The 72089-nt window shown below is 41.2% G+C and overlaps 2 protein-coding genes across 2 annotated transcripts; one reads left to right on the forward strand and one right to left on the reverse strand.

Annotated features, from left to right (window-relative positions):
- Positions 1-31687: 31687 nt before the first annotated feature.
- Positions 31688-37030, forward strand: LOC122026816 (aspartic proteinase A2-like). The gene is made up of 7 exons (XM_042585531.1): positions 31688-31865; positions 32694-32788; positions 33680-33692; positions 34205-34229; positions 34302-34387; positions 34478-34546; positions 36861-37030. Exons 1-7 carry the CDS (start codon positions 31688-31690, stop codon positions 37028-37030), a joined length of 636 nt encoding a protein of 211 aa, XP_042441465.1.
- Positions 37031-38570: 1540 nt separating this feature from the next.
- Positions 38571-39162, reverse strand: LOC122026817 (36.4 kDa proline-rich protein-like). The gene is made up of 2 exons (XM_042585532.1): positions 38796-39162; positions 38571-38749 (listed from the first exon to the last, which is right to left on the reverse strand). The coding sequence occupies exons 1-2, from the start codon at positions 39160-39162 to the stop codon at positions 38571-38573; spliced, it is 546 nt and encodes a 181-aa protein (XP_042441466.1).
- Positions 39163-72089: the final 32927 nt, after the last annotated feature.

Genomic DNA, 72089 nt, shown 5'->3' on the forward strand with positions numbered 1-72089 from the left:
TTGTCATCTTGAATGGTACCTGGAGCGGTGATTGTTACCTCCTCTTCATCAAGATATGGCTCAAACTGTGGTTCTGGTGAATGTTCATCCTCATGTAGTGATTCTTGGGTGCTTGGCTCCATAGCACAAGTCCCTACACTTACATCTTCAACTCTTGGTGATTCTTGAGGTAATGCTTCTAGTAAGCATTCCCCTACACTTAAATCATCTTCAAAAACATGTTCAGAACCTGAATCACTAACAACATCTTCAACAACAAAATCATTAGGATCAGAAATTTACATAATTACATCATTATCACAAAAAATATTAGAAAAATCATGTGAAGTAATGGGAGTAGGGTCAGGCCTGACAGAATCGCTACTTTCCATCTCTTCACTGGCACGTTGTGTTTGAAGCTGATTTATTGATGATGCAATCTGATCTAACTGAATCTGTATGTTCTGTATCCTTGAAAATTGTTGCTCTTGATACTCACTCGTCTGTTGCATAATCTCCTTGAGTTTCCATGCTGTCTCGTCCATCTGAGGATTGTTTTGTTGAAAAGATTGTGGCATAAAATTTGTTGAAACTTCTTGGAACCCATATGAACTCTGGTAGGAAGGATATGGCCCAATAAATGGTCCTTGTGCACTTTCATACCTGAAATATGAATTATCCACCCAATTAGCATTAAAACCATTAGAAAATGATTCATACATATTTTGTTGATCCATGTTTGGGTAAAACTGATACTCAGGCTGAAAACACTGATAACTCTCCATTCCACCTCCAAAGTTCTGAAAATATGGATCCATGCTAAAGAAATCTTCTGTATTTCACTACAACACTAGAACTCAATGTTAGAAGACTCTAGAGCATAAAGTTTCAATCTCATAAAAACATGAGCAGTAAAAGCAATTAATAATTCAAGAACAACCCAACATGAAAATACAAAAGAGAAATAAGCAATCAAATCAATCAACATGCTAACAAATAAAATCAATCAATGATTAATCTAAAATCAACACACACTACTAGTTAGTCTCCCCGGCAACGGCGCCAAAATTTGATGTGGACCTTTTTTTGCATGTCACAAGGCTCACCAAATTGATAAAGATTGGAACTCACATAAACTAAATGAAACACGTGTAGTAAGGAGTCCCAAGTCGTATTTTTCCAAGGGTAACTAGTGTATGTGCGTGAATTCTAAATTCGGTTCCAATCATAATCTAATTTCAATTCGAATACATCTTCTGCCAAAATTAGACAACAACAATCAAAATCAAGATCTAAGAACATTCACTCTCATCTAAATCTGATTAAAATTCATCTCATTAAATTAAAAACAATTAAATTCGGATTCCTTGGTATCATCCAATCAAATGAATCAATTTCTTCATTCTTAACTCACAATCATAGAAATAACTAAATACAAAGCTCAAACAGAATTATAGAAACTGAGATAACATCCAATTCATAATCACATTCCACTCCACAATCAAGCTCAACATCAAGACTACAATTCTCTACTTCATTCAGCATCGTTAAATAGAGATACACATCCAGAAACCTCAAGTTAAACATTCAACAATTCAATTCAATCTCGGCACAAAGTATTCATTTGAAAGACAAAGAATTACTAAATTCAAGCATTAAAACTAAGCATGAACTTGTAGAAACAAAATAGGAAATTCATAGTAAAAAGTAAATTGCATCTAAACTATCAGATCCTCAGATCTGAGCAAGATAATGAATAATTCAAAAGAAAACAAAGATGCAGAAAATTAAACTGCAAAACTAAAATCTAAGCCATCTTCAATCCAAACTACTCTTCTAATGAATCTCTCCCTGCCATCACACAAGGATCCTTAATGAAACCTCACTTCGGACTTGAAGAAGAAGCTCTCAAACACTAAACTCAATTCAGAATTCTCCAGCACCAAAGAACATCTTCCCGGAAAAGTTGGTGAAGATTGAATCTGCCAAGCTCGAAATTCTGCAGATCTGAAATCTGGATTCTCTGGATCGATACTCTCAGATTGAGAGCGAGCCACTATCAACAGAGAAGCACCTCCGCTGATGGCTGAAACAGAGAGAATATCTGAACAAATCTAAGCTCCGGAGAGGAAATCGTCGGCGCGTGCAGAGGATCAGAACTTGGAAGCCAACGAATGGAAGCTCCGACGCCAATGAGACTCACTGAGAAGTAGATCTGGAAGAGGATGGGGAACACCGGCGTCGCAGCGGAGAAGAAGATCGCACTGTGGAGAAAATCGCGACGCCGAGCTCAGCTACTGTAGCTTCTCACGCGGGTTTTTAAACCTCCTCAGTTTTGATCGGACGGCTGAGGATTCTCAGTGCTTGATCAACGGTGGAAAACATCTCAGATCTGGATCAAAAGGTACTGATCTTCATCTATGGTCCAGATGTACTCCTCATTAAGTCGGATGGACCAGATGCTTGACGGATGGCTCAGATCAGCTTGATCTTCAATGGACGGTCCAAATCGATCCAGGTCTTGATCGCCTCATCTTGCCCTAGATTTGAGCCCAAGTATGGTCCAATCTGATCGGGTCCATGACCCTTTTGATGCCTACAAAATAATAAACAATATTAGCACCAAAATACCATGAAAATAGACTAATTTACAATTAAGTCCAAGATCACATGCAAATTATGAAATGCAATCTAAATGTGAGATTATGCTGTGAGTAGTCCAATAAAAACATGCATTATGATTCAAAATAATATAACTAAAATCATGGTTATCACACTGCTCGACCACCTTTCTTTGACGGCAACGACTTCGCATATTGGAAAGGTAGGATGGAATATTACTTAATGAATGATATTGAAAATTGGTTTAGTGTTGTAGATGGATTTGAGAAACCAAAAGATGGGTCGGGAGCGCCTCTTCCAACCAAGGATTGGACAAAAGAGATGGCAAGGAAGGCTCAAGCAATGCAAAAGCCACAACAACTCTACAATGTGGACTCTCCAAGGAGCAATTAAGCAAAGTAGGACCATTCAACTCCGCTAAAGAGCTTTGGGAAAAACTCATTGAATTGAATGAGGGATCAAGTGAATCTAGGAGGGCCAAGAGATATCTTTTGGTGGGGCAACTTCAAACCTTTGCCATGAAGACCAATGAGACCGTGAGTCAAATGCACGGTAGATTCAAGAAGATAGTAAATGAACTTCATGTAATAGGTGAGAAGATTGACAATCGAGACCTAGTAAGGTATGTGCTCCAATCTTTTCCTAGAACCACCTTATGGGCATCAATGGTTGATGCGTATAAGGTATCTAGGGATCTTTCCTTGATTAAGCTTGATGAATTATTTTCCGAATTTGAACTTCATGAACAAGCTAATGAGCCTTCAAAAGAGAAGGGAATAGCTCTTGTTGTAGAAAAGAAGAAGAAGAAAGCTTCACCCCCACCATCCTCCGACTCCGAGGATTCAAGCGCCTCAGTAGATAGCGATCAAGAGGCGTATATGGTAAGGAAGATGAGAAAAGCATTTAAAACATTTTCTACTAACAAGTCTCATGCTAGAAGGAGTTCAAGAAGCAAGAGTAGGACAAGAAGAGTCATTTGCTATAATTGCCAAGGAAAAGGACACATGAGGGATGATTGCCCCCTCTTGAAAAAGAAAGAAGGAAAGAAGAAGGAGGAGAAGAAAAAGAGAAAAGAAAAGGGAAAGAAGGCTCACAACCTAAAAGCAACATGGGATGATCCATCATCATCGGAGGAAGAAGAGCACCATGTAGTCAATTTTGCTCTAATGGGAATTGATGATATAGCCTCCACCTCATCCGAAAGAGAAGAAGGAAGGAGCTCAAGTGAAAATGAAGAGGGGAGCTCAAGTGAAGGGGGAGGTCAAACTTCGGATTCGGACTTCTCGGTAAGTGAGGTACACAATCTTCCTCCCCATGTTTTGGTTAAAATTATTAAAAGCACAAATGAGGATTTATTCAAGGCAAAAAGGAAAAATAAATCTTTGAAACATGATATTATTTGTCTTGAAGAAAAACTAGAAGCCATGTGTTCTAAGAACAATGATATGCTTATTTCTTCCTCTACAAGTTCAAATGATTCATGTTTAGAAGAGGAAAATAGGAAATTAAGAGAAAAGGTAGAATTCCTTACCAATGCCCTTAGAAAATTTGAAATTGGCTCTAAAACCCTAAACATGATTATTGGGAGCCATAGGGCAAGTTTAAGAAAAATGGGTTAGGATACAAGGAACCCAACAATGAAAAGACCTACCATTGTCTACTTGCTAGGGGTCAATCAAAAACCAAAACTATTGATAGAAAATGGATCCTCAAGGAATATTTGATTAACCCAATTAGAAAGAATTTCTATTAGGTGCCAAAATCAATCCTCAAGGGTTAGAGGATTTTAGGTTAGTCAACCATTAAAATCATAACTCAAATCCTTGAAAAATGGTTGACTTGAGACCTTAAGGGGGAGAATATTTAGTTAGCCTTGATAGAAATTCATGATTGAAAGGGCTAAGTAAATGTTACCTTTATCTCACAATGACTTGCATTATTTTCTAACCATAAATGTGAGATACTAGGATAATACAAATAATTCACTTATGCTTATGGCATTTTGATGAATTATGAAATGTATCAATTTTTAGTGATCATAGGCCAAATATGGGGAAAACAAATGTTTAATTAATGGACATCTTGCCCATAGATCATAGTTGGACATTTCAAATGTTTTGGAAATAATTCTATGTTTTATTTACAGTGGATAGTTATTGTGAAACATATGAATTCAAAACTTGGGTTTAATTTGATACAAACTTGAGTGATTTTTCAAAGTGTTTGAGTTTTTATCAAAACATCCCGAATATGATGAATTTTCATGAAATCATATTTTTCCTTGTTAAAGAACATTAAAATAAATATGTATTCAAAATTTCATGATTTTTTGAATTTTCTAGAATTTTTTATGCATTTCTGAAGTTGACTTCGGAAGGCTAAAATTCAGCTTAGTAATGTGTCAGTCGACTGCGACAGTTAGCAGTCGACTGGTACCTGTTTTCCAGCACTGTCAAGGGCTGGTTTTGGGAAATTTTAAGTCCTCATTGATACCTTGATATGTGTACATGTTTGGTATAATTTTTGATGGTGTCAAAGGGGGAGAAATGGGAAGGTTTAAGTTAGAAACCTAATTATGTGCAAAACTTGAAAATTAAGGTTGAAGAGCATATGTTAAGGGGGAGCTTGGGAATTATGCTTCATGTTTACATATTGCTTTTAATTTTCATGTTGTTATTAATGCCTAACTTAAACATATTGCCACACATCAAAAAGGGGGAGATTATTGATGCAATCGACCTAGGTTTGATCGGTACGATCATGGTTTTGATGTGTGTGTCAAAGAGTTTAAGTTAGGCTTTCATATGTGTTTGATATGCGTGGTTGAGTCTTGCAGGACTTGGTGAAACACACATAAGGAGCTTGGTGTAATTAAGCTTGGGAAGCTCATCCTAGGGCTCGGATCCTTGAGTCGGTGAAGGATGGTGTGGAAGGCATCCGAGGGACCGCCGGACGAGGAGCAACGGAGTGGAGCCAAGGGAAGTGGACTTCAAGGCAACGTGAAGGATGGCACGGAGAGGAGTCGTGTGCTCGGGTGCATCTGAGGGACGAAGGCCAAAGAAGAGGACTTCAAGGGCGACTCCGGAGAGGATGAGTGAGAGTGTGTACCAAGGTGCAGTCCAGTCGGTTGCAACTTTTAGCAGTCGACTGCACCAGTCGACTGCATGTTTTAGCAGTCGACTGCACCAGTCAACTGCATATTTTAGCAGTCGACTGGCAGCGAATAGAAGCATTCTATTCGCTCAGAAAATAGCTACCAGTCGACTGCTAGTTTTAGCAGTCGACTGGTAAATGACCATTGGTGCTGGAAAGTAGCAGTTGGCTACCTCTAACGATAACACCAGTCGACTGATGGTTTTGTCAGTCGACTGGTGTCGGGGTTTGAGTTGATTGTTGATCAACTCTCTCCTCTTATTTAAGGGATGCTTTGGGGGCTTGAAGAAGGTTACTGGTGCTAATTGTAAACCTTCTTAGTCTTGCCCAAAGCTTCCAAGTTCTCTTCTCTTACTCCCAATCTAAACTCCATCTTGTAAAGAGGAAGAGATCATTTTGTGAGAGGTTTGCTCCACCGAGAAGGAGAAGCTTTAGCCGGAGATTGCCGGGGACTGATCCACCGAAGGATCAAGGGCTCGTCCACCTCAAGGACACGTCGTGTAGTAGGAGCATCATCTCCGAACCACGTTACATCGAGCGTGTTAGCGTTTGTATTTTTCCTTGATTGCTTTCATTGTTTTGTTTAGTGTATTCCACTGCGTACTAACCTTCTTGTAGAGAAGAAATCGATTTGGGGGTGCCGTCTATCCAACCTCCCTTCTAGCCGGCCACCGATCCCCAACAAGTGGTATCAGAGTGAGGTTAGCATCGGAAGAACTAACCGTCGACCGAAGCATCAAGATGGCGGTTCAAGAGGGATATAGCACCGCTCGGCCACCTTTCTTTGACGGCAATGACTTCGCATATTAGAAAGGTAGGATGGAATATTACTTAATGAATGATATTGAAAATTGGTTTAGTGTTGTAGATAGATTTGAGAAACCAAAAGATGGGTCGGGAGCGCCTCTTCCAACCAATGATTGGACAAAAGAGATGGCAAGGAAGGCTCAAGCAAATGCAAAAGCCACAACAACTCTACAATGTGGACTCTCCAAGGAGCAATTAAGCAAAGTAGGACCATTCAACTCCGCTAAAGAGCTTTGGGAAAAACTCATTGAATTGAATGAGGGATCAAGTGAATCTAGGAGGGCCAAGAGATATCTTTTGGTGGGGCAACTTCAAACCTTTGCCATGAAGACCAATGAGACCGTGAGTCAAATGCACGGTAGATTCAAGAAGATAGTAAATGAACTTCATGTAATAGGTGAGAAGATTGACAATCGAGACCTAGTAAGGTATGTGCTCCAATCTTTTCCTAGAACCACCTTATGGGCATCAATGGTTGATGCGTATAAGGTATCTAGGGATCTTTCCTTGATTAAGCTTGATGAATTATTTTCCGAATTTGAACTTCATGAACAAGCTAATGAGCCTTCAAAAGAGAAGGGAATAGCTCTTGTTGTAGAAAAGAAGAAGAAGAAAGCTTCACCCCCACCATCCTCCGACTCCGAGGATTCAAGCGCCTCAGTAGATAGCGATCAAGAGGCGTATATGGTAAGGAAGATGAGAAAAGCATTTAAAACCTTTTCTACTAACAAGTCTCATGCTAGAGGGAGTTCAAGAAGCAAGAGTAGGACAAGAAGAGTCATTTGCTATAATTGCCAAGAAAAAGGACACATGAGGGATGATTGCCCCCTCTGGTAAAAGAAAGAAGGAAAGAAGAAGGAGGAGAAGAAAAAGAGAAAAGAAAAGGGAAAGAAGGCTCACAATCTAAAAGCAACATGGGATGATCCATCATCATCGGAGGAAGAAGAGCACCATGTAGTCAATTTTGCTCTAATGGGAATTGATGATATAGCCTCCACCTCATCCGAAAGAGAAGAAGGAAGGAGCTCAAGTGAAAATGAAGAGGGGAGCTCAAGTGAAGGGGGAGGTCAAACTTCGGATTCGGACTTCTCGGTAAGTGAGGTACACAATCTTCCTCCCCATATTTTGGTTAAAATTATTAAAAGCACAAATGAGGATTTATTCAAGGCAAAAAGGAAAAATAAATCTTTGAAACATGATATTATTTGTCTTGAAGAAAAATTAGAATCCATGTGTTCTAAGAACAATGATATACTTATTTCTTCCTCTACAAGTTCAAATGATTCATGTTTAGAAGAGGAAAATAGGAAATTAAGAGAAAAGGTAGAATTCCTTACCAATGCCCTTAGAAAATTTGAAATTGGCTCTAAAACCCTAAACATGATTATTGGGAGCCAAAGGGCAAGTTTTAAGAAAAATGGGTTAAGATACCAGGAACCCAACAATGAAAAGACCTACCATTGTCTACTTGCTAGGGGTCAATCAAAAACCAAGACTATAGATAGAAAATGGATCCCCTAGGAATATTTGGTTAACCCAATTAGAAAGAATTTCTATTGGGTGCCAAAATCAATCCTCAAGGGTTAGAGGATTTTAGGTTAGTCAACCATTAAAATCATAACTCAAATCCTTGAAAAATGGTTGACTTGAGACCTTAAGGGGGAGAATATTTGGTTAGCCTTGATAGAAATTCATGATTGAAAGGGCTAAGTAAAGGTTACCTTTATCTCACAATGACTTGCATTGTTTTCTAACCATAAATGTGAGATACTAGGATGATACAAATAATTCACTTATGCTTATGGCATTTTGATGAGTTATGAAATGTATCAATTTTTAGTGATCATAAGCCAACTATGGGGAAAGCAAATGTTTAATTAATGGACATCTTGCCCATAGATCATAGTTGGACATTTCAAATGTTTTGGAAATAATTCTATATTTTATTTACAGTGGATAGTTATTGTGAAACATATGAATTCAAAACTAGGGTTTAGTTTGATACAAACTTGAGTGATTTTTCAAAGTGTTTGAGTTTTTATCAAAACATCCCGAATATGATGAATTTTCATGAAAACATATTTTTCCTTTTTAAAGAACATCAAAAGAAATATGTATTCAAATTTTCATGATTTTTTTGAATTTTCTATAATTTTTTATGCATTTCTGAAGTTGACTTCGGAAGGCTGAAATTCAGCTTAGTAATGTGTCAGTCGACTGCGACAGTTAGCAGTCGACTGGTACCTATTTTCCAGCACTGTCAAGAGCTGGTTTTGGGAAATTTTAAGTCCTCATTGATACCTTGATATGTGTACATGTTTGGTATAATTTTTGATGGTGTGAAAGGGGGAGAAATGGGAAGGTTTAAGTTAGAAACCTAATTATGTGCAAAACTTGAAAATTAAGGTTGAAGAGCATATGTTAAGGGGGAGCTTGGGAATTATGCTTCATATTTACATATTGCTTTTAATTTTCATGTTGTTATTAATGCCTAACTTAAACATATTGCCACACATCAAAAAGGGGGAGATTGTTGATGCAATCGACCTAGCTAGGTTTGATCGGTACGATCATGGTTTTGATGTGTGTGTCAAAGAGTTTAAGTTAGGCTTTCATATGTGTTTGATATGCGTGGTTGAGTCTTGCAGGACTTGGTGAAACACACATAAGGAGCTTGGTGTAATTAAGCTTGGGAAGCTCATCCTAGGGCTCGGATCCTTGAGTCGGTGAAGGATGGTGTGGAAGGCATCCGAGGGACCGCCGTACGAGGAGCAACGGAGTGGAGCCAAGGGAAGTGGACTTCAAGGCAACGTGAAGGATGGCACGGAGAGGAGCCGCGGGCTCGGGTGCATCTGAGGGACGAAGGCCAAAGAAGAGGACTTCAAGGGCGACTCCGGAGAGGATGAGTGAGAGTGTGTACCAAGGTGCAGTCCAGTCGGTTGCAACTTTTAGCAGTCGACTACACCAGTCGACTGGATGTTTTAGCAGTCGACTGCACCAGTCAACTGCATGTTTTAGCAGTCGACTGGCAGTGAACAGAAGCATTCTGTTCGCTCAAAAAATAGCTACCAGTCGACTGCTAGTTTTAGCAGTCGACTGGTAAATGACCGTTGGTGCTGGAAAGTAGCAGTTGGCTACCTCTAACAGTAACACCAGTCGACTGATGGTTTTGTCAATCGACTGGTGTCGGGGTTTGAGTTGATTGTTGATCAACTCTCTCCTCTTATTTAAGGGATGCTTTGGGGGCTTGAAGAAGGTTACTGGTGCTAATTGTAAACCTTCTTAGTCTTGCCCAAAGCTTCCAAGTTCTCTTCTCTTCCTCCCAATATAAACTCCATCTTGTAAAGAGGAAGAGATCATTTTGTGAGAGGTTTGCTCCACCGAGAAGGAGAAGCTTTAGCCGAGATTGCCGGGGACTGATCCACAGAAGGATCAAGGGCTCGTCCACCTCAAGGACACGTCGTGGAGTAGGAGCATCATCTCCGAACCACGTTACATCCAGCATGTTAGCGTTTGTATTTTTCCTTGATTGCTTTCATTGTTTTGTTTAGTGTATTCCGCTGCGTACTAACCTTCTTGTAGAGAAGAAATCGATTTGGGGGTGTTGTCTATCCAACCCCCCTTCTAGCCGACCACCGATCCCCAACAGCTTCCACCGTACGATCCTCTGTCTGACCGCGCTGCTTGCCGGCAGCACAAGCTCCCAAAAGGATATCGAAAGATGGTGTTGTTGTCCGTTGCTGGGCCGAGCGGGATAGCCGCTCAGCTCGGGTCTTCACTATCTGCTCGGATTATGAGTCTGTTCCTAGGCCGAGCGGAGAAGTTACTCGGCAGTTACTTCCACTATCCATTTGGCTGATGAGTTTGCTGCCTGACCGAGCGAGATAGCCGCTCGGCCATAACATTGTTGTTTCTGTGTGTAGTCTGCTCGGCTGTAATTCTGTTCTGCTGTTCCAATCCAAGTACTTGATGTAAGGCCGAGTGAGGTAGTCGCTCGGCCCGGCTTCTGTATATACATGGTCATTTGTTCTTTTGTTGAGCGTCGGGTGCTCGACGCGTTGTCCGAGCCAAAGGTGATGTCAGATCGGGTACCCTCTCCTCTGGTTGGGCGATCCCTTCGCTCCGACCGGCCAAGCGTTGACCATATTAACTTTGACTTCCACCGTGGCAATGGTCCTCCTCAGGGTGGCCCCCTCATTATCACCACGTCACATACCTTCCCCTCAAGTCTAGTCGAAGGAGGCTGCAAGTCCGACTGACTGGACAAAAAATGTCTGCAAAGCTTTTCGTCCGATCGGCTGTCGACCTTTCCAGTACTCCGATCGGGATGACACGGCTTCGCAACCCGCTGGATAACCGCCTTTATCCAGTCGATTCACTGGATAGTGCCGATCGGCGAAATGAACATTCGTACTTGGCAAATTTTCCTTTGGCTTCTCTGGGCGAGCACGATCGATGCTGACGTCACCCGAATTTCTAGGAATTCGTGCAACTCTCAGCGCATTAAGGCTGAGCACGTCCCCATGCCTGTTAATGGCTTACATTAAATGTCAACCCGTGGGAATGCGCCACGTGTCATGCCCGCTGACGCCGCACGCCTGACGTGACAGGCCTTGATGTGACACTTGGCGGTTTAAATTCGACGATCCGATCCTTGCCTAGGTTTTTACAACCTAGATCGGATGGTTCTGATTGGCTGAGCTGGAGGCTTATAAGCTGGCAGCATCGCTTCCTTCGCACACTTTGCCTTCAAGTGCGTCCGTCGACCTTGCTCTGCTCCGACACCTCCTCCACTCTCAAGCGATCCTCCGTGCTTCTTCTCCGGTGATTTCTCTCCTTTCCTGCTTCTCCGACGATCCTCATCCTATAAGCTTCCCTCTAATCTCTTTTTCGATATTTCTTTTTGTCCCCGGTGACCCTCCAGTGGTCTTCTTGTTCTGTCGATCGCATTTCTTCCGCCGTTTCCACTTTTTGTTGCAATGGCAAGCTCTTCACAGCTGCCGACCCCCACTCCTGGACTCTGGTATACAACCATGGAGTCTAGATTTGATAAGGGCGACGCTGAGAGCCTGAGAAATAACTTTGAAATTCTATTCGACCATGAAATCATTTTGCTTTCTTCATCCGATCGACCAAATACTCCGTCGAGCGGCTGTATCTGTCTATTCCGAGACCACTTCACCGCCGGTCTGTGGTTCCCCATTTATCTCTTCATTATTTCCATTTGTAAATACTTTCGCATTTCTCTTCCTCAACTCGTGCCGAACTCTTTTCGTCTGTTGTGCGACGTCATTATCTTGTTCTGGCTGCACGGCATCCCTCTCTGTCCCCGGGTCTTCTATTATTTTTATTACCCCAAGCAGTTCGAGTCGAGGACTTTCCATTTCCAGTCTCGGGTCGGATTAGTTTTCTTTGATAAAATGTCTACCTCCAATAAACACTAGAAGGAGTATTTCTTTTTCATCCGTCTTCCTGAGCGGCCAAACTTTCTGATCCACTGGCAGCTTGAAGTGGCACCCCAGCCTCCACTGAAAAGATACAAGAGCTAATCGGACTATCTTCACACAGCATCCATGCTGGCCGGTCAGAAGTACAACATCCATAAGTTGCTGCTTGAGGGTGTCTTGTACATCTTCGGCCTGAGTCCGATCCGCACTCGGCTCCCGACCAGCTTAGGTATGAGATTACTTTACGTCCTTCTTTTGATTCTAACTAATTTTTCTGCCTCTTTTGCAGTCGAAGTCATGTTGAGAGCGCGTCTGGCCAGCAATGCGAAGCTCAAGGACACCACGTTCAATGCGGCGGCTGCTAGGAACTAGCGAGCCGCGGTCTTCAGTTGGTCGACTCCCATGAAGATCCGCTCGGTGAGGGCGAGGGGACACCTGTTGCCGGTGAGGGGACGACCAGCCAAACGCTAGTGTTGGGGCGACCAGCGGATCACAACAACCATCCGAGTTGCTCCCCGTCGCTCAGGCCGAGGGTTCGGCCTCCTCCGAAGAGCCACTCTCCAGGTGCAAGAGGCGCCATGCGAAGTCCCCATGCTCCGCTTCCTCGGCGGTGAGGACCGCCGAACGGGTCGAGACCTCGGCCCCAACTCCGATCCTTGAGACTGCGGCGGCTGCTTCTTCCGACCGGACGACCTCTCTAGCTAAGCTGACACAGGGGGTTGTCGCCGCAGAGCTCGTGGCCTTCATGCCGCCAGCCTCGCAGCCATCGAGGGTTCTGAGGTCCGACATCCACTCAGCATCCACGTCCCGACCCGCTGGCCAGGCAACCTCGACACAATTGACCTCGAGCGGCCGGAGACACATCACTGTGATCCTCCACCTGCTCACTGAAGACTACAGCAAGCCTAGCCCCACTTCTCGAACCCCCGAGCACCAAATCATCATTCGAGGGCCACTTGCCAAAGTTTGGGAGGGCGCACGGGCCCGAGCGGCGTTGATGCCTCCGAGCGCGCTCACCAATAGACACACCTAAATGTCGACTGGAGTAACTACCTTTTAGTGTAATTACTTTACCTCCGATCGGTGCTAACCTTTTCTTATTTGTCCGTAGTATTGGGTGGAGAACCTGGCCATGTGCCACAAGTTCACATATTTGGAGGACGAGGTCAAAAAGTTAAAGGCCTCAAGTAGCCAACCCTCTGCCGACTCGTAAGAAATGGCCAAACTGAAGGCTGACCTGGAGAAGAGCAATAAGCTTCTTGAGGCAGAGCGGGGAAAGGCTGTAGATCAGGCAAAAGTTTAAGGCCTGACGACGCATTAGACTACCTTGAGTGAGGTCAAAGGCTATAAAATTTTGAAGTTTTAATGTACGCTCGCCCGTTCGGCGAAGCTTTTATCTACAATATGTTCGCCCGTCCAGTGAAGCTTTTCCCTTATAGCATTTCTGCTTTTTATTGTATGAGCGCCCGTGATCTTCCCAATCGGCCGTACTTTGTATGCCTATCTTGATCATTTTTGCTTTTCACAAAGTATTTTGGCACGTAATCCCGAACGGGAAATGTATCTAAAGACGGGTGCTGTTGAGCAGCACATATTTATAGTCGGCCTTTCGACATCATGAGCAGGCTTGGATTTAACGTCGTCGCTCGACGGTTGACGAAGATAAAAGAATTTTACCTCCCACGTTTAAGGTCGTCGCTCGACCGTTGATGAAGATAAAGAAAAAGGTGAACCTCTGACGAAAGCACGGGTTTAAGGTCGCCGCTCGACCGTTGATGAAGACTCGGGTTTAAGGTCGTCGCTCGACCGTTGGTGGAGACAAGAGTTTAATGTCGCCGCTCGACGGTTAATAGAGACTCGCCCTTAACGCCGCCGCTCGACGATTTGGTGAAGACCTAGGTTTAAGGTCGCTGCTCGACCGTTGGTGGAGACACGCGTTTAACGTCGCCGTTTGACGGTCGGTGGAGACGAGGGTTTAAGGTCGCCGCTCGACCGTTGGTGGAGACACGCGTTTAACGTCGCCGCTCGACGGTTTGAGGTAGACTCGCATTTAACGTCACCGTTCGACGATTGATGAGAACCTGAGTTTAAGTTCGCCGCTCGACCGTTGATGGAGACTCACGTTTAAGGTCGTCGCTCGACCGTTGGTGGAGACAAGAGTTTAAGGTCGCCGCTCGACCGTTGTTGGAGACACGCGTTTAATATCGTCGCTCGTCTGTTGATGGAGACAAGGATTTAAAGTCGTCGGTCGACCATTGATGGGGACACGCGTTTAACGTCGCCACTCGATGATCGGTGGAGACGAGGGTTTAAGGTCACCACTCGACCGTTGGTGGAGACATGCGTTTAACGTCCACACTCGACGGTTTGAGGTAGACCCGAGTTTAACGTTGTCGCTCGACGGTTGATGAGGACCCGAGTTTAAGGTCGTCATTCGATCGTTGATGGAGACTCGCGTTTAAAGTCGCTGCTCGATGATTTGATGGACTGTTCGGCCCAATGTTTAGAAAACTCGTTTTTATTCTCATTCTGCATCCAAAGAAGGCATATAAATACATTGCTTATTCATTCGCGCTCCACGACCGCTTGAGCTGTCATCCTTCCTCATCTTCCAGAAAGTAGGCGCCCGAACGGAGCTTTTCCACAACCTTGAAGGGTCCTGCCCATGGTGCTATTGTTGGTGCAAGTTGCATCAGAATCAAACCTAAGTTTTGATGTTGTCAAAGGTTCAAGTTAAGTCTTGTTGCGATCTAACAAGTTGACTGAGTGTGCAGGTTGTTTACTCAACCGGGAAAGACCTAGTTGGAGGCTAGGCAGGAGAAATGTTAGTAGATCGTGGAACCCCAGGTGCAAGTCCAAGTGGGTTGAGGGGACCCAACACTTGGCGGTGTGATCAAGAGGTCTGGAGGACTGAAGATCAAGGAAAAAGTCCTAGCAAGCCGATCAAAACTAAGTGAAAAGGCCAAACTAGATCTGGAGGATCTAAGTTTGGCAGGTAGGTTGAGGTAAATAACTGGAGGAGCGACAGTGAGGTCGGGTTCCTGAAGGGAACAACCTTAGGTTGCTGATCTAACTGAAAAAACTGGAAAGGTTTCCAAGTTGAAATCAAGACAGTTCTACTATCTTTATATTACTCATGCAATATTATTACTGTGCTAACATCTATTTTGCAGGATTCTTTTTTGTCTAACACTGTGTTGTAGGTCCGGCTGGATCGGTCGACCGAACCGGAGGATCGGTAGACCGAACAAGAAGAAATCAAAGCAATTTTCAGATTAGACCAGAACAGATCAGGGTCCGATCAAGGTTTGATCGATCGACCGAACAGTAAGATCGGTCGACCGAACAATAATGACTCAGCACAGACCAGCTCATCAACATTGATCTGAAGCAAAGGAAATTTACACTGATCGGTCGACCGAACCGGATGATCGGTCGACCGAACCAATCAACATTAATGGTGCAATAAATGTGGATCTCGCCAGATTTTGACGAATAGGGAAGGAGCATGTTCGGTCGACTGAAAAATGGGATTGGTCGACCGAACCCTTAATGACAAATTAATGCCATAGATCGAGCCAGCGTCAGACTCCAGCCAGGAAGGAAGGGAGCTGGTTCGGTCGACCGAATGCCCATTACACTTATAAAAGGAGGCTCGAAGTTTGAGGCTGTACAACATTGTTTTCTGATCATCTCAAAGCTCATCTCTGCAAGCGGACCGTACTACAAGTCTTCTACGACTCTTCAAGCTACTCCGCCCGGAAGTGCCGACCGAGCTTCAACCTTCACTTACTACTGTTGGTATACTTTATTTGTATTGCACTTACATTCAAATAAGATAGTAGGATTGTTACTATCTTATATCTTTGTATCCGTATGATCTGCTTCTTTCTGAGGATTTCGGAAAGAAGGGTTATAGTGGATTGCCCATCGGTGCGGTCAAGGATCGCGGGTCTTCGAGTAGGAGTCGACCTAGGCTCCGAACGAAGTAAATGAGCTAGTCTTTCTTTTTACTTTTCGCTGCACAACTTTATTTTTAAAGTTAAAGAATTTTTTTTAAAAAAGAGCGATATTCACCCCCCCCTCTATCGCACTCATTCGATCCATCAATTGATATCATAACCTCGTAAGATCTGAATTAACTTAACCGTTTTTCAAAGCATTTTTAAAACTTTTTCCTTTTCTTTTAGAATATTTTTTTCTTCTTATCTCTATTTTTTCAGGCACTACTAATTCCAAAACAAAAGTCTTGGAAATATTTTTCTTTTAATTCTTGTCTTGCAAGGATGTCGAACTCATATCAAGAAGGTTATAGTACTATCCGACCTCCACTATTCAAAGGAGAAAATTTCAGTTATTGGAAGAATAGAATGGAGTGCTACTTGAAGTCCGATATCGAGCTTTGGTTCACGATCTTGAAAGGCTACACTCCCCCGACAAAAGACGGAACACTATTAGAACCAGAAGAATGGACTCCCCAAATGATCAAGAAGGCACAACTGAACTACAAGGCGATCAACACCATCCAGTGCGGGCTTACAATGGAGGAGTTGAACCGAGTCGGCCCCTATGATAATGCTAAAGAACTGTGGGACTCTCTAGTCAAACTACACGAAGTGACCGACGAATCTAAGGTAAATAAAAGGGATTTACTTTTAAATAATTTATTTAATATTAAAATGTTTCCTAGAGAGACGGCCTCGCAACTACACGCTCGACTGAAGGACATCCTCAATGGCCTCCATCTGATCGGACACGACTTGGAAAATCGCGACACAATAAGGTATGCGTTAAACGCTTTTCCGAGGAATGCTTTGTGGGCATCAATTGTAGATGCATACAAAGTTTTTAAGGACCTTTCAATTCTTAAGTTAGATGAGCTATTCTGTGAATTAGAATTACCTGAACAATCTAACGTAAGCCATGTCGAGAAAGGAGTAGTTGTGTATGCAGGTCCAAGCAAGGAAACTAAAATAAGAACAAAGATTAAGTCTGAAAGTGAGTCAAACTCTGACTCAACGAACGAAAAAGAATTATTCAACATGGTTCGGAGATTGTTGAGGAAGAAGAAATTCAGAAGAAATGCCAAGAAGACACCGCTCAACCAGACCCAAAACAAATCAGAAATGATTTGTTACAGATGCAACAAGAAGGGGCATTTTAAAAATGAATGCCCAAATTGGAAGGAAGAAAGACCCAAGTTGACAAGAAGGAAGAAAGCTCTCCAAGCGACGTGGGACGAAACCTCTTCCGACGAATCTGACACGAAGCAAACAAAGCACTCGAGCCTGTTGGTGCAACCTTAGGTCAAGGTTGACCTGGTTGGCCCAACTCGAGTTGACCTGACTCGAGGTGTATTTTGATGTTTGACGAGAATAGAAAAGTTGTATCTTGATGTTTGACAAGAATACAAACTTGGGAGATTGTGGGTGCAACCTTTGGTCAAGGTTGACCTGGTTGACCCGACTTGAGTTGACCTGATTCGGGTAAAGTCCAAGTATGGAGACTTGGCACGGGAAAAGTCCAAGTATGGAGACTTGGCACGGAAAAGTCCAAGCAGGGAGCTTGGCACGGGAAAAGACCAAGTATGGAGACTTGGCATGGAAAAGTCCAAGCAGGGAGCTTGGCACGGGAGAAGTCCGAGTATGGAAGCTTGGCATGCGAAGTCGGAGAGGGCTCGGCAGCTCGTTCTCCGGACTAGGTCAGAGAGGGCTCGGGAGCTCGTTCTCTGGACCGGACGTGGAAGTCAGAGAGGGCTCGGTAGCTCGTTCTCTGGATTGGATGAAGTCAGAGAGGGCTCGGTAGCTCGTTCTCTGGACTGGATGGAGTCAGAGAGGGCTCGGGAGCTCGTTCTCTAGACCGGACGAAGTCGGAGAGGGCTCGGTAACTCGTTCTCCGGACTAGGTCAGAGAGGGCTCGGGAGCTCGTTCTCTGGACCGGACGAAGTCGGAGAGGGCTCGGTAGCTCGTTCTCCGGACTAGGTCAGAGAGGGCTCGGGAGCTCGTTCTCTGGACCGGACGTGGAAGTCGGAGAGGGCTCGGTAGCTCGTTCTCCGGACTAGGTCAGAGAGGGCTCGGTAGCTCGTTCTCTGGACCGGATGAGGAAGTCGGAGAGGGCTCGGTAGCTCGTTCTCCGGACTAGGTCAGAGAGGGCTCGGTAGCTCGTTCTCTAGACCGGGAAGGCTTTAGGTTTAAGGCTGGGAAATTGGATCGGTCTGCAGACCGATCCAGTGATACTATGGGTTATCTGATCGGTCTGGTGACCGATCAGTAACCAAACAGTGGCTCACTGTAAGGTATCTGATCGGTCACCAGACCGATCAGGAACCAATCAGGAAACGATCAGGAGGCAGAAAAAGGAAGGGGGATCGGTCTGTGGACCGATCCACCTATAGGCTGATCGGTCCACAGACCGATCATGCCTCGAAGCCAACTCTCACAGAGAGTTGGTTGATCGGTCTGGGGACCGATCAGCCTAGGGCCTGATCGGTCCACAGACCGATCAGGAGACTCCCAGACCGATCAGGTTGGAGCCTGATCAGTCCAGGCCTAGCCGTTGCGACACAACGGCTAGATTTCTGTGTCTTCTTTGTCTTCTTCGCAGGTGCAGGATATAAGGCGCTACAGGAGAAGAAATACATCTCTCTGATATTGCTTCCTTCTTCCTCACTCTTGCGATCTGAGCTTTGCTGAGCTCCCTATTCCTGAAGCTTCGTGTGAGCTTCCCTCGACTGGGTGATCAGCTGCTGTTGACATCGTGAAGTTGCTGCTTCATCGAACTCCCGTCGACGAGAAGGCAAGCAAAGTGTTTTTACATTTATATTGTTCTTGTTTTCTTTCTCTATTGGTTGTACTCCATTCTTGCTGTTGCAAGAGAGATTGTGGCGAGGTTTCGCCACCCAGAAGGAGTTCATATTAGCCGGTTATCCGGGGTCTCATCCACCGACGGATTGATAGGCTTCGTCCACCTTACGGACACGCCGAGGAGTAGGAGTATCATCTCCGAACCTCGTTACATCATCATGTTTGAGGTTTGATCTTCTCCACTTTCGTTTCTACATTATATTTTCGCCACGCTAACCTAAATTGTAGGAAGAAATGATAATTTGAGGTCGGCTATTCACACCCCCCCTCTCTAGCCGCATCCGAAGGTCCTAACAGAGCCATCTTGCATTTATGGCAAGAAACAAAGATTCTGAATCTGAGTTCGATGAAGAGTACAAGTCCGAGATCGACATCGAGTCCGAGAAAAGTCGCGGATCCGAAGATCCAAATATGGTAACGATTTATTCTAAGTCTAACTTACTTAAAGTAGTTAAATGCTTGTTTAAAAAATTATCAAAATCTGGAAAACAAAATAACTTGTTACTTAAGGAAATAGACCATCTTAAGCAACAAGATAACTTGAGTGATTCGACTAACCAAGTTCAAGTCGGAACCTCAACTCAAGTTGAAAAACTTGAGGAAGAGAATTCCAACTTGAAGGGTCAAGTCGAGCGACTCAAGAAAATGTTGGAAAGGTTCGAACTGGGATCCAAGTGTTTGAATATGGTACTTGGATCACAACGAGCCATGTACAACAAATCAAGACCTGGTTACAACCCTAAACAAACAAACAAATCATACTTGTCATTAATTAGTCAAAATGTTAGAAGTCAAGTCCAAGCATGAGTCCAAACAAAATATTTAACCAAATCAATTAAACCAAACCTCTACTTGATCCCTAAGAGTCAGATTCATTACTTAGATAGACATTATCTAAGCTATGACTCAAGGGGAGCAACTAGAAAGACAATCCAACCAACTTGATTAACCAAACTTATACACTTAGGATTAGGTCTACTTTCTGCTTAGGACAGTTAGATAAAAAGGTTTACCAAACCCTACAACATAGCACCGGAATGGATTGAGATGATAGTACGTCAAGGAAGCTTTGTCGAAGGCATGTCTAGGCTGAATCTTGTGTATTCTATCTGGTGGACTAGACTTAGTGGATCTAACCGAATCTACCCTATTCAAACATGGGCTAGTTAGACCAAAATTTAGCATTAAGTTTTTTGGGCAGGAACAGTTTGGAAAGTATTCAGCAAGTGGTCCACCGTTGATACACAAGAAGGTCATATGCCTCACCAATGAACAGAAAACTTATCCTTAGGATGTATGCTTGATTAACCCAAAACTAAGTTTGAATCTAACATGAGTTCAATGACCTTTTTTAATAATTCAAATTAATTTCAAACCTAATTAATTTCAAAACTAATTTCAAACCTAATAAATTTCAAATTATTTTAAAACTATTTTAAAACTTAATTAAAAATTATTTTAAACTCAATTAAAAATTATTTTAAAACCTTAATTAAAACTATTTTAAAACTTAATTAAAAATTATTTTAAAACTTAATTAAAAATTATTTTATAAAACTTAATTAAAAATTATTTCTTAATTAAAACTATTTTAAAACTTAATTAAAAATTATTTTAAACTTAATTAAAAATTATTTTAAAACTTAATTAAACCTATTTTAAAACTTAATTAAAAATTATTTAAAAATTATTTAAAAATTAATTAAAAATTATTTTAAAACCTAATTAAAACTATTTTAAAACTTAATTAAAAATTATTTTAAAACTTTATTAATTATTAAACTTAATTAAAATTATTTTAAAACTTAATTAAAAATTATTTTAAAACTTAATTAAACTTAATTAAAAATTATTTTAAAACTTAATTAAACTTAATTAAAAATTATTTTAAAACTTTATTAATTATTTTATTACTTAATTAAACTTAATTAAAAAATTATTTTAAAACTTATTAAATACTATTTTAAAACTTAATTAAATCATTAACTTAAAACTTAATTAAACATATTTTTATAACTTAATAGAACTTAATTAAACTTATTTTTGCACTTTACTAAACTTATCATTTTGAAACTTAATTAAATTCTAACTTAATTAAATTATTTTAAAAACCCTTATTTCAAACTTATAATAAATATTTTTTTCAGAACTTAATTTAAAAATTTTCAAAATAAAATATTTTTCAAATAAAATAAAATTAAAATAATAATAATAATAAATAAATAAATAAATAAAATTATCGGTCGACCGATCATATTTACCAGTCGACCGAACAGACGTTGTCCTTTTTGAACCAGTCAACTATATTTTTTAAAATCGGACGAACAATAAATTAATCGGTCTACCGATCACCTTTTTCGGTCGACCAAAAACTTTATGAACCACCATCCGCTTTGTGTTGGTGTACGGAAAATCGTTTATCTTTAAGTTATCGGTCGACCGAACCTCTATTCGGTCGACCAAACATCTATCACTCGGCTTCAGATGACGGCGAATTTATTGGATCGGTCGACCGAACCGCTTATCGGTCGACCGATTGAGGTCTATATAACATCCACATAACCGGAGTCTTTCATACAACTCTCCTTTCCTATTCTCCACATTTCTCCGACGATCTTTCGAGTATCTACGTTCACAAGCCATGCCTCGATATGAATTGAAGTTTAGTCATTTCTTTCTTATCGCATATTTACTTATTTTTTATTTTCTTTTTAGTGAAAAAATGCGTAAACTTGCCCAAACGGAAGCTAGCTCCTCCAATCCCAGCCAAGACCCTAGGTTCTCCACAGAAGACTTGCATCAATCTTTTTCCAATAAGACCTTTTTAGTTGTGGGTACTAGATGTCTTGATCTACCATTTTATCAAACCTACTGTCCTGAAATAATCGATATTATACACCATTACTCGTTAAACAGTCTGGTTCTCTATAGACATGCATATAATCCTACACTTTGCACTGAATTTTATCATAATTTGTGTGAGATTGATGCATATCATTTTAAAACTAGAGTTGCATCGAGGGATATGTTGTTTGATTTTAATATATTCTCTCGCTTCTTACGCATGTGTCCCTCAACTATCCGGATCTTTGCTTATCCATCGTATCCTGACATTTTGCCCGATCCGTTTTCTCATCTGACACTAGACCTCATGTATGCCGATTTCTTCCAAGGTCCTCGACCAAGGAAGATGTCTTCAGTCCCACTAAGCCCAAATGACAATGCATTATACAAAATGGTCGTCTCATACATTCATCCTCTTTCATCCAGAGATCAGGCAGTTCTACGTCCTGTTCATCTTTTTCTGATGTATGTCCTTAAACATAAACTAGATATAGATTTTGCTTATTGGGGTTTTAAGTCCATAATCTACTACTCTGGCTATAGTACCTCGTTCAAGGTACACATGATTCATTGTCATATCCTTACAGCTTTCATAGCTTCCTTAGGAGTAGGTGTTGGGCGTGGTGAGTTGATCGAGTTATCCGATTTTGACCTAATTGGTGTTCTTCAAATGTCCTTGGCTGGGATTAAGACTAGTCCTCAGGGTCTGGTTTACAAACGTACTCATCCATACTATGTTCCCCCGGTCAAGGAACCAGTCGATGCTGAGGATAATCCCATTGCTATAGAGGAGCCCTATATACCGCCGTTAGCTATTGAGTATTCCCAGACTCTAGTTTTTGATGCTGCTCAGGCGACTTCATCTACATCCCCTCCTCCTCAGTTTAGTGATCCATTCGTCAGCTCCGGGACGATATTTTTAGTCGTTTCGACTCTCTTCAGACGATGTTCCAGGGCCAGCTGGCAGATTTTCGTCAAGATATTACTAGACAAGTAGAGACGTTGGAGGCACAACAGACTAGGATGTTTGGATATTTTTATGCTGCCCATGATCCTCCACCTCCTGATACCTGACTTTTTATATTTACTTCTGGACTAGTGTGGCCTATCAGACTTATGTGTATTTGGACCTCGTACCTTTAATTTGTATTTCTGGTTACTTAATTTTGCATAATTGTTGGTTGTGTTTTATAGAATAGGTTTCTTAACATGCTTTTAAAATATTATTTAGTAGTTTTTCAAATTATTTTGTAAACATTCCCATTTCAAATTTTGGTTTTCAAAACTCCTTGAAAGCATTTTCACTTTCTAGAATAGCCTAGGTCCTACCGTAGAATTGCAAGATCCTATAGTTCTAGGAGCCAGCATCTCACAAGCACAGTAGGATCCCTTGCTTGATAACCTAGAATGAGTGAGATACTTAGGGCCTAGCCTAAGATTTCAGATGCTTATGTCAGTGCATCGCTATAAATCTAGTCTTTAAACAACATACATGAATCAATTTGGGTTAACTAGCTAGTAAAAATCTAGTTAGTACTAAATACTCAAATTGACCAACCTGAGTCAATAGCTACTATCTTGTGATAGTTAGCCTTGAACAAATGTTGGACATTTCATCATAAGGACACATTTTTCTTAATTTTCCTAACCATGCTTGGATTTTTAGGATAAATACCAATTTTAGGAGGAGCTTTAAACTAACCTTTTAGAATTTTACCTTACATATTTTCAAAAATATTTTTGAAAACTTTTTCGAAAACTTTTTATATTTTTAAACTTAGTTGAAATTTTTCATATTTTTAAACTTCTATAAATTTTTCAAAATTATTATCTGTATTTTTCAATTTTTTTTAAAGATATTTTAATGACAACAATGATTTTTAGATTTTTTCCTAAATTCTTTACATATGAACTTAACTTCAAATAATTTTTGGATTTTACATTATTTAAAAGATCTTTCTAAAACTTGATAAATTTTTAATTTTCAAAATTAATATAACCTTGATTTTTTACATTGGATTGTTAAAAATATATACTCTTAAGTGAAATATTTTTACAAACAATAGGTTATCCTTCTTGCTAAAACTTTTTATTGCTATATTTAAAGTGTTAAATTTTTCACAGTATCAAAATTAAAAATGGGGTTGTTAAATTTCACTTTCTACAATCAAAGGTTTTCTCTAACCATTCTTACTTATACTTGATTTTTGGTTTGTAAGTTTTTTCCCTATTTTTGATGTGTGTCAAATGGGGAGAGATAGTAAATTCAGGGGGAGTTAGTTAACTCAGGGGGAGAGTTAAAATTACAATTGCTTGTTTATTTAATTTTTACATATTTTAACTTAACTTTGAACCTTGGTTGTCAATCATTAAAAAGGGGGAGATTGTTGGTTTAAGTTGCACCATAATCAAACCTAAATTTTGATATTGTCAAAGGTTCAAGTTAAGTCTTGTTGCGATCTAACAAGTTGACTGAGTGTGCATGTTGTTTACTCAACCGGGAAAGACCTAGTTGGAGGCTAGGCAGGAGAAATCTTAGTAGATCGTGGAACCCAGGTGCAAGTCCAAGTGGGTCAAGGGGACCTGATGCTTGGCGGTGTGATCGAGAGGTCTGGAGGACCGAAGATCAAGGAAAAAGTCCTGGCGAGCCAATCAAAGCTAAGTGAAAAGTCCAAACTAGATCTGGAGGATTTAAGTTTGGTAGGTAGGTTGAGATAAACAACTGGAGGAGCGATAGTGAGGTCGGGTTCCCGAAGGGAATAACCTTAGGTCGCTGATCCAACTGAAGAAATCGGGAAGGTTTCCAAATTGAGATCAAGACAGTTCTACTATCTTTATATTACTCATGCAATATTATTACTGTGCTAACATCTGTTTTGCAGGATTCTTTTCTGTCTAACACTGTGTTGTAGGTCCAGCTGGATCGGTAGTTAAATTGAGATGTTCTTGAATCAGTAGCCGAATCTATTCTTGGATAGAATTATGTTCTAAAACATGTCGACCGATTCAAGAACATCACTGAAATAACAAAGAGTTAAATTAAAGCGGCTACTGATTCAAGAACATAAGATGGAATTCACACTAAAAAGGTAGAGTTAAATTGATCTGTGCTTGAAACTAATTTTACTGGTTCTGCGTTGTATACTTATGGAGGTTGATTGTCTCTTTCCATCATATGTGATCGAGCTTGCAGTTGGTATTTATGGAGTGGATTTGTCACTATTGTGCCATGATGCACTATTATTTCTCTCCTGATCATCTTAATGTGCAATTGATTGTTGTTGTCCATTGGTGATTGGTGCAGTTGATTCCAACAGTGGATATGGCTCAACTGAGTCAATTTATGAAAATGCAAATGGTAGTGGCTGTAATGAACTGGTAGCAACAGTGAACTTAGCATTCCATGCCATTCTGTTAGAAGGTAGCTCATATCTACTCTCATCAATTTTGTAATATCAATAAAAATTATGCACCAAATATGCAAACCATGATCCTAATTCTTGTTGATATAGCAAAAAATAGTATAAAAAGTAATATAAAAGAATAGAAAGTTAATCGGTCTATATGTTAGGCCAACTATTTTATCATGCTTATTCAGTGACCGGTTGAACTGATATGGTATACATAAAAAAAGGATGTATCACTTGATAAGAAACTTCCTTATAAAACCGGATCCTATACTTTATATGAATAATTTAGTAGAAATATTTAGAAAATATTAGCACTTATTACTATTACATAATGTATAGTGATTGATATTCCTATGTTAACTCACTTTCATGTTAATTTTGTGAAATAACTTATGTTTTTAAAATTGTTTATATAATGAAATATGAGTTTTATCTTTTCTGAATAGACATGTCAACTACTATATTAATATTATTGTTATTATTTTTTTCATGATAATTCTTAATTTTATCAATTTATTTGTTATTAGATATTATTAATTTTATTATTATTATTTTTATTAAAAATGGGAAAAAGGTAAATAGTTCTTATTTAATATTAACATTTATATTATATAATATTAATATCATTTTATTTTTATAAAAAAAATAAATTAAAATTGATTATATAATAACATTATTATTAATAAAAAAAAGAGGCCTTATATTTAAACTCCCGCCCCAAAATTTCACATTCCCGCTTCGATTCCTCTCCCTTCCCATTACCTTATTTACGCTCCCATCCCATTTCCTCTCCTCGACGATTCTTCTCTGTTGCTGTACCCTCTCCTTGATTATTCTTCTCCCGCACACAAGGTAAAACCTATTTTTCTTAAACTTGATTTCTTGTTCAGGAACGAAGGCAGTAAACATCGGAAGGCGGCAGTGAGAGGCAGCCAATCTCCCTTCTTCTCTCCTTTGCCTCGCGAAGCAGCGATCGGTCGCTCGTGGGGTTGCCGCCTGCTTCGCCATCACTCATGGGGTCGCCGTTGCGAGGCAGCGGCGGTCCAACGAGAGGCGACTGCTGCTACCTCACGAGGCAGCGAACGACCGCACGCAAGGCCGCTGCTGCTTCGCGAGGCAACGAATAATAATACACGAGGCGTCGGCTGCCTCGCGTGCGACCTTTTCTCCTGGCCAAGGGTCACTGCCTCGCGAGTGGCAGTCGAGAGTCCCCGTGTTGCCTGGCAAATCAAGGGCAAGTTGAGCAATAATTTCCTTTCTCTGTCCATATTTTTGTTCCGGTTTGTTGTGCAAAGAGGGGGCAATACCTCTCAACCTTTCTGAACCGCGGAAGAAGAGGAAGAGAGAAAAGAGATCGCGCGGAACAACAAGACAAAGACGCACAAAAGAGAGCAAACACCAGGAAGGAGAAGAAGAAGAGAAAGAAAAAGAGTTACCGTGGTTCGGCGACTTGCCTACTCCACAAAACGGCCGAAGCTTTATTAGAATTCTCTTCTACACAAGAGAATCACATCTAATGATTCTTGTGTTTTCTGATCTACAATGGGTTTACAATGATCCCTATAAATACTGCTAAACCCCCAGACCCGGTAAAAATGTAACAGAATTTGTTATGAAAAAACATAACAAAATTCTGTTATATAAAATCTTAACAGAATTTTATTACGAAAAATCTTAACAGATTTTTCTTCCATGACATCCCTTCATCCAAATATGAGTCATCCGTCAACAATCTCCACCTTGGCGAATATTCACCCTTCGAAGAATACGAATATCTGGACAAAACTCCATCCGGATCTAGGCTTCCGTCCTCTAGCATCTAGAGATATGGATCAAGTTCAAGCAATGCTTAAACTTCTCTGTGGTCATTGGCTTTGTCAGCATATCTGCAGCATTGTCTGCAGTGTGAACCTTCTCAAGTTGAATTTCACCGGAAGCAATCAACTCTCTGATCTTGTGAAACCTCACATCAATGTGTTTGGTTCTCGCATGATACACCTGATTCTTCGCCAAATAGATAGCACTCTGACTATCGCATAACAACTTGACTCCACCTTGCTGAACACCCAGTTCTCGACCAACCCTGTAAGCCATAAAGCTTCCTTTTGCTTCACTGCTGCCATGTACTCGGATTCCGTAGTAGACAATGCAACAATAGATTGTATCATAGATTTCCAACAAATAGGTCCTCCTGCCACAGTGAATACGTATCCTGTAGTAGACCTCCTGTTATCTAAATCTCCTGCATAGTCTGCATCTACGTACCCAGCAACTAAAGGATCTTCCGGTTGTCTACTGAACATGATGCCATAATTAGTTGTATTTCTCAAGTATCTGAAAATCCATTTCACTGCATCCCAATGTGGTCGACCAGGATTTGAGAGAAACTTGCTTACCATACTAACTGCTTGCGCCAAATCTGGTCTCGTGCAAACCATGGCATACATCAGACAACCAACTGCACTGGCATAAGGAACCTTTGACATCTCTTGGATCTCGTCATCCGTCTTTGGACACTGTGTACTGGATAACTTGAAGTGATGCGCCAGGGGTGTGCTCACCGACTTTGCATTCTTCATGTTGAACCTATCCAACACCTTCTCCACATAGCTACGTTGAGACAACCATAATCTCCCTGCAACTCTATTCCTGTGAATCTCCATCCCAAGAATCTTCTTGGCCTCTCCCAAATCTTTCATGTCAAATTCCTTGCTCAGTAGCCTCTTCAATTTGTCAACCTCTCTCATCTTCTTCGCAACAATGAGCATGTCATCTACGTATAGTAGTAAGAAAATCAGTGATTCATCTTCAAGGCCCTTCACATATATGCAGCAGTCATACTCGCATCTCCTATATCCATTTTGAATCATGTATGAATCAAAACGTTTGTACCATTGCCTAGGAGATTGTTTCAGTCCATAGAGCGATTTCTTCAACTTACAAACCAACTGCTCTTGTCCGGACTGACTAAATCCCTCAGGTTGTGACATAAAAATCTGCTCCTCCAAATTTCCATGAAGAAATGTCGTCTTCACATCCATTTGCACCAAATACAAATCGTGATGTGCCACCAAAGCCAATACCGCTCTAATTGACGTATGTCTTACCACTGGAGAGAAAATTTCTTCATAGTCAATCCCCTTTCTTTGTGAATACCCCTTTGCTACCAACCGAGCCTTAAACTTCACTTCTTCTCCCTCTGACATTGCTTCTTTCTTCTTGAATATCCACTTGCACCCTATAGCTTTCTCTCCTTCAGGAAGTTCCACTAGATCCCACGTTTGGTTTTTATGCAACGACTCCATCTCCTCTGCCATAGCACCCGTCCACCTCTCCTTCTCAGAGCTATGTATTGCCTCCTGAAAAGATGTAGGGTCTCCGCTACTAGTGGTAAGTGCATAAGATACCAAGTCTTCGAATCCGTATCTAGTGGGTGGTTTTACGACTCGTCTCGTTCTACCACTAGCTATAGTGCGATGCTCCATGTGCTCTGAGCTAGAATTATCGAAGTCATGAGTCTCTAGCTCCACCTGCACAATATCTTTCTCTTTGTTGCTTTGTGGTGTTTCCTTTCCTTCTTCCTGAGTACGTTGTAACATAGCTTTCTCGTCTCTGCTGATCACCACCTTGTTTGCCTTAGGATCCCAAAGCTTGAAGCCTTTAACTCCTTTCTGATAGCCCAGAAAAATGCATTGCTTTGACTTTGCATCCAGCTTTGATCTTTCCTCACTAGATATATGCATATAGGCTGGACATCCAAAAACTCGAAGATGAGAGTAATCTACTTGATTCCCTGTCCATACTTCCTCTGATACTTTGCCTTCTAGTGCTGCCCTTGGTGATCTATTAATGAGATAACATGCCATGTTAACTGCTTCCGCCCAGAAATTCTTTGCAAGCCCTGCATTCAGCCTGAGACATCTTGCCTTCTCAATGATTGTCCTGTTCAACCTTTCCGCTACCTCATTCTGCTGAGGTGTCCTACGAACCGAGAAGTGCCTCATTATCCCATGCTGCTCACAGAATTCCTGAAACTTTGAATCTGTGTACTCAGTCCCATTATCTGACCTAAGGCATTTGATCTTCCTTCCGGTCTGGTTCTCTACTTCAGTTTTCCACAATTTAAACTTTGCAAAAGTTTCTGACTTGTGACGCATAAAGTATACCCATACCTTTCGTGAGAAATCATCAGTAAAACTCACAAAATACAAGTGCCCTCCACGTGATGCTACACTGGCCGGTCCCCAGAGATCCGTATGTACGTAGTCCAGAATCCCCTCCGTCTTATTTGTTGCCGTCTTAAATTGCACTTTGCTCTGTTTCCCAAGAACACAGAATTTGCAGAATTCAAGCTTGCACGTTTTGACACCCTTCAACAAATCTCTCTTGTGAAGTTCTAGCATCCCACGTTCACCCATATGCCCTAGCCGCATATGCCACAAGACAGTACTATCTGATTCAGACTCCACCGAGGCGACTCCACCTACAACTGTAGTCTCTATCAACTTGTAGATGTTTCATGCTACCTTTTGTCCTTTCATTACCGTCAGAGCTCCCTTGCTGACTTTCATCACCCCGCTCACTGATTTGTAATTACAACCAATACCATCCAGTGTGCCTAGTGAGATCAAGTTCTTCCTTAGCTCTGGTATATATCTGACATCACATAAAGTTCTGATCACACCATCAAACATCTTGATTCTGACATTTCCTATGCCGATAACCTTGCATGATGCATCGTTTCCCATCAACACTGAACCAGAATCCACTGCCCTATAGGTGTCAAACCAATCCTTGTTTGGAGTCATGTGATATGAACATGCAGAGTCTAAAATCCATGCATCCGTCAGCTGCTCCGAACTTGACATAACTGATAGCATATCTCCATCACCGCTTTCTGAATTTTCTTCTTCAACTATGTTTGCAGACTTTGCCGAACTACTTTTGTTCTCTGCAACATATTTCTTTATCTCTGGACAATCTCTCTTGATATGACCTTTGCCTCCACATTTGTAGCATGTGATAACTTTTTTCCTTCTCGACTTAGAACCAGCCTTGTTGTTGTTGTCGTCTGATCCATATCGAGATTTGCTCCTACCACGCTCTTGGTTGCTATTTACCACAAGTCCTTCTCCCTGAGAAACTTCATCGCTTATTTTCTTCCTTTGGTGAAAACCTAGCAATGCACCTGTAATCTCCTCTAATTTAAGAGTTTGCTTACCCCACATTAAAGTAGTAACCAAATTCTCGTGCATAGGAGATGAAGGTAAAGAATTCAACAACATCAGTGTTTTGTCTTCGATCTTCACATCAGCTCACTTCAAATCACTCACAATTTGATTGAATACGTTGATGGCGGGGTCAGATCGGTTCCCTCTGTCATTTTTAGCCAGAATAATTTCTGCCTAAGATACAGTTTGTTTATCAATGACTTTGACATGTACCGACTTTCCAGTTTTTGCCAAACTGCCACCGATGACTCCTCGTCCATGACATGGTACATCACATCATCCGTAAGACAAAGCCTAATTGTTGCCACTGCTTCTTCCCAATCTGATTTCTCCATGCTTTCCGGTTTTCTTTCTCCTAGCGCCTTCACCATGCCTTGTTGCACCAACAAGTCCTTGACCCTTCTCTGCCATAATCCAAAGTTTCCGGTTCCGTCAAACTTCACCATATCAAACTTCGCAAAAGTCGTCCCCGACATGTTGAAGAAATCTGCCAAAAACCTGGAGCTCTGATACCAATTGTTGTGCAAAGAGGGGGCAATACCTCTCAACCTTTCTGAACCGCGGAAGAAGAGGAAGAGAGAAAAGAGATCGCGCGGAACAACAAGACAAAGACGCACAAAAGAGAGCAAACACCAGGAAGGAGAAGAAGAAGAGAAAGAAAAAGAGTTACCGTGGTTCGGCGACTTGCCTACTCCACAAAACGGCCGAAGCTTTATTAGAATTCTCTTCTACACAAGAGAATCACATCTAATGATTCTTGTGTTTTCTGATCTACAATGGGTTTACAATGATCCCTATAAATACTGCTAAACCCCCAGACCCGGTAAAAACGTAACATAATTTGTTATGAAAAACATAACAAAATTCTGTTATATAAAATCTTAACAGAATTTTATTACGAAAAATCTTAACAGATTTTTCTTCCATGACATCCCTTCATCCAAATATGAGCCACTCGTCAACACGGTTCTTGTTCCTATTCTTGGTATAAATAATGAAGATGATTGAGATTCTCGATAGTGTTTAAGGAATACCATTCAAGCTAGGTTTTTTTTATTGTGAAATTGTGTACAAAGACTTGTAAATTCTGGTTCTAGGGGGTAAATCATCCAAATACGTGTTTTATATGTTCAAAATGTCAAACTTGGTTATCTGTAGTGGGATTACTTGTGTCTAAATTAGAACTTGTTTTATATTGTGATTAACATCATACAAATTTACATTTTTTTCAGGAAAATTAACATCTGAGTTCCCCCGCCTCATCCGCCTCCAATGGATTGGTTCGAATTGATCTGCGGAAGAAACCATTGGATGAAAATAGCAGGCTTGCGATGCGGTTTTCGAAGAACGAAATAAAAGGTTTGATGTGGCAGAGATTTGGAGTGAGTAGTATTGTGAGTAACGGAGATGAGGATATTATTTCGCTCAAGAATTATATGAACGTGCAATACTTCGGGGAGATTGGCATTGGTACTCCTCCGCAGAAGTTCACTGTGATCTTTGATACCGGTAGCTCGAATCTATGGGTTCCATCTTCTCGGTGCTACTTTTCAGTGAGAGTTGTCCTACTTCGGTTGAATTTTTATTTTTGTTTGTTTTTCTTGCGGCTCTTGAAATAATCCAAATTTCATGGTAATCCAGCTCGCTTGCTACTTTCATCCGAAGTACAAGTCAGAACTATCGAGCACTTATCAGAGGAATGGTATGTTGTTAGCATGAAAAACATTTCTCATGAACCATCATGCTTTCTTAGTTGCATATGGCATTTTGCATCGCTCCACTGCATATTGCTTAGCTATTCTAGCGTAACTACAATTGGCTGCTGTGGAAATGAAAATGATATACTGTGTAGTTCATGCATATGAAGAAACAAGTGGAATTTGAATTTTTTTTTCATATATTAAACTGATTATAGCTTCAAGAATTATTATTCTGGGCATTGTAGTTGAGGAGCACACTAAACGAGAATGGATAATGTACAATAGCACATGTTGACTGCATACTAGAAATCATCTTCACTGTGTGTTTGGAATAGCCTGGCTCAAAATAAGTCTTTTAAGAGTTTTATTTCATAGTATTTGGAAGCATTATCGTGGTTTAATTTGTTTTTCCAATATGGAATAAGCATCCTATGATGCAAGAGCTGATTCTATCCTTTCCTTATCTCTCCTGAAGTCACATGTGACAACACTGTAAAATTTGTCTACCTTCATGTTTTCCTCCTCTTCTTCTTTTAATTTATTCAATTTTTTTTATCATCTGCATGCATCGGCTGGTTAGTACAATTTGGTATGGATCTTGAAGAGATTCTAATTCTACATTGCTTTCCATGAATAGGTAAATCTGCAGGCATCCATTATGGAACAGGAGTAATATCAGGTTTTTTTAGTGAAGATCATGTTACAATCGGTGATCTAATTGTTAAAGATCAGGTTCATAACCTTTCTGTATATTCTTTAACCGTTGCTTTTTGTGGCTATTTTTCTTAGATTGTGGACTGTGATATTATTCATCCTGGAATTTATTGAAGCCACAAAGGAGCCAGGTCTCACATTCCTGGTTGCAAAATTTGATGGCATGCTAGGACTTGGATTTAAGGAAATATCAGTTGGAGATGCTGTGCCTGTGTGGTATTTTGCCTATAACTCACTTCTTGCTCCCAATTAGTGTTTGCCTATAACTCACTCGTTTTTATCTGGTCCGACTTTCTATTTATTTAAAATTGATGTTTAAAATAAGTAATTCATAATCTTAGGCATATGAATTGTTTTATATTATTCTTGCATGTTTAAAATAAGTTAATTTATGATCCGTTTGATTATTTATAAATCATTAAATAAGTTATTTATAAATTGAAAATGGAGTTGATTCAAATTGTGTAGAACTGGTTGATGCAGTGGAATTGTTGTGGTCTCATTTGGTGGTGTATAACTAGTTGATGTTGATTATTAGGTGTCATGAATAGGTGTGGAAAAGAGGTGGAGTTCGTTTTGCTCGGCTTTGAGAGTTTGATGTTGGTGTTTGCTTATTACTATGGTGTTGAAGGGGGTTTTGTATTCTTGACACGTTGTTGGATTTTATTCTTGGAGAGTGGTGGTATAAAGAATGGGAAAATAGTTGTGTTGGTTGAACTCGGAGCATGCTATTTTCTTTGATGGGGTTCATTTCATTTTGTTCTGTGGAAGTTGTGGGCTGGTGTTGGAGGTGGGGAGGAGCACCTTTTTAACTCAACCTTTTTAATTTGGTACAAGCTTTTGTTAAATATTTTTTTTATTAAATATTGAAATATGTTGATAGAATATAATTTGCTGGTTCTATTGAAGGTTGCTATTGAAGGTTGGAGCAAATGCCTTTTGTCGTTTGGAGCATATGCCTTTTGATGTTTTTTTTATGGAGAAAACTTGTTAGTGAAGGTTGTATATATTTTGGAGATTGAAGAAAATATTGTATTAGTGTTATAGTGTGTAGTTAAATGTTATATGTTATGAATATTTTGAAATGAAATATAAATTTTATGTATTGATTTGGTAATCCAATTTATATTTGTGTTTTGGGAATAAATTAGGTTTGTGAAATGAAATATGAATATTGTCAATTGATTTAATTTGAGCATTTGGTTTGGAATTCTACAGGTACAATAAAAAATAGGATTTTTTTTTTTTGTAAAATTGGTAATTCAATAATAACAACGATTTTAATCGTTCCTATAACTAGATCTCTAGAACCGGTTATAATTGCTTCTAAAGGCCAATTTTCTGGATTGGAAAAATCTATAGAGGTGGTTATGACTGCCTCTAAAGGGTATTCATTTGCAACGGTTATTAACTGTTTCTATAGGTATTCATCAGGTTCGGTCATTAACCGCTTCTATAGGTATGTATCAGGATCGGTCATTAACCGCTTCTATAGGTATCCATCAGGATCAATCATTAACTGCTTCTATAGGTACCCATCAGAATCGGCTCTTAGTCATGAACCACCGGTCAGCTTTACCGCTTCTGTTGGCTTTAGCGTCGCCAACATTCACAACGGTTTTTAACCGGTGCAATATATATAGCAGCGGGTGAAAACCGTTGCTATAGGTGTCTAGAAACCGCTTCTAAAAGTTTGTTTTTTTGTAGTGCTTGAAGCTATGTATGGATCCTTCTGGCAATCTTCAGAACCAGCGCTGCGCCGAGCCGGAGAGCGTGGTGAGGAAGACTCGGCACTTTACTCCATCTGTGTATTGGTGGAGCGTGGCTTCATTATCGAACTTGTCCAGGAGATCATCTAGATCGGTCGATCCATTGTATGATCTGATCGCCAACGGAGTGTAGTGTATAGGCAACGGGTCCCTTAAGATCTCCTCGAAGAACTGCCGGTTAATCCGCTCGGGGGGGCGTGTTGCCTCAGGGCGCTTTGCCCTTCCGTGCGTCTGGTGTATGCCTTTTCGCATGTCACAAGGCGCTCCAAATTAATAAAGATTGGGAACTCAACTAAACTAAAGATAAGTGTTGTAGTAAGGAGTCCCAAGTCGTATTTTCCAAGGATAACTAATAAATGTGTGTGAATTCTAGAATTAGTTCCAATCAAAATCTAATTTCAACTTGAATACATCTAATTCCCAAAAGTGCACTAGAACAATTTTAAATGGAATCAAAGAAAGGGAAATCTTATTTAAACATGATCCACTTCATTTCATTCAAATTATCAACAATTAAATTCAGATTCTAATGTATCATTAAATCCAATCAATTAATTCTCACATCTTCAACTCACAATAACATTAATAACTAAATTCAAAGCTCAAACCGAATTGTAGAAACTGAAACAATATCCAATTCATACTCACAATCAACTCCACAATCAAGCGCAACAACAAGTCTATAATTCTCAACTTCATTCAACCACGTTTAATAGAGGTAAACAATGAAAAGTTTAAGTGATTCATTCAACATTCAAACTAGTTCACAGTCATTAAGATCTGATATCTAAAGCAAGAGTTTCATCACACATTCAAGAATTTAAACTAAACACTAGCTGGTATAAACTGAAATAAGGAATTCAAAATAGGAAATAGATTGCAAAACTAAGTTAGTAGCTGAACATGGTTGGATTTGCAGAAATTCAAAGAAATCAGAGTTGTAAGTAAGAAATCAGATCTGATGATATGAGTTAATTCAATGAGAAGAAAACTAAAAATGCAAGTAAAGTAAACGTTCCTCATCCACAAATCCTTGCCGTAAGCTTCTCCTCCCTGCTATCACTACAGAATTGCCTCTGGGAATGCCCTTGAGCAATCGGCTTTGAATCTCGAGCTTCCAACTAGTCCATCCGAATGTTCATAGCCTCTGGGAACGCCCTTCGGGCTCACAGCCGGCTAGAGTCCTCAACGCATGAAGAAACAGATCTGAAATCTATAATCGTTGACTCGAATCGATTGATCGGATTGATTCGAGTGTCGCGGATGAAATGGAGAACGGAGGGAGATCGAAAGCTTCTGGGAACACCCTCGAGCTCCGTTGGCTGATGGAAATCCATATCTGGGGAACACCCTCTGCCTAGATTACGGCGGGAATCAGAAATCAGCACTGCGGACTGGGGAACGCCCTCTGCCGCTCTCTGTAACCTCAAACGATGAATGTCGGAGCTCAAGGATCGCCGCCGGTGAAGAACGCTAGCTCACGGATCTGGAATGGAGAACGGGAGGGTGCGGCGTCTTTGAAGAAGAAGAAGGTGAACAGTGGTCGCGAAAACACCGAGATCCAAGGGCACTGTAGCTTCTCACGCGATTTAAATCTCTTCTCAATTCTGAACGGGCGGTCCGGATTGTTTCGGGGCTTGATCAACGTCTGGATGAACTCAGATCTGGATCAAAACCTCTGGATCTTCATCTACGACTGAGATCTACTCCTCATTAGGTTAGATGGGTCGGATCTTCAATGGATGACTCAGATCTACTTGATTTTGGATGAACGGTCCATAATGCTCCAAAGCTTGATCGTCTCGTTTAGCCCTAGATTTGAACCCAAATGTGGTCTGATTTGATTGGGTCCATGACCCTTTTGATGCCTACAAAATAATAATTAAATATTAGCATCAAATACCATGATGATAAGCCAATTTACAATTAAGTCCAAGATTACATGTAATTTATGAAATGTAAAGTCAATATGAGTTTAAGCTATGAAAAGATCATTAAAAACATGCATTATGAATTAAGATAATGTAGCAAAATAATGGTTATCAGCATCCCGAACGAGCGCGTCGTCCTAAGATGATCCCCGTTCTTGATTTGCTTGGGCTATTTCCAAGGGCGTTTGGAACAGAGCCCGATGAAAGGGTATAGGTACGGGCGGCGCGTCCCCATGCGTGCCGGTCGACAATCTGTTCTGCCCCCAGATAGAAATTTGCTCTAGGCGGTCCTCTTGTGCAGCTCGGCCTCTTGCTACTGACGTCGCTTGCTGCGCTTGCCGATCCGCTAGCGCCTGCTGTTGCTGCTGCTCGACTATCTTCTTCGCTCAGGCTTGCACGAGCATGCCGAGTTCTTCCTGGGTGAGCGCCACGGTGTGAAGTCGTCCAGTGTCCTCCATCTCCTCAGCTCGGATGCAGGTTACGTTCCCACAGACGGCGCCAAATATAATCCTATCCGAAAGTCGAGGCGACGGATACTGGGGATGTGGCGCTCCTGTTGACCGCGTGTAGACTCTGCTCGGACCTGCAACCACAACTACGTCAGTGCCGAGCTAGGGAAGGGGTCCTCGGCGTTGGCCCTCCAATGCTCAAGTCAATTACCGGCGATGAGTGTGGAAGCAGCGGAGCAAGGAAACAAGTGAACAGTAGCAGCAACAGTAATGCGCATACCTCCTCTGAAGCTTGGACCCCCCTTTATATAGAGTTCCTGTAGCGCGCGTGCATACTTCCCAAAGTGTGCACACTTCTCAAAGCTTTCCCTGAAAGGACGTGTTAGTAAAGTGTCCCTGACACAGTACCTTAACGAGCCGAGCATATCTATGAAGTAACAGTGGAAGCTTCCGCCGTACGATCCTCTGTCTGACCTCGTCGCTTACTAGCAGCACAAGCTCACAAAAGGATATCGAAAGATGGTGCTGTTGTCCGTTGCTGGGCTAGCCGCTCAGCTCGGGTCTTCACTATCTGCTTGGATGATGAGTCTGTTCCTAGGCCGAGTGGAGAAGTTACTCGGTAGTTACTTCCAGTACTATCCATTTGGCTGATGAGCTTGCTACCTGACCGAGCAGGATAGCCGCTCGGCCATAACATTGCTGTTTTTGTGTGTAGTCTACTCGTCTGTAATTCTGATCCGCTGTTCTGATCCAAGTACTTGATGTAAGGCTGAGTGAGGTAGCCGCTCAACCCGACTTCTGTATATACGTGGTAATTTGTTCTTTTGTTGAGCGTCGGGTGCTCGGCGCGTTATCTGTGCCAGAGGTGATGTCAAATCGGGTACCCTCTCCCCCGGTCAGGCGATCCCTTCGCCCGACCGGCCAAGCGTTGACCGTATTAACTTTTACTTTTACCGCGACAACGGTCCTCCGCAGTATGATCCTCCTTATCACCATATCACTCTTCCTTCTTAGTTTATCTTTTAACTTATTTCTTCAAGCAAATCGACCCTCAAAGCCCACACATGACACTGGTTAGATAATTATTAACTTAAAGATTGTTTTTCGTGCATACTGGTTCGAAAGAAACTCAACGGCGCCGGTCAAACTCGGATCAAATCTTATCTGTCTTCCCTGCCCTTCCCTTGCTAATATCCTCGATGAGTGCAAGATCTTTTTCATAAAACATGTATACACACAAAAACAACTGCAAGCCTTTTCATATATAAAAACAAACACACAACAACTCGATGAGTTCACCGTAACACACTCTCACATACATGAACTCACAATCATTCTCACATGCACTACTGATGCAAACAATACATTACAACACAATCCAATCCGATCCAATCCAATACAAACCAATAGGAGAAACAATGCAGGCACTCCTTCACGATCATTAATTAAGCTCGAAGCAGATAATAATTAATTAGAACTACACTATACTCTAATTCCAGGCAGTTGGATGCATGGGTCGTTTGGTGTTTCTGATCGTGCAACGTCGACCTGCAAGGAAGTAGAGTTGTTAATAAGGAAATAATGAAGATAAATGGATCGATGTAGTATTAGGGTCCATGTGTACGTTGAAGGAGCTAGGGGGTGGCGTGGGCTAGAGGATGCAGGTGTAGCCGGGCGGCGGAGCCTTGCCGCAGGTGAGGAGGAGTTGGAGGGCTAGGGGGAAGTAGACGCTGATGTCGAGGTGTTTGAGCTTGATGGTGGTGCAGAGGCAGACGGCTGCCTCCAGCTCCTGCAGCAGCGGGCAGCACTGGTTGGCCACTGGGTCACCGAGGCCAATATGGACCAGGCCGCCGAGCAGATCCACGCACGCCCCCATCTTGAGGTTGCCCGCCGAGCAGATCCACGCACGCCCCCATCTTGAGGTTGTCCGCCGGGCAGATCGCCGGAGGCGGGTTCGCTGGTGCAAGCGCCGGCGGCGGGCTGGGTGTGCTTCCGCCTACGGGAGGTGGTTGGATCACCGGGGGACCTGTTACCGGTGGGTATGCGATCACAGGAGGCACCGTGATGGGTGGATTTCCGATCACCGGAGGGATGGCGATGGGTGGTTTTCCGGAGTTCGGAGGGACCCTGATTGGTGGATTCACCGGAGGAACGGCGATGGGTGGGTTTCCGATGATCGGAGACGCCATGATGGGTGGATTTCCTATCACCGGAGAGAAGGCGATGGGTGGTTTTGCGATCATACGGGGGCGGACGTAGGGTGGTTTTCGGGCGGTTTGGTTTTGGGCAGAGGCGACATTAGGCTAGCTAGCCCGACCCAATGCCCATTACGTGAGGCCGTCCGATTCGAATATGGGCCACACCCAACTTCCAAGGGTAATGGTCGTGGATCGCAAACCAAGCATTATCGTCGACATGACGTGCGGAAAAATAGATTAAGTTTAATTTGTGTTATAACATCTATCATCTCATACAAAAAGTATAAGGTCCATTATCATATACTCAATATAACAACCTATATATTTCACTCATATTCTTAACACTCATTATTCATAGGTCCCACAATCCAATTAAAATTATATCATATTAAATAAATATATTTTAAAATATTAAAATTATTATTATTATTATTTAATAATAACAGTTAACTTACAAATTTTTTATTTTTTATAAATTAAATAAAAAATAAATTGTAAATAAATAAAATAATACAAAATACAAATCCAAACCATTAGAAAAAACGTAGATAAAAAATCAAATTATTATCGTTTTAAAAAAATAAATAATATTATTATAAAAAATATTTTTATTATTTATTATTTATCCATTTTATTTAATTTTAAATTTTAAAATTTATCTTTTTTTAATAAATAAAGTTTTTAAAAAAATACAATCATTGGGTGGGCAAACCCTGGCCCATCCTATGCCATTTTAAAAATGTTCAATATTATTAACATGTTAATATGAAGGGGTATTATAATATCTGGCTTAGGGCATCCAAAGTGCTTAGAGCCCATTGAGGGCTCTTTCGTTATTATATTTGTGCCACATCAAAAGTTAAAAACCTCATATCTCTTTCCACTATAAAAAAAAACCTCTCAACAACTCATTCATGGGTCCCACACTTTTTACTATATATAATTTCTATTTCTCTTCCATATTTTACATTATACATCATTAAATTTTTATAAAATTTAAATTTATAAATTGTTAACATGAAACTTCATGATCCCATATTTTTTAAACCTCCAAATCATATATATATTTTTTCCTAATTTAAAAATAATTTCTAATTAAAAAAATAAAAAAAATGGTGAAGAAGCGATTCCATACAGATGGAACCGCTTCTTGGCAATGGGGGAAAAGCTCCCTCCCACTATGAGAGGGAGCTTCTTCCATTTTACCACGTCTGCAGTGCGAGCTTTGAAAAGAGCTCCCATTGTGGATGCTCTTAAATACCCATAGGATGTTATAATACCCCATTAACGAGGTAATGAGGATGCTCTAATGAGCATGACATGGGTAATAGCTATTAAGTCGGAATGAATTAACGACATGATTTTTCTAAATATATTATATTATTAAAAAATAATCCATCACAATGATTCTATTTTTTTCATCCCTTTTGTAGCAATAAAAAAAAAGTAAGATTAATTTTAGCATACATCATTGGGTTGAATGCACCTCGACATACAATATAAACGTAATAAGGAAAGGTTGGAGATGAATTGATAAGAAATACATACAAATATTCAATTCGAGAGTCAAGGGTGGTAGCTAATAATCTACGGCATAAGAACATCCGTAAAGTTAATTCGTTATAATATCCACCACCTCATCAAAAGATATGAGATCCACTGCCACATACTCATTATAACAATATATCTCTTTCACTCACATCCCTTTTAACATTAACACTCATTATTTATGGGTCCCACCATCCACTCATTCATCTCTTTTATTATTATTTTAAATAATATTAAAAATTTTACAATTAAAAAAAAAAGAAATAAAAAAAATAAGAGAGAGGGTATTCAAAGGTGTTCAAACCTTTGAACACCCTCTCTCCTCTCTCTTGTGAGTGTGCATTATAATGTCCACTCACAATGGAGAGGAGGTGTTAAACACCACATTACGGATGCTCTAAGTGCAGATAGTATTTACCTATCATCTAGCTGACTTACCTCCGGTACGTCATCCGCCTTAGAGTAATTGGGGGGAATATAATATAAGGAAGTCTATACAACTTTCTCATACTCTTGGTGCAATCGATTTCAAGTTGATCGGATTAATTAAGTTTGAGACAACTTAAATGTTAATATTAATATTTGATTAATATGTTAGTAAGATATCAAGTAGATCAAAATCGATCAAAAGCAATCGAGGTGGGAAAACCGTTGTTTAAGTGGAAATCGATGATGAATTTATCAAAAGAGATATTTATAGACAAGACAATAATGAACTACGTCTTCTCGACTTGGACTTGATTACGGAAACCATGGAGAAAGCTGCCACATGACTCGTGATATACTGCCAACAGATGCACCTTAATTACAATAGGCGGATTATTCCTCACTTCTTCCAAGTCAAACACCTAGCCTAGAAGAAAGTTAATTAAGTCGGTTGGGGACGTGGATAAATTGGAACCCTAATGGGAGGGGTCATTTCGGGTGGTTGAAATGAAGGAATTATAATTGAAATTTACTTTACGAAACAATAAATCATACCTCGTTGCGATGAAATTCAAAGGAAGAGCAAAACGCTGGATGGAGGAAGTCGTTTCTCGCCGTCTGTAAGAAGGTTACAGTGACGGGCGCTTCTCGACGATTTCACAAACCAAATCTCGCTGCCTAATGGATGTTCTTCTTTTATCTTTTCTTTTTTTTCTCTCTCTCGATGAAAGACTTGAACACTTTATATAATGGGAATATCTAGGGGTATATCAGTAAATTGTCCCTTGAAAATATGGACAACGTGGGTATCATGGGTAGTCCACATTCCCATGTTCCCATTATCAACATGAAAAACTCAACTCAGGAGCATACTACCTTAGAGATTCAAGCGACAAAAGACTAGGCCAGCCATAGAGTGCCAATCAATTGAAGTCTTATTACTCCTAGGCCGCCCCAATATCCTACGTTTAACTTTTTATGCTTTTTTTTCCAAAACTTTATTGTACCTTCTTTTCAAAAAAAAAAAAAATGAAAACATATTTTCCTCATACTAGTCTAGTACATATCGTATCGTCCGTGTCTTTTCTAGGTCCAAACTCTCCCGACTTGGACATAGTCGGAGTCAAGATCCTTCCGGTTACAATATCAACCTCCCATTCACACTAAGGTCGAGTACATATTGTATCGTTCATGCTCTTTCGGGATCCAAACTCTCCCGACTCGAATATAGTCGGGGTCAAGATCCTCCCGGCTACAATATCAATGTCCCCTTCTCACATTTGTTGAGCACATATCGTATCACCCGTTTCCTTTTTAGGATCTAAGTTCCTCAGACTCGAGCATAGTTAGGGTCGAGATCCTTCCGGCGGCGATAGCAACCTCTGCACAAAGCTCAAGTGCATCCTTTAAGACTTGAACCTCCTGTAATGGGGACAGTCAGAAACCTTGGCAACAACAATTACTAAATATCAGTAGAAAGGCCAAGTGTAAAATCGTAAGAGAACGTCAAGGAACCAAAAGATTTTTCACTAATTCATCAACATGGATTACAACATTAGGATGTAGTCCTAAAAAGAAGAAGCATCAAGGCCATATTTGGTGAGGGGTAATCAGCCTTTTAATGTAATCAAGATTACATTACAAGATTGATTACTTTGTTTGATACAATTTTAAAACTGTAATGTAATGTAATTTGAATTATAAAAGGTAATAGAGTTTTATAATCTGAATTACAAGGCCAACAACATATAATCTAATTGCATTCTAAGCTTGATTACATTACCCCTAACTAAACATAACCTAAGTAAAATCCGCCATGTGTTGTCGGTGATCTCCAATAATTTGATGACCAACAAAGGCTTGTCAGAGGGTAGGTAGCCAGACTTCAGTAGCTGTTTCAAGGCATCGTCCACGCCATATTGTACCATTCGAGCGAAACGTGTGCCGACCATATCATAAAATTCCTCGAAACAAAGGAATTCCTTCTTCATTATGGCCCAGTGCACACCTTCCCTAGACCGGTACTCCGAGAGTTTAGTAGTCTTGCCCTCCAGTTGATCTCTTTGGGCCTTGGAAGCTACTTGCAATTTTTTTATTAGAGGCTTTTAGTGTTTCGATTTTAGCTTTGGCAACATCTAACTCCAGGAGAATGATTTGTAGCTCACAGAGTCGGGACTCAGCTAATGCTTAGGCGAACTCAGTTTCTACATGGGAAGACTCCACCATTGCCCAAAGCCCATTCTAAACTTTTGCAAGGTGGGCCTCTGCCTCATTGCGAGTGGATTCCAACTCACGTAGTTGATCCTCTGCTAGAACTTGGTGGTGTCGAGATATGCCTGATGCGGGTGCATGCTAGAACACGTTTCGTAAACATGCGTAGCAAAAAATAAAATAATAATAATTCCTAATTATTACATCATACACACCACACGCATACAAGGATACAACATGTCGAACATGATAGCATAACTAAAATTTTACGGAAAGTAAATTTATGCTATGTATACCATACGAATGACTTGTAACGAGAAGGGCATCAACAGTAGCAATGTTGTTGAACCTTGCCTCTATTCATATCCATGCCTAGCTCCTCAAGATAACTCTTTGAGTACAAGCCTCTACTTCGGAAGTTACTAGCCACGAGCAAAGAAGAGGGATCAAGAGGAAGAAGAAGAGAAACACACAATGGAGAGTTTTTTTCCCTTGTGGTGGTCATGGCAACATGAGGGAGAAAGAGGAGAGGGAGATTTTCCAAAAGACAATCAACCAAATAATGAAACTTGTATCTAATTATCTCTCAATTACATCTATATATAATCCTCTTTAATGAGTTAGATTAGAAAGCTCAAATATAATCCATTATCCCTTAGCCAAAAATTAGTTCATTAACCCCTTGGTTTGGTTCACAACTAAACCAAGTTGGTTCATGACTAATTCATGATTAAACTAAATATGGTTCAACTCTACCATAAGAGATGTAGTCCATCCGTGCTTCTATCATGACAAATATTTCCATATTTGTCTTATGTATGGTCTAACAAAATATTTATCTCTTGATCTAAGAATCCTATTTTTTAACTTGTTTTATATCTTTTAGAGACTCGTTAGTGTGTATGACCTAATAGGTTCCCGGTTTATCTTGGTTGTCCATAATTAACTACTTAACTATAGAATGATCATGAGTGACACCTAGTAGTACATCATCATCCCCAATTAGCCGAAAAATCATAGTTAATTTTAGAACTAATTCTAAACTCTTTAGTAGCTACAGTGACTCATGTCTTATTCCTTTCACTCATCTTATACCCACTTGGTTCAGAACATGATCTATGTGTCTGTCCCTACTGTTGGTGCAACGGGGCCGGCAAGAGGGGGTGGATTGCCTGTAAAATTTAAAGTATACCCTCCTTGTCTTTCAACTCAAACAGATAGTAACAATTATAAATCGAAAACAGAACTAAAATGAAAGCAGAGAAAAGTAGACTCAGTGTTTTACTTGGTTACAACTAAGACGGTTGTTAATCCAAGGTGGTTGGAAAGCGCACTAGAAACGTCTCCTTCTCTGAAGGAGGAGAAGCCTTTTACACTAAGAGCTCTTACAAGTTGTTTGGAAATGTAATACTGAGTTGATACATGAATAGCTGTTCGAGACTCCTTTATATAGGAGTTCCAAGACTCATCCAGATCCCCTTATCTTCGAGATCAGGGTTTGACTCGAGAGGGATCGGTCGACCGATCCTAAGGTTCGGTCGACCGAACCTGCTGAACTTGCCCGGTCTTCCGTCCAGATGCAGTCTGTCTGGATCGAGCCTGCGTTCGGTCGATCGATCCCTTTGTTCGGTCGATCGATCAGCCAACGGTCTCTCCCTGAGCTAGCCCGGCCAAAATGCTCGACTAAGTCTTTGGTATATCTTCGGTTCAGTCGACCGATTAAAGGTTTGGTCGACTGATCACTTCACTAACGGTTGGTTGCTGACGTTTGCAGCTGACTTCTGATGATAGGGGTTCGGTTGACCGATCATGGCGTCCGGTCGACCGAACACTTTGCCAAGTCAACTTCTGATTCGGCTTGTTTGGGTGATTGGGGCTAACCGAAATAGGGTTCATCCGAATCCAATTTTCGACCTTCTCCTCGAGCAAACTTCCGTCCCTGCTTCTCGTCCCTCAAACGCCGCGCATGTTCTTCTCGTCCACTGGAGTACTCTTCCGCAGCTCTCTCATCCTTCGAATGCACCGAGCCCGTCGGCTCCCTTCCCGTGCCATCCTTCTCACTAGCTGTGTCTTCCGCACGACTTCTTGCGCTCCTAAGTTCCTGCACACTTAGATATATGGATCAAATAACAAGCAGGACCTGACCCAACTTGGTTGATCACATCAAAACAACCATGGGGTTCAACACCTACTAGATTGACTACGTCACACATAGCCCAAGTAATACTTTCTCGTTCTACAGATTTAAATTACTTGTTTATATATGTGTACAAGAGTCTCGTACTCTTAACATGTGATGCTTTGACCAAAAAGTTTGAGTAATAATCCTAATGAGTGACCATAGGGTATACGTCTTCTCGCAAGGAGCGGTGAATCTTCTATGGGCTATCTTTGGACATTTCGACTTATATCTGATCTTCCCGGGTCCACACCTCAATGAGGTGTTTGCTTAAGATGTCAAAGCATAAGTCTTCATGACTAAGATGACTTGTATACCTTAAGTCGAAGGAAACTTGCACTCGAGCTGCAGTAAGAGCTTCACAGACATATCCATATATATAGATAACCATATAAAGTATTATAGTGAGTTACTCCAATGAACTGTCAGAGTGTATACTAAAAGCATAGCTTTTGTATAAACATTTATTTGGAAATAAAGAATCACAGTGGTCAATATCTACATTTATTTGTTAAATGTAATTTGTTCAATTAATTTATATAGTAGACAACATGGTGTGTGGTGTCACACACAGAAGATCATGTTGTCGGTTCTTTATAAATTGTAAACAGCTGCTCGCGACTAAGATGGAAAGGAACAAATCGTTGAAATAGTCGTAGTGTAATTAAGTATTAGTTTATCTTAACTAATAAATTACACTGATACACTCCAAGTGTATTGAGTAGGATCATTTTAGGTAAGTTCTTTTTGTACTGACTTTATAAAAGAACTAGACCTTAGTTATTATGGAAGTGTGTGCTTTTAATCCTAATATAATAACAAACACATATATTTAATATTTATTTCTTTGACTTATCAAAGGGTGAGGTTTAGCTCGATAAATCAATATGCCCGATAAGTTGGGAAATGATATTACTTATAGTGTGTGTTGTTGATTATAGAAGGAATCTGTGTCCTAGTTATCTAAGTTGAGAATGTCCCCAAGAGGAGCTCATAAGGATTGTCATGTTAAACCCTACAGGTGGACTTAGTCCGACATGACAATGAAGTTGAGTGGTACTACTCTTGGAGCTAGATATTAATTAAGTGAGTTGTCAGTAACTTACTTAATTAGTGGACATTCATTATCTTAAACACAGGGAGACTAACACACTCATGATAAAAAGGGGCCCATAATGTAATTTGAGATTGGTGCGGTAGTGCGATAATAACTCTCTAGTGGAATGAGTTATTATCGATGAACTTGAGTAGTGTGTTCGGGGCGAACACAGGATACTCAAGCTCATCAGAAGGCCAAAACTAATTTCTCCTCTAGGTCCCTATCGTAGTCTCATTAAAGCCTCAAGTCCATTCAAATATAAGCCCATCTTGGTGTCCAAGAAGGGGGTCGGTCCAATGCTTGGTGACCAAGCAAGGGCCGGCCACATCCTCTTCTATGGGGGCCGACCCCTTGCTTGGTGCCCAAGCAAGAGGGGGCCGACCACATTAATTCAAACAAGGAGGGGTGTTTTGAATTTTTAAAATCTTCTCTTTGTAGAAAACTATAAGTTTTAAAAGAGAGATTTTAATTTTAAAACTTTCCTTATTTGAATTAGACCACATGGTTTAATAGAGAGTTTTAAAAGTTTTTAAAACTTTCCTTTTTTAACCATCCTCATGGTTTTAGAAAAAAGGAAGAGAAGTTTTAAAAATTAAAATTTTCTATTCATGTTAAAAAAGGAAATTTTTGAAGAGAAGTTTTAAATTTTAAAACATGGTTTTAATTTTTAAAACTTTTTTTTTTAAAATCCACTTTTAGAAAGAGAGCTTGTAAAATTTTATAAGAGGTTTTCTTCTTTTATAAAATTTTATAAAAAAAAAATTTTCCTCTTTAAGGGGGCCGACCACCCTTGATTGGTGCCTAAGCAAGGTGGCCGGCCAAATAAAAATAAAAAATAAAATAAAATCATCATCCAATGATTTGGTGATTGATTCAATCAAGAGGAAAAAAAAGGAAAAATAAAAGGGAAAAGGAAAAACTAGAGGAAGATTTTAATTTTTGTAAAAATTCTTCACTTATTTGCCTTGGGCAAGTAATATAAAAGAAAGGGTGAGGAGTCCTCATGAGATACAACTCTTATTCTCTAGCTTGGTGGTTCTCTTGGTGTGGCCGACCCTCTCTCTTCTCCTTTTCCCTTGCTCTCTTCTCCTTGGTGGTGGTGGTGGCCGGATTTTAGAGGAAGAGGAAGAAAGCTTTTGGGTGGTGTTCATCTTGGAGGATCGTCGCCCACACGACGTCCAAGGCGAGGTGAGGAATACGACAGAAGATCTCAAGGTCATTAGCATACAAAGAGAAGGTATAATTAGCAATTATTTTTCGCATCATGCTAGTTATTTCTCTTTGTAAGAATTCCAAACACAAGAGGCATTAGATCTAGTTTTTCGAATTAGTTTTTCGAGTTTGTGTTTTCTTTATTTTTTGAATTTGTGATTCGATTGTTCTTTTTGGTTAACCTAGAGTTATTTAAGAAAATTAAATATTAGCTTTCCTTAAAAGGCTTTGTCTAGGCGGTGGTGGTTGCTCCCATATCCAAGAAGGCCATGTGCCTCGCCATGCAGTCCTGGAAGATAATTTTGGAAATTAATATTTAATGGAATTAATAACATAGGTGGATTTGAATCAATAGTGTTAAGTTCCGCTTGCGATCCAAATCTAAACCATCAAGAACAGATAAGTTAAATTTGTAATCAATGATGTTAAGTTTCGTCTGCGATTCCTAATTTAACTTCTAAAGAACACAATAGGTTATTTAAGGAAAGGTTCGACACTTGTACAAATTTTTGTACAGTGGAACCGATACGATTTTCCTAGGATTAACTAACATGAACTAGTTACCATAACTAGTATCCACGTTTAACTCTCGACATCCTAATGTCTCCAGCTAGTGAGAAAATAGATGCTTAGCGAACCAAGGAGTATAACCCGTGCTAGTCTTATAGAATTGATGATATCTGAATGCATCAATTCGATGACTAGGGAAATTCTAATACGTTCATAATTACACATGTAGAGATCATCATTATTTATGATACAATCATAATTTCTCTCATGCTATGAATTGTATTGTGGACATTCAGTAAATGAGTTCAAGACAATCAAACATATAATATGCACTCAAATAGTGAATCTATATTTAGTAAAAATTGTAAGGAGATTTCCTTAGGACATCCCTCAAAAGCTAACACTCTCACTTGGCCTAATGTCAATCACCACGGTGTCCTAAACCGTAAGCATAGACGTGACTCTTAAACTTGCTTTATGGTAGAGTCTTTGTCAAAGGATCCGCTAGGTTCCTTTCAGTGAAATTTTTCTCTCAATTTGTATTTCATTCCTGTTCATGATCTCTTGATCATATGATAGCAATGAAGCACATGTTTAGATCATTTTTTGCTTGGAACCTTTCCAATTTATTGCACTTATATTTTAATATGAATATGAATTCAGACTATGACTTGGAGTTATCCTTGTCCATCTGGAAACTTGCATCTATATATCCATGTATGATCATATCATTATCTCCATATACTAAGAACATATCTTTAGTTCTTCTCAAGTACTTAAGGATCGTCTTGACAGTCATCCAATGATCCATTCCTGGATCAGATTGGTATCTTATCGTAACACTCAGAGCATACGATACATCAGGCCTTGTATAGAACATAGCATATATGATAGATCCTATTGCGGACACATAAGGTATCTTATTCATGCAAATCCTCTCATCTTCTGTGTGTGGGCACATAAACTTCGAAGGTGAATTCCATGCCTCATAGGTATGAAACCTTTCTTGGATTCAGACATGCTAAATCATTTTAACACTCTATCTATATATGTCGACTGTGAAAGACCATTCAACCTTTTTGATCTATCTCTATAGATTTTCATCCCAAGGATGTAAGTTGCTTCTCCCATGTCTTTCATGGAGAATGTTTTGGACAACCAAACTTTAACTAATTGTAAAACTGGCACATCATTTCCTATGAGCAATATGTCATCTGTTGGGACCGTGATGTCTGCTAGAGGGGGGGTGAATAACATCGCGTCGTGCTTGCGTCGGTTTGCTTCGTCTTGACAATGATATGCAGCGGAAATGGATACAAGACTCACACAACGCTAACAACTAGGATTTACTTGGTATCCACCTCAAGAAGAGATGACTAATCCAAGGATCCACACACGACACACTATCTCCACTATGAAACACTCCTTCTCGGTCGTAGCCGGAGGCGGAGAAGCCTCGTACAAACTCACACAACAACACACACAAAAATACAAGAAGAGCGTACAAGATACAAATGAAGACACTACTTCTTCTTGCTTACTTGTAGCTTGTTGTTGCCTCTTGAACCTTGGAGAAACCCCTCCAAGTGCCTTCAAGACTGGCAGTGAAAGTCGGAGAAAACGCTGTGAAGATCGCAAATAAATCGCAGATGAAGCTCACAAAGAACTAGCTAAGAAAACGCTCCGCTCAGGCTATATACAGTGCTCCCAATCGATCCAAATCAACCTCAATCGATTACCACGTCAGCACCCAGCAATCCCAGCCATCCATCGCCTGCAACCTACGCAACGGTCACTTCCCAATCGATCGGGACTACCTGAATCGATCGACCGATCGATTCAGAGCCTTTCTGTGCTCTCGCGTCTGCGCGAGAGCTTCTGCTGCCCAATCGATCGACCGATCGATTGGCAGCTCCCAATTGATCGCCCGATCGATTGGGAAAACTTCTGTGCTCGTGATTTCCTGACCCCAATTGATCTGCCAATCTATTGGGTCATCCCAATAATCATAGCACACTCCAATCGATCGGCTGATCGATTTGAGCATGTTCAATCGATCGCCCGATCGATTGAACACCCTGGACTTGACTCAAACTCAAGTCCAGCTCCCCAAACCCAACTCTCAGTCAACCGTGACCTGGTGGGTTTGCACGCCTAGCATTTGGCTACTCCCGACCAACCTCGAACTAGCCTTCTAGCCTCCTCCATCAGCCTTGCGTCCCTCGGATATCTCCCCATCCTTCACGCCTTGTCTTCTGGAGCTTCCATCGGCCTCATCCTAGTTGTCGGGTTCTCCTAGCCAAATCACCCTAGGACTTGCTTTGCCAAGATCACACTTGGACTTTCCAATTGTCTGGCTCATCACCAGGACTTTTCCTTTGCCAAGATCACACTTGGACTTTCCAATTGCCTGATCTCCTCACCAGGACTTTCCCTTTGCCAAGATTACACTTGGACTTTCTAATTGCCTATTCTCCTCACCAGGACTTTCCCTTTGCCAATATTACACTTGGACTTTCCAATTGCCTAATCTCACTTATCAGGACTTTCACCACCAAGTCTAGTCAACACTGACCTACTTGGATTTCCACTCTTGCCAACCTCCCTGTTGGACTTACCTCTGCCTAATCTCCAGTTAGGACTTCTCCACTGCCTAACCTCCAGTTAGGACTTTTCCATTGCCTAAACTCCAGTTAGGACTTCTCCACTACCTAACCTCCAGTTAGGACTTTCCCACTGCCTAACCTCCAGTTAGGACTTCCAGACACCTAACCTCCAGTTAGGACTTACCCAGTCAAATCTCCTGTCAACCTTGACCTACTTGACTTCTCTTCTTCTCAACCTGGTCAACCCTTTGACCATCTCCACAACTGGACCATTGCCCTAGCAATCTCCATATATTGTCAAACATCAAAACTCAAATCTCGACTCAAGCTTGACTCAACTCAAGCTTAGTCAGACTGGTCAAACTTGACCCAGGGAAATTGCCCCAACATCATCAACATATAATATTAGGAATATGACCACACTTCCACTAACCTTTTGATGCACACAAGGTTCGTTTGGATTTTGTGATAAATCAAATTCTTTGATTGTCTCATCAAAATAGATATTTCAACTTCTGGATGCTTGCTATAATCTATAAATGGACCGTTAAAGCTTGCATGCTTTGTTTTTATCAATAGATGTGAAATCTTCGGGTTGTATCATATACACGTCCTCGAGCAGATTTCTATTAAAGAAAGCTATTTTCACATCCATTTATCATATCTCATAATCATGATGAGCTGATATGGCCAGGAGTATCTGAATGGATTTAAGCATAGCAACAGGTGAGAAAGTTTCATCATATTCAATACCTTACCTTTGACAATAGTCTTTCGCTATCAACCTTGCCTTTGTAGGTAAATTACATTATCATCCATGTCAGTTTTCTTTTGAAAACCCACTTGCACCCTATAGGCGTTATTCCCTCAGGTGGGTTCACCAAATTTCAAACGTGGTTTTCATACATGGAATCCATTTTTGACTTCATGGTTGTAAGCCACTTGTCTTTTTCTAAACTATTCAGAGCCTCTTGGTAATCAGCAGGTTCCTTATCCTCAATGAGTATCACGTCATTCGATTCTCTTACAAGAGATTCATATCTCTCAGGAATATTGTGTGTCCTACCTGATATACGAGGAGGTTGTGTCATAATTGGTTGTGGTTCTTGACTAGGCATCTTGTTAGTGTTTATTGGAGTCTCTTGAATTTCATCAATTTCAACCATACTCTCACTTGCTTCCTGTAAGAGAAATTCTTTCTCTAGGAAGGTAGCATGCCTTAAAATAAACACCTTTTGTTCTAATAGGTGATAGAATTAGTAACCCTTAGTTTTCTTAGGGCATCCAATAAATAAACACTTATCAGACTTAGCGTCCAACTTGTCTGATATAGTCCTCTTCACATAAGCAGGACATCCCCATATCTTCAAATAAGATATGAAGGGTTTCTTACTAGTCCATACCTCATATGGAGTAGTTGAGATTGTCTTCGTCGGGACTCTGTTTAGCAAGTAAATAACTGTCATGAGTGTATAACCCAAAAGATTTTGGGAAGATTTACACAATCCATCATTGACCTAACCATGTCCAACAAGGTTTGGTTACGTCTTTTTGATACACCATTATGTTGTGGCATATATGGTGGAGTCCATTGAGATAATATATCATTGTCCCTTAGATAATTTTAAACTCTTGGCTTAAATACTCACCACCTCGATCAGATCAAAGTATGTTGATATTTTTACCAAGTTGTTTCTCTACTTCATTTCTGAATTCTCTAAACTTTTCAAAGGTTTCAGACTTATGTTTCATTAGATACATATACCCATAATTAGAGAGATCATCAATGAAAGTAATGAAGTAGCTATAACCTCCTAGTGCATGAGTTAACATTGGTCCACATACATCGGTATGTACGAGCCCAAGTAACTCATCAACTCGTTCACCCTTTTCAGAAAAAGATAACTTTGTCATCTTGCCTTTTAATCATGAATCACATGTATCAAATGTATCTAATTTAAATGATTCGAGAACTGCAATCTTTTACAATTCAGACATGCGTTTCTTGCTTATATGGCCAAGGTGACAATGCCACGAGTTATAAGTTAATTGATTATTTAATCGGACGCGTTTATTGCTCATATCGATATTGAATGCGTCACTAGATATATCTAGCGCGTAAATATCATTGTATAAAGTTCCAGTGCCATAAAAAACACCATTTAACATTATATAACAACAATTGTTACTAAAAGTCAAATGAAAACCTTTTCTATTTAAGCAAGAAATAGAAATAATATTCTTTATTAATGCGAAAATAAAATAACAATTATCTAGTTCTAAGACAAGTCCACTAAGAAGCTGTAACAAGTATGTTCTGATGGTGACTGCAGCAACCTTTGCTCCATTCCCAACTCAGTATCCAATATCCAAGTATCTGAGGAAATAGCATGACAATCAATAACAAAAATACCTGAAGAGGATGAGGCATCGGATGCATTATTCTTCTTCACAGACTTAAGATAGATCTTGCGATTTCTTTGCCAGTGTCCTATCTGTTGGTTAGTCCTAGGAAGGTCGTACCGGTTCCACTGTACAAAAATTTTGTACAAATGTCGAACCTTTCCTAAATAACCTATTGTGTTCTTTAGAAGTTAAATTAGGAATCGCAGACGGAACTTAACATCATTGATTCCAAATTTAACTTATCTGTTCTTGATGGTTTAGATTTGGATCGCAAGCGGAACTTAACACTATTGATCCAAATCCACCTATGTTATTAATTCCATTAAATATTAATTTCCAAAATTGTCTTCCAGGACTGCATGGCGAGGCACATGTCCTTCTTGGGTATGGGAGCATCCACCACCGCCTAGACAAAGCCTTTTAAGGAAAGCTAATATTTAATTTCCTTAAATAACTCTAGGTTAACCAAAAAGAACAATCGAATCACAAATTTGAAAAATAAAGAAAACACAAACTCGAAAAATAAATTCGAAAAACTAGATCTAATGCCTCTTGTGTTTGGAATTCTTACAAAGAGAAATAACTAGCATAATGTGGAAAACAATTGCTAATTATACCTTCTCTTTGTATGCTAATGACCTCGAGATCTTCTGCCGTATACCTCGCCTCGCCTTGGACGTCGTGTGGGCGATGATCCTCCAAGATGAACACCACCCAAAGAGCTTTCTTCTTCCTCCTCTAATATTCGGCCACCACCACCACCAAGGAGCAAAAGAGAGCAAAGGGAAAGAGGGAGAGAGGGGGCCGACCACACAAGGATCTCCAAGCAAGAGAATAAGAATTGATGTCTCATGAGGCCTCCGCTCCCCTTCTTTTATATTACTTGCCCAAGGTAAATAAGGAAAGACTTTTTACAAAAATTAAAATCTTCCTCATGATTTTCCTTTTTCCCTTTTAATTTTTTCCTTTTCTTTCCTTTTGATTGAATCAATCACCAATCATAGATTGGTTTTAACTTAATTGGACGGCCCCTTGCTTGGGCACCAAGCAAGGTGGCCATCCACCTCATCAAGGAAAAGAAAAATTATTTTTTGTAAAAATTTTATAAGCTCTTATAAAATTTTACAAGCTCTCTTTTAATTTCCTAAAGCAGGAGTTAAAAAAGGAAAGTTTTAAAAAATTAAAACCATGTTTTAAAATTTAAAACTTCTCTTATAAAATTCCCTTTTTTAACATAGTGATAGAAAATTTAAATTTTAAAACTTCTCTTCCTTTTTTTTTCTTAAAACCATGAGGATGGTTAAAAAAGGAAAGTTTTAAAACTTTTAAACTTTCTTTTAAAACGTGTGGCCTAATTCAAATAAGGAAAGTTTTTAAATTTAAAATCTCTCTTTTAAAACTTGTAGTTTTCTACAAAGAGAAGATTTTAAAAATTCAAAACACCCCTCCTTGTTTGAATTATTGTGGTCGGCCCTTACATGCTTGGGCACCAAGCAAAGGGCCGACCCTTTAAGAGGAGATGTGGCCGGCCATTGCTTGGTCACCAAGCAATGGACCAACCCCCTTCTTGGACACCAAGATGAGCCTTTCTTTGGATGGACTTGAGGCTTTAATGAGACTACGACAGGGACCTAGAGGAGAAATTGGTTTTGGCCTTCCGATGAGCTTGGTTTTGGCCTTCCGACAGGGTCCTACTCAATACACTTATAGTGTACTAGTGTAATTTATTAGTCAAGATAAACTAATACCTAATTACATTACGACTATTCCAATGGTTTGTTCCTTTCCATCTTAATCGTGAGCAACTGTTTATAATTTATAAGGAACTGATAACATAATCTCCTGTGTGTGACATCACACACCATGTTATCTACAATATAAATTAATTGAACAACTATATTCAATAAATATAGATATTTGACCAATATGATTCTTTTAATAAATATTTACAAAAGCTAGGCTTTTAGTATACACTCTAACAATTGTTACTAAAAGTCAATGAAAACATTTTCTATTTAAGCAAGAAATAGAAATAATAATCTTTATTAATGCGGAAATAAAATAACAATTCTCTAGTTCTAAGACAAGTCCACTAAGAAGCTGCAACAAGTATGTTCTGATGGTGACTGCAGCAACCTTTGCTCCATTCCCAACTCAGTATCCAATATCCAAGTATCTGAGGAAATAACATGACAATCAATAACAAAAATACCTGAAGAGGATGAGGCATCGGATGCATTATTCTTCTTCACAGACTTAAGATAAATCTTGCGATTTCTTTGCCAGTGTCCTATCTTGCCATAATGATGGCATGAACCCTTTTGTGTCGGTTCTACTATCTTGGCCTTTTTGCTCTTCCCCTTAGCCTAATGTTTTAGTTTTCTCTTAGAACCTTTCTTGCAAGAGTCTACTAATATCACAATTTTCTGTTCACCTTTAATAGAAGGCTCTACAGTCTTGAGCATATTAATCATCTCCAGAATGATCGATTCTAAATTGTTCATCTGATAGTTTATCACAAATTGTGAATGACTTTTTGATAAACTATGTAGAATTAAGTCAATACTTAACTCATGATCTATTGTAAAACCGAGTGATGCTAAAAACTCTATGTAGCAGTTCATCTTTAGTACATATTGTAATGTAGAAGAACCCTCCTGCATCTTTGAGCAAAAGAGAAGCTTAGAGACCTCAAACCTTTCAGATCTAGCTTGCTCATCAAATAGCTCACGAAGATGATAGGAAATATCATAAGCATCCAAATGCTCATGTTGTTTCTATAGTTTAGGAGTCATAGCAGCTAACATGATACAACTTACAAGTACAGAATCATTCTTATGTTTTTGAAGGGCCAACAATTGGTCCATAGTTGCATCGGTGATACGGGTTATGATGAGTGAGTCTTTCGGGTGACGTGGCAATTAAAGCCAAGAAGAGGTGGTGGCGCCTAGACCCAGTCGAGCATAAGGTTATGTGTATACCCGGATGGGAAGGACCAGCCGAGCGCTAAGATACTTAGCCTTATCTAGGATATAGCATACGATTGGCCAGGCGATAGCCGATCGAATATAAGTTTCTCTGTATATGCCTAGGCAAAAAGTACTAGTCAGGCCCAGAGGAGCTTAACTATATCAAGCCTTCAATATGTAAATGGTCAGGCAAAGGTCGACCGAATGAAGGCTTCCATGCATATGCTCGGACGGATATAAATCCGGCCGAGCCTAAAGGTATCTATCCTTATTTAGTCTATGACATATGATCAGTGAGGCAAAGGCCAACCGAATGAAGACTTCCATGCATATGCCATGACGGATATAAGTTCGGCCGGGCTTAAAGGCATTTATCCTTATTTAGTCTATGACATATGATCAGGCCGGCCAAATGAAGTCTTCTATGAATATGCCCGGACGGATATAAGTCTGGCCGAGCCTAAAGGCATTTAGCCTTATTTAGTCTATGACATATGATCAAGTCAATCGAATGAAGGCTTCCATGCATATACTCGGATGGATATAAGTCCGGTCGGGCCTAAAGGCATTTAGCCTTTTCAAGCTATCAATATATGAATGGTCGTGTGAAGGTCGACTGAATACAAGGTTCTATATATGTGCCCGGGCGGATATAAGGCCAGCTGGTCCTAAAGGCATCTAACCTTATCAAGTCTGTATCATACGAAAGGTTGGACAAAGACTAACCGAACACAAGATACTAGGTCTAATGTATTCGCCCGATTAGAAAAGGTCAGTCGGGCTTAAAGAGGCTTAACCCGGTCAAGACTCTAAAATACGATCGGCAAGATAAGGGTCAATTAAACATAATGTTCTTTATATATGCTCAACCAGGCAAAGATAGGCTGAGATACATTCAATATAAGATACTCTTAATATATAACCAACTTTATGACCAGCCGAGATACATTCAACAGAAGGTACTCTTAATACACAACCGACTCTATGATCGGCCGAGATACATTCAATAGAAGATATTCTTAATGCACGACCAGCTTTATGATCAGCCGAGATACATTCAACAGAAGGTACTCTTAATACACGACCGACTTTATGACATGCTGAGATACATTCAATAGCAAGGGGCATTCTCAGGATATGACAGGCTTAATGATCGACCGGTATATATCTAAACAGATAAGCAATCGACAACTTTATGATAGCCTGGCAAATCTGTCAAGAAATATTCTCTCGAAGCTTCTTCATTCTTTAAGCAGTTACAGTGATATACTCTTTTGCATGTATCAAGGATTCAAGTCATAAACGACAAAGAGGGTACATCTGGGGTAGAAAGAAGTGTTGGACAAAACAATCTGTTGCTGGAGATATTTGGGACTTTGTCAAATTTAAATTACACGAAATTAAATCTAACTTATTTATCGAGATGACCAAAGCTAATAATCTCAGATTGCCAACAGGGGCTGATTTTTGCCAATTGCTGTCCGTGGAGTGGCTGAGAGAGTAGAGCGTCCGCGCAGTAAAGTCCAAGTGGTCGAGTTCGAGCAACCGAAACTGAGTGTCCAAGTGTCGACTAGATAGTGTGGTCGGGCAAACGGAGAGTCGCCCGGGCAGAGCAGCCGAGCAAGCTGAGCGGCTGGACAATTAGGCTGACCGAGCAGTCAGGCCGACCGAGCAGAGTTGACGAGCCAGTGAGCTAACTGCCGAGCGATATGGAGGTCATATGGGCAGAAAGGCTGAGCGAGTGAACTAGCTGTCGCGCAAGATGGAGGTCGTTCGGGCAGAGAGGCTAAACGAGTGAGTTAGCTACTGAGCGAGCTGGAGGACGTCCGACCAGAAAGGCAGAGCGAGCGAGCTAGCTATCGAGTGAGATGGAGGCCATCCATACAAAAAGGTCTCTTTCCCTATGATCGCAGTCTCCTTATATAGGAGCTCAAATCAACAACAACGTTAATGATCAATTAAAGATCATTACTCGACAAGCTGTGAAACACTAGCGTTTCGCTCGACTATTTTGATTCTGCATTAATCTCGCTTTAATGCATCAGTTACACAAGCAGCAAGAAGTTTATGTGGCAAAATGTTGGTTGTTCCACTTGAGAAAATTTTGCCCCGGTCGGTCTCACATTCAAAGCGCGCAAGTCATGCTCGCACATGAGTCAACTTGGTTCAGTGCAATCCAGACCCTAGATTTGCAATCCCCCCCCCCCCCCCCAACGCACCCACGCATGAGAGAGAGTCTCTCCCCTTACATTTATTCACATCATCAAAGCATGTGAATCAATATAAACCAACCAAAGTACCTTGAAGCTCCCAATATGGGACTAAAGTCTCATTCATAATAGAGCTCCATGCCTTTTCCACTTCTTCTCCATTCACATATATCCAACAAGAAAATTCCTCAGAGGATTATTGCACGAAGTCCAGGTTATACTTTGCTCATTTTCTAACAAACTCAAACAAACCGAGGACCACCTTACGATTGCAGAGGTTATGTGGGGTGGTATAAAATGGGGAATCCTCTCCACTAGCAAGGTACGCAAAGACAAGTACTTGCATATGAAACTAGACTTGCTGGCATCTTTTCCGTTTCTATTCTTCTTCTTCCACATTCGAGCGAGAAATTGACTTGAGCGTCGACGGCCTAGCCAGGGATTCCCACCCTGGTCTTGGGTCACTAATGCTTTGTTGGATCGTCTGAGTGTGTGCAGGGACACCAAGGAGTTCCTTTAGATCTTGAGAAGCTTATCATTCCTCAGTCGCCGAGTCGCCGGAGCCAGCGCGCCATCTCATCACCTTCATGTTGGTTGCTACTCGGAAAACCTAGAGGTTCCACTGTACAAAAATTTTGTACAAAGGTCTAAACCTTTTCCTAGATACCATGTGTTCTTTTAAATTAAATTTTGGATCGCCTGCGGAACTTAACACGTTTGATCCAAAACTTAATCTATTCGTTCTTTTAGGTTTTGACTTGGGTCTCCTGCGGAACTTAACACGTTCGACCCAAATCACCTTAAGTTATTAATTCCATTAAATATTAATTTCCATAATTGGTTCCCAGTACTGACGTGGCGAGGCACACGACCTTCTTGGATATGGGAGCAACCACCACCGACTAGACAAAACCTTTTATAGAAATCTAATATTTAATTTCCTAAAATAACTTTAGGTTAACCGAAAAGAACAATCAAATCACAAGGGGAAAAAAAACAAAAGAACACAACATCGAAAAACATATTCGAAATTCTAGAACGTAAGCCTCTTGTATTTGGTATTATTTCCATAAATAATTAGTATGATGCGGAAAGAAAAATTACTAGTTATACCTTGTAGAAAAATCTCTTGATCTTCTACCGTATTCCTCTTCTAACCTCGGACGTTGTGTGGGCAACGATCTTCCGAGATGAGAAACCACCAACCACCTTCTTCTCCTCCTAGCTAGGTTCGGCCACAAAAGAAGAAGCTTCACCAAGGAAGAAAATCAAAACACTAACCAAGCTCCAAGAGATGCTAGCTTTCTCTCCTTCTTCTTCTTCTTCTCCAAGTAGTATCCGGCCACCATAAGAGCTCCAAGGGAGAGAGAGAGGTTCGGCCACCACAAGAGGAAGAGAGGGAGAGGATGGCCGGCCACACCAAGGAATAAAAGAGGGAGAGAATTAATAGAGGTTGTATCTCATGAAGGCACCCTCACCCCTTCTTTTATATTCCTTGGCCTAGGCAAATTAGGAAATTTAATTACAATAAAATTTCCTCAATTTCCTTGACATGATTTAATTGAGAAAAATAAAATAAAATTTCCCCAATTGAAATCTTATGGCCGGCCACATCAATGAAATCAAATTGGACAAGTTTCAATCAACAATTAAAACTTCCTAATTTGTTTCCAGAAATTTTAAAATTAAAATTTCTCTTTAAAAATCTCTTCATGGTTGATAAAAAGAAATTTCCATAATTTTAATTTTACAACATGTGAATAATTTTTAAAGAGAAAATAAAATATCTCACCAATCTACAAATAAGGAAAGAGATCTAATTTCTTTCTTTAATCTTTTGTAGATCTTTTACAAGAGAGATATTTTAATTTTAATTCTCTTTAATAAATTATATCTTCCACATAATAAAAATTAAAATTAAAATTAAATTTCTTTTTTTATTTAATTTGGCCGGCCCCCACTAGCTTGGGTTCAAGCTAGGGCCGGCCACCCAATTTTATACCTAGGCCGGCCCTAGCTTGGTTCCCAAGCTAGCTTGGCCGGCCCCTATTGGTGGGTATAGGTGGGTATAGTACTCTATAAATAAGAGGCTACGATAGGAACCGAGAGGAGGAATTGGTTTTGGTCTCCCGATAAAATTAAGCATCCCGTGTTCGCCCCGAACACACAACTTAATTTTATCAATAATAATTCATTCCACTAGAGAACTATTATTGAACTACCGCACCAATCCCAAATTACATTTTTGGGCTCCTTCTTTTTATGAGTGTGTTAGTCTCCCTGTGTTTAAGATATCGAATGTCCACTAATTAAGTGAGTTACTGACAACTCATTTAATTAATATCTAAGTCCAAGAGTAGTACCACTCAACCTTATCGTCATGTCGGACTAAGTCCACCTGCAGGGTTTAACATGACAATCCTTATGAGCTCCTCTTGGGGACATTATCAACCTAGTATCTCTAGGACACAGTTTCCTTCTATAATCAACAACACACACTATAAGTGATATCATTTCCCAACTTATCGGGCTTATTGATTCATCGAACTAAATCTCACCCATTGATAAATTAAAGAAATAAATATCAAATATATGTGCTTGTTATTATATTAGGATTAAGAGCACACACTTCCATAATAACCGAGGTCTTTGTTCCTTTATAAATTCAGTATAAAAGAAACGACCTCAAATGGTCCTACTCAATACACTCTGAGTGTACTAGTGTAATTATATAGTCAAGATAAACTAATACCTAATTACACTACGACCTTCTAATGGTTTGTTCCTTTACATTTTGGTCGTGAGCTACTGTTTATAATTTATAAGGTACTGATAACATCATCTTCTGCATGTGACACCACATACTATGTTATCTACAATATAAATTAAATGAACAACTACAAACAAATGTAGACAATTTGACCAAATGTGATTCTTTATTCATAATGAATGTTTACAAAGCTTAGGCTTTCAGTATACACTCCAACACTTCAGATAGAATCAATCGGCATCAAGACTTGTGGGAAGAGACTGATCAAGGACATAAGCTAATTTCTCAGCTTTGAGAAGAATTCTCAAATTTCAAAACCAGTCCAAGAAGTTCGGCCCAGTCAATTTGTTTGAGTCCAAAATTAAACACAGATTAATAGAAGTCATAATTAAATGATTAATCTAGAAATACAAAAATGAGAATGTATAAGAGACATAATATTATTTATCACTATAAGAAAATTGAGATTCTACAACACTTAAACGACAACGCTTTTTTTAAAAAGCGTTGTCTTTTTTTTTAACAACGCTTTTAGTGAAAAGCGTTGTTTATTTTATTATTTTCTGATTAATAGACAACACTTTTCTAAAAACCGTTGTCTATTAGTGATTTTTATGGGTCAAAGATAACGCTTTGTTAAAAGCGATGTCTAATAGTCTTTTTTTTAGTGTCTACGACAATAATTTTTAAAAAGTGTTGTCTATTGTTAAGTTCTCGTCTAAATCTAGATTAATACAAACCGTAGGATCAAGTAAGGGGTAGAAAACCCTTAGTTTCACGCCGGCCCTTCTCCATCCAACTCCTCATCTTTCCATCGTTTTTGATCCCGAACCCTTCTCCCAACTCCTCATCTCACGTCGGCCTTCTCCATCCAACTCCTCCTCTGGCAAACCCATCTCCTCATCTTCCGATCATTTTTTATCCCGAACCCTTCTCCCAACTCCTCATCTCACGTCGTCCCTCTCCTTCCAACTCCTCTCCGACGAACCCCTCTCCGCGAACCACTCCTCCGAACTCCTCTCCGTCAAGACCATGGGATTAATCACCTTATTCCGTCACCTCTTCATGCCCTAATATCTTCGCCTCCGTCGCCTCATTCACGCTTCCTTCACACTGCCCAATCTCTTTGACCACACCTTTGTCAAGCGACAGATTCCGGTGCTGAGGCGATCGACCACGACAGATCGACCCATCTCTTCGCCTCCTTCGCCCCTGACGCTGAGGCAGTGTGACCACGGCAGATCCCGGTGTCTTCTGGTATGCTACTGTAACCCCAATGATTCCTTGTCCTAGTACCTTTTAAGTTGTTCCTCCAAGCCTTGAAACTCCTTGTGAGAGTGATTTCATCTAGTATGCTACTGTAACCCCAATGACGTTGAGGCAGTGATTTCATCTAGTACCTTTTAAGTTGCCAATGGGGCACTTCTTATCCTTTACAACTCTAACAATCCCCAAATGAAGTTGTAACTTGGGATGAATATCGCCTAACTTCTCGGAGCAGGTCCTTAAATTTGAATATCCATTTATCATCTTAAACTCTTCAATCGGAAAGAGAACCGAAGAAAGGAAGATCATTTTAAACTCTTTCGTCCTAAGACCTTGATGCATGTACAACCCACCATCCTCCAAAAATTCCAAGCATGCTCAGCTTTGTATCCCTCAGTTCGACCGTCGCATAACACAAAATCTTGTAATCTTCCACCTTGATGTTCTTGTATCCGTACTGTGAAAATGTCATAATTATCAATTAGAACTGTTAGTACCGAGTACAAGAGATGGATGTTAAAGTTTAGAAGCATATGCTAAACCACAACTTGAGGAGGATGGATAAACAACATTTGTGAATTATTTCAGTTTAGTCAAGCTAAAGGCCTTCAGAAAATAAGATTTTTAATGGAAGCTACATATGTAATATGTCGGCTCTACAATGATATAGTATTTCAATTGAAATTTTGCTACACTTTCAGAAGCTATAGTAACTAAGACAAGTCTCACCTTTGATCTCGGCCATATAGTATTTTGATTATCTCTCTGATGTAACTGCAACATAAACTTTCTAGTGTAAGATAGAAATATTTATTAAGGTAAAGGAACAAAAAAGTTTGTCGAGCATTGGATCTTAGAGAAACATTCAACTATGCACCTCTGATGTTCTCATTGAATGAATTCCATTTAAATGCAGATATCAGATATGCTACTAAGATGAACCTATCAAAGACTTTTAGCCAAAACTCATTGGATAGTTAAAAAGGTTTAATCTACAAATGTGGAAGTATAAATGACAAAGGGACTAAAGAAATAGAACAACTGATAGCACCATTTCTAAATATTTGTTCCCTAGCACTGCATCTCTAGATATGGGACCCGAGCTGAAAATCTTGAATGATGACTATAAGGCTCATTTATCTTTAATTGTCTGCCTGTATATGAATAGTTGATTTTTGACAGTTTCAATTAACCTGGATGAATCTTTGTATGTTAGGTAACTTGCATGATTTTGTAATATGGGGCGTAGGAACCTTTAATGGTTCTCTGCAGTGTAACCTTCTTCTGAGCTCATTTAGTTCTGTAATGTGAAAATTTCAATTCGGATTTGCATAATTTTGAGCAAGTAGTATTCTTTCTTCTTAATATTTTTATTCATTTATTATTTTCATAAAGTTTAGTTGTTCTCTATGGTGGGTAATATAACTTTATAACCTTGTTGACGCTTGCCATATTAGATAGTTTAGATTGTCAGTTATTTGGGTAAAAGAACAACTGTACATAAATTACATTTAGAAAGATATGCTTGTACATCTATTACTCCATCTAATGAATTGTAGCTAATGCAGGTAAGAAGACATCACCACCTTCCTTACGATATGCGTCTACCATTATAGTGGTTGGTGTAAGTTAGAGGTAAATTGTTCAAAGTTAAATAACTTGTTGGTTTGAACCTAGATGTTACTGAAACTCATTGTTGGTTTTGTGGAATATGCTATTTCTTCCTGTACCTGCGTTAGATATAAAGACCAAATATTTTCATTCAAGTTTTGCAAGTTAGGTTCAGACTTTGTTGAAACACGTTCTTCAGGCGTGGAATATTTACTTTAACGATGTATCTGCTATTTCCTCCTTTAGCTTTTCCTTTTCTTGCTTTTGCATGTTCGAATTCTGGCATATTTACTTTAACGATGTGTTAATTCCTCGATGTATTGTTTACTGCTTGCATTTGATCAATTTCTTTATCTGATAGTGGCGTGGCATAGTGAGGCCATGTGTCTAAATTAGATATTTTCCTTTGATGTTACCCTAATTGGTTTAGGTCAACATAGTATCCGGAAAGTTAGATTGGCAATTAGCAGTTTTTGGTTATAATAGCGGCTGAGTGATGAATGAGAACGTTTGGTTAAACTTTGAGTTTTCACTTCACTTGTGTTGTATAACTAACCACTCAAATTGCATACGAGTGCATACAAATGTTAGGACCTTCGGATGCGGCTAGAGAGGGGGGGTGTGAATAGCCGACCCCAAATTCAAGTTTCTTCCTACAATTTTAGTTAGCGCAGCGGAAATAAAAGATAGAAACGAAACAGGATAATATCAAACCTCAAACGCAACGATATAACGAGGTTCGGAGATGATACTCCTACTCCTCGGCGTGTCCGTAAGGTGGACGAATCCTATCAATCCGTCGGTGGATGAAACCCCGGAAAACCGGCTAATAAAAACTCCTTCTGGGTGGAGAAACCTCGCCACAATCTCTCTTGCAACAGCAAGATCGGAGTACAAAGATAAAGCAAGAAGCCAAGAACAATATGAATGTAAAAACACTAGTTTACTTGCCTTCTCGTCGATTGGTGATGAAGCAACCACTTCACGGATGCCAACAACAGCAGCAACTGATCAGTTGGAGTCCAGCCGAGGGAAGCTCACACGAAGCTTCAGCAGTGGAGAGCTCAGCAAAGCTCAGATCGCAGGAGCAAGAAGAAGTCAGCTTTCTCTCGTGTAGAGGCCCTCAACCTAGATTTTTAACCTGAACCTGCGAAGAAGACAAAGAAGACACAGAAATCTAGCCGTTGTGACTCAACGGCTAGACCTGGACCGATCAGGCTATGGCCTGATCGGTCTGGGAGGCTTCTGATCGGTCTGTGGACCGATCAGACTATAGGTGGATCGGTCCACAGACCGATCCCCCATACTCTCTTCCGGACTTCATCGCTTCCTGATCGGTCTCCAGACCGATCAGATAACTTACTGATCGGTCACCAAACCGATCAGATAACCCACAGAACGCTACTGTTTGGTTACTGATCGGTCACCAGACCGATCAGATAACCACAGTATCACTGGATCAGTCAGCAGACCGATCCAATACCCATGTGGATTTAGAGCTTCCCAGATCTAAACCCCAAAGCCTTCCTGATCTAGAGAACGAGCTACCAAGCCCTCTCCGACCTAGTCCAGAGAACGAGCTACCGAGCCCTCTCCGACTTCCTCATCCGGTCCAGAGAACGAGCTACCTAGCCCTCTCTGACCTAGTCCGAAGAACGAGCTACCGAGCCCTCTCCGACTCTGTCTGGTCCAGAGAACGAGCTCCCGAGCCCTCTCTGACCTAGTCCGGAGAACGAGCTACCGAGCCCTCTCCGACTCTGTCTGGTCCAGAGAACGAGCTCCCGAGCCCTCTCTGACCTAGTCCGGAGAACGAGCTACCGAGCCCTCTCCGACCTCCCATGCCAAGCTTCCACACTTGGACTTTTCCCCGTTCCAAGCTCCCTGCTTGGACTTTTCCCGTGCCAAGCTCTCTGCTTGGACTTTTCCATGCCAAGTCTCCATATTTGGACTTTTCCCGTGCCAAGCTCCCTGCTTGGGCCTTTCCGTGCCAAGTCTCCATACTTGGACTTTTCCCGAATCAGGTCAACTCAAGTCGGGTCAACCAGGTCAACCTTGACCAAAGGTTGCACCCACAATCCCCCAAGTTCCTATTCTTGTCAAACATCAAAATACAACTTCTCTATTCTTGCCAAACATCAAAATATACCTCGAGTCAGGTCAACTCGAGTCGGGTCACCCAGGTCAACCTTGACCTAAGGTTGCACCAACAATCTCCTCCTTTTTGATGTTTGACAAAAACCATAATCAAGTTAGGTTAACCCGATAACCTAACTTAGGTTTTCCAATAGTTCTCCAATGTTCTTCCTTGAACATTCTCTGAACATTCTCCCCAAACTCCAATGTTCTTCCTTGAACATTCTCTGGACATTCTCCCCCTTTTTGACACACATCAAAAAGAGTGAATCAAGGTCAAGAGTTTCTTCCTAATGAAAGTCCCATACCTTTCATTGAAACCCTTAATTTCCCCCTTGATACTAAAATCAACAATCAACTTAGTGATAATCACTTAAAAAAAACTTGACGAGCAAAAATTCCCCCTAAAAGTCAACTCCCCCTTGACCATTAGGTAAAACTCCCCCTAAAGGTCAACTCCTCCTTGACCATTGCACCAACAATGTCTTGGAGAGTTTCAACCCTTTAGAAATCTAAAGCACAAACTTCCATAGCTGAAATTTCAGACAACAGTCGAAAATCAGCATTTTGGCACGCTCTGATCGGTCACCAGACCGATCAGGACTCCACTGGATCGGTCACCAGACCGATCCACACTACCCTGGACCGATCAGGATCTTCTCAGATCGGTCCACAACTCTCTGATAAGGATTTCTGATTTTTCTCCCGAAATTCAGAAACCCCCCAAAAAAATCACAGAAAATTCCAAAAATTATAAAATTTTGAGGATACATTCCTCATAACATATATTATCATAGAAAAATAGTTTTCTATGAAAATAACTCCCATTTTTTAATCTTGATACAAAGTTCGAAAGACTTTGAAATAGCTCAAGGTTAATCCATCTTTGTATCAACTTGCTCAATGATGAATGCTATCACTAGAAAAGCTTCATCAAGGTTTTTGTAAAATACCAGAAAAATGGCGAATAATGATAATGGAATTTTCTGGAATTTTTGAAAAATTTTCGGGAATTTTTCAGAGCTCGGATGGACGAGTTTACGGGGATGAAAACTGGACCTCGGGGAAGCCTGTTTGGGTTACCCCGTTTTAATGAGGAAATGTTTATTTTCATAAATTCTTTTTCTTTTTCTATTTCTTATTTCCTCCGCCGAACAGTGTCGCGTGCCCGAGCCCCGAGCTTTTTCCTCTTCTCACGACGCTGTTTCCTTCGTGCGTGCCCTAACCCCCTTCGGCGCCGATTTTCCTCCTCAACTCCTCCCGAGCTCTTCGTCCTCCACCCGACGGCGCCCCTTGCTCCGCCTCATGTCGAGCCGAGCGCCGATCATTGTCCATAGGAAGCCAGCACGTCGCCTGTGCCCTAGCGCCTCCCGACGCCCTCTTTCTCTCCTTTGGCCGACGCGACGCCGCGATCTTCCGCAGGCCGAACCCTTGCTTCCCTTCTGTTTTCTTCTTCCGGCCGCCGAGCAGAGCTGCCTTCCTCTTCCCTAGCGCCTGTGCCGTAGCCGCTCGACACCGCCCGAAACCTCCTGGCACAGCCGGACCTCTTGCACCTCCGCCGAAAGCTTCTACCTCTCCCTCACGAGCCACCCTTACTACAACCTGTGCCCTAAGCACCACCATCTCCTCTCTGTGCCCTAGACTTGTCCCTGCGCGCCACTGCCGACCGCCAGATTGGGCTGTTCCAGCCTCTCTGAGAACCATCATCGCTGCATGTTGCGGTGTTGTTGCGACCAGAAGCGGCCAGCATCTGTCGTTGAGTTAGGACCATCGTTGGCTCTGGCATTGCCGACATAAATCTGTGGTAAGGTTATAGAATCAAGTTTGATTTGAATTACAAGACTAATTGGTGGATTTATTAATTGGATTGTTATGCTGCAAGGGAAGCAGGTAGAGGACAATAATGGATTGTTGTTGTTGTTGGTCGTGAGTCATTTCCAGTACCCCTAGCTGCTAAACTCGGGGTAAGACATGTTGAGATTTGATTTCATTTCTACATTAGATTTGGTCTGTTAATTGTTGATGTTAACCCTGGATTTTTGAGTAAGTAAGTCTATTATGGTTTGTGTAATTGGGATTGGTTAAATATCATAAAGGTATGTGATCCGGCGGTTAGAACAGGGGACCCCTATTTTGAGGGGTCAACGCCCCGTGGAAGTCAAAGGGCCAGGTGGCCGACCGGAGAAGGATGGGTTGAAGCTCAAGGCCGGCCGACCGATGAATATCTGATAGTAAAAGGTGCCCCGGCAGGAGTCGGGGTTCCGGCGCTCAATTGAACATTAACGAGGGGCCGAGCGGAAGTCATGTTTGGCCGAAGATATAAAGTAACATAGTGCTAACAGTCCTTACATAGCATACTACCGAAGATCTCCCCAGCACACCGATGCTAACGGCAAGCCGGACGTGATGTGAGTCCTGTCCGGCCGGCGCGTAAGATGAGGGTCGACCGGACGGACTCCCTGTCCAACCGGCCGGCCGGACGCCCCGGCCTGTGGTCGGTAGAGAAGGACAAGAACATCTTATGACAGCTGTCAAGTCCTATGGCTGGGCCATACTCCAAGGCTGACAGCGAGATGTTCTGTTGTCCCATCGAAGACGTGCTTGGACTGTGGCAGTATGGCGTCAGGTAAGCCTTCTGACAGACACATACCGAGGTATGGGCTGCGGATACGTATGCACCTCGGTGGACGTGCAGGAGCTTTTTCACCTCTCTATATAAAGAGCCTTATACTTCGCCGGAGGTACGCTTTGAACACCTTTGGAGCCACTTTTTCCACTACTTGCTTGCCTGACTTGAGCGTCGGAGGGTCGTCGCCGGGGACCCCTCCCCGGCCTGACTTCTGTGCAGGTTCGCCGAAGGTCCGGACGACCGGTCGGAGATCTACGTCAGCAGCTAGGAGAGCGCCGCGTGCCCAGCGTCCGTCGATTCAGCGTTCGGACATGATCAAATTGGCGCCGTCTGTGGGAACGCTCCTGCATCCGATCGGAAGAGATGGACGAAGCTGGACAACCTCACCGTGACGCTCTCCCAGGAGAAACTCGACGCTCTAATAAAGGCAAGAGCAGCTAAGCTCGTGGAGCAACAGACAGAAGGCTCAAGCTAAGCGGATATCCAAGCGACCCAGGAGGACCGACCGGAGAAGCATTAGAAATGGGAGCAAAATAAGGGTCCGACCGGCCCTCAAGTGGGAGCAACTCCTGCCCCGATATCGGTCCAACGAAGGGGTCTTCATCCGAAGAGGCACCTGTCCATGAGTTTCGACGAGTATATCGTATGCTCCTCACTCCACGGGTATTCGGGAGTCGAGAAATTGGGTCAGATCCCCTGCTGTTCGGCCGGTCAGTTCTTTAATTAGCTGTTGCTCATAAATTTGTAGTTTCTTGAGTAAAAAACCCCCGTGCCGCTCAGCCGGGAGTATAATAACCGAGCCAAAGGCTCGATGGGAAAACCCCGTGCCGTTCGGCCGGGAGGATAATAACCGAGCCCAAGCTCGATGGGAAGACCCCGTGCCGCTCGGCCGGGAGTATAATAACCGAGCCAAAGGCTCGATGGGAAAACCCCGTGCCGTTCGGCCGGGAGGATAATAACCGAGCCCAAGCTCGATGGGGAAACCCCGTGCCGCTCGGCCGGGAGTATATTAATCGAGCCAGAGACTCGATGGGGAAACCCCGTGCCGCTCGGCCGGGAGTATAATAACCGAGCCAAAGGCTCGATGGGAAAACCCCGTGCCGCTCGGCCGGGAGTATAATAACTGAGACAAAGGCTCGATGGGAAAACCCCGTGCCGCTCGGCCGGGAGGATAATAACCGAGCCAAAGGCTCGATGGGAAAACCCCGTGCCACTCGGCCGGGAGGATAATAACCGAGCCAGAGACTCGATGGGGAAACCCCGTGCCGCTCGGCCGGGAGGATAATAACCGAGCCCAAGCTCGATGGGGAAACCCCGTGCCGCTCGGCCGGGAGTATATTAATCGAGCCAGAGACTCGATGGGAAAACCCCGTGCCGCTCGGCCGGGAGTATAATAACCAAGCCAGAGACTCGATGGGAAAACCCCGTGCCGCTCGACCAGGAGGATAATAACCGAGCCCAAGCTCGATGGGGAAACCTCGTGCCGCTCGGCCGGGAGTATATTATCCGAGCCAAGCGCTCGAAAACGAAGGCCCCGTGCCATTCGGCCGGAGGTAAATTATCCGAGCCAAAATGCTCCATGCTGAAGACCCCGTGCCGTGCGGCCGGGCGTGCAATATCCTTGCACCGGCACAAAAAACTGAAGGCCCCGCACCGTTCGGACGGAGGAAGCAAAAATGATAAGGATGGCAAACAACTTCGATGAACAGCAGCGTCAAAATTAGCCTCAAAGGCCGTCTAGCCCAGACGTTAAACCGTAGAGACGAGCCGGCGTCTATAAACCCTCCGAGCGGAAGACCGTCTAGCCCAGACGTTAAACCGTAGAGACGAGCCGGCGTCTATAAACCCTCCGAGCGGAAGACCGTCTAGCCCAGACGTTAAACCGTAGAGACGAGCCGGCGTCTATAAACTTTCCGAGCGGAAGACCGTCTAGCCCAGACGTTAAACCGTAGAGACGAGCCGGCGTCTATAAATGTCCGAGCGGAAGACCGTCGAGCTCCGACGTTAAATATCGAGAGACGAGCCGGCGTCTATAAACCCTCCGAGCGGATAGCCATCCACGTGATACATTCCGGCGGTAAAAGCCGACCGACGATAGAGCCTGTTCTTTAAGGCCAACATACGACCGAGTGGCTCGCTTAGCAAAAATAGATGAAAAACACCCTTTGAGGTAAGGTGCAAAGCAAAAGATGGTTAATAAGAATTAAAGACAGGAGCGCGTGAAGGACATGCGCACGCCAAGCGGCTGTGCAGTCGCATGGCGAAAGGCGTTTTTTGAAAACAATCGGCTTGCGCTCATGTTATAGTATGAAGCCGAGCGGAGGAGTTTTAAAGAACACTTTAAAAATGACGAAAGAAAAATTTCTTGCCAAAACAAAAGTTGCAAGAACAGAAAGATGATCTATTTACGCCAAACGCTGGGCAAACAAGGGAAATTACAGCAAAATAAGTTGTGTCGAACGACAAGGATACAAAAAAAGTTGATAGAAAACACTCCTTACGCGTCAAAATCAAAAAGAGCATCGGGAATGGCGCCCATCACGGTAGCCAGATCCTCTGGGGGGATTGTCAGCTCGGCGGGAAGGTGGCCTTTAGTCTTCAAGTAATCCACAGCCGCCTTGATCGCCTCTTCGAAAGTGAGGGAAATCTTGTCGGTGAATTTCTCTCCGAAGTCGTCCGAGCGGACAAATGCCTTCCTCACTTCGTCAGAGCGGGCCGACTCCCCATCCTGATACTCTTTGAGCGCAGCTCGGGAAGCATCGTTGGTGGCATGGAGATCCTTCAAATCTCCTTCAAATTTAAGCAGATCGGCCGAGCGGCTCTCCTTCTCGGTGGCCAGGAGGGCATCCAGCTCCTTGACGCGCTGCTCTAACCCCTGGTTCTCTACCTTCATCATATCTATGTCCTCGATGGCTTTGAGCTTCCGGGCGGTCGCGGTCTTCGCTTCCTTGTCCCGCTGCTTGACCAAGGCTTCGAGGCGGGCCACTTCACTCGTCAAGCCGGAGGATTTACCCCGTTCGGCTTCCAGCAGCCTTTTATCCTTCTCCAGGGCGGCCGTCGATTGTCTGCTGTCTCCCGCGGTCTTGAGCTTCTTCAACTCGTCCTCCAGTTCGGCCAGTCGATCGCTGATGGCAATCTGCTCCACCCAGTTCTGCGAATGGATACGAACAAGTTAGAAACGCGAGCC

Source organism: Zingiber officinale, chromosome 10A (assembly GCF_018446385.1).
Source record: "Zingiber officinale cultivar Zhangliang chromosome 10A, Zo_v1.1, whole genome shotgun sequence".
Lineage (NCBI taxonomy): Eukaryota > Viridiplantae > Streptophyta > Magnoliopsida > Zingiberales > Zingiberaceae > Zingiber > Zingiber officinale.

Excerpts from the sequence above, each read along its gene's own strand:
- LOC122026817 (XM_042585532.1), bottom strand. The coding sequence starts at position 39,162 with ATGATCGCAAAACCACCCATCGCCTTCTCTCCGGTGATAGGAAATCCA. Across the intron at positions 38,750-38,795 it reads GCTCGGCGGGCAACCTCAAG|TCGGTGACCCAGTGGCCAAC; the intron begins ATGGGGGCGTGC and ends TCCATATTGGCC.
- LOC122026816 (XM_042585531.1), top strand. The coding sequence starts at position 31,688 with ATGCGGTTTTCGAAGAACGAAATAAAAGGTTTGATGTGGCAGAGATTT. Across the intron at positions 34,230-34,301 it reads GTCATTAACCGCTTCTATAG|GTACCCATCAGAATCGGCTC; the intron begins GTATGTATCAGG and ends CTGCTTCTATAG. Across the intron at positions 34,388-34,477 it reads CGTCGCCAACATTCACAACG|TGCTTGAAGCTATGTATGGA; the intron begins GTTTTTAACCGG and ends GTTTTTTTGTAG.